This window comes from Dermacentor andersoni, chromosome 3, assembly GCF_023375885.2.
Source record: "Dermacentor andersoni chromosome 3, qqDerAnde1_hic_scaffold, whole genome shotgun sequence".
NCBI lineage: Eukaryota > Metazoa > Arthropoda > Arachnida > Ixodida > Ixodidae > Dermacentor > Dermacentor andersoni.
Window position 1 is genome coordinate 56,261,752 of NC_092816.1, and position 58,620 is coordinate 56,320,371.

General features: G+C 47.5%; 1 protein-coding gene across 1 annotated transcript; it reads left to right on the plus strand.

The window, feature by feature from the left end:
- The first annotated feature begins 25,769 nt into the window (after positions 1 to 25,769).
- LOC129388029 (uncharacterized) lies at positions 25,770 to 55,641 on the plus strand. The gene is made up of 3 exons (XM_072286833.1): positions 25,770 to 25,852; positions 53,981 to 54,551; positions 55,153 to 55,641. The coding sequence occupies exons 1-3, from the start codon at positions 25,770 to 25,772 to the stop codon at positions 55,639 to 55,641; spliced, it is 1,143 nt and encodes a 380-aa protein (XP_072142934.1).
- Positions 55,642 to 58,620: the final 2,979 nt, after the last annotated feature.

Below are 58,620 nucleotides of genomic sequence, written 5' to 3' on the forward strand. Positions count from 1 at the left end.
ATCAAGGCCTTATCGGGACGGGACAGTCGTTCTGCCATATAGGCCTCTTGCAGCGAGAAGTCAGCGCACGGCGCACCAGGGGCCGCCACAGGCGCGCCGACATTGAACGCCTTCTGAATCGAGAGCAAGCAGGCGTCTATAACGCTGTCTCCGCCGCCACTCTTTCTTTTTTCTTCTTTCTTTATTTGTTTCTAGTGCTAAAAATACAATGGCGATGGCTGAGATAAAAGCTGCTGCAGTGAGGCAGCTTGAGGTGCTCTTAGCCCCGAGTTACATGGTGGCAGCGAGTCGCGCAATCAACCGTATGCAGAAAACGTTACACATAAATAATAAGTACAGTAATTAATCAATTCAAGAAAATTTTCAATAGGGGAACAAGAATATTGGATAACGGAAAGTAAAAACAATGCAGATAGTACACGCCACCACATTACATACACTTGGCAATACGTAAATAAAAGGTAAAATCGCGTACACTTGACGACGCATAATTAAAGGTCAAAGGAAATGGTGCTCGATTAATTTTGGAATGATTAGGAGAAAGAAAAAGATGAGCAAAAATAATGTCATTACAAACATTTAACATATGTGAATGCAGGTGAAAAAGAAATTACGCTTCATTCATTAATTAGAAGGTTCTGATAAGCGACAACAGTTCTGACCGTGTTATGCTAATGATGTCAATGCCTGCGTCATGAAATGAATTAAGCAGTCTGGGTAACTTATTTTTCGTCATTTGCAAGCCATAGTTGACTCTTGAATTCTGGGAACGTCCCGTCTGGAGGCCGGTAATAGCTCAGTACTATTTAGTTAAAACGTGGAAGCGCAGCGCGAAAGCTGGCTATGTCGCGAGCTGCAAGAACTGCGGCCGAGACTCGAACGTGTTGGATGAAACTGTGTGCGAGCTTCGCCCGCCTCAGCTTCTCAAGGAGTGCCCGTATTCACGACCGTTCGTCGTGCACAGCTTTCCGCAAGGCGAACACGACCAGCTCTACCGCGAGCGCTGGATAGCCAACTGCCGACAATGACTGCCAGGCTAACGTCATCTGCCGCAAGAACGCAGCGTTACCGCAACCACCGGCACAAAATAACACGTATTGTAAAACTTCGATAAGCAATCCAGTCAGCGCTACGACCGCCCCATGCAAGGGGAACTGACTTACTCGATAAACTTCCCTTTCCATATGGTGGTGGTGGTGATGGTGATGTTTCAGCAGGCGGGTTTATCGTGGCATACAAAGTCGGCAATCGTTCGGCCCGAACCTCCTGTGAGTTGCGATCGAGCGTCTGTCATCAGGTGTTGATGAGTCCCGTGTCTCTCAGGAAGCCGATCAGAAGTCGTTGCACTCTCTTCCGGATTGCCTCGGGCCCTCCGGGGAAGGCGACGTCTTCAAAGGTCCTGTGCGAAAACCCACTCTTTTGCAGGCTTTCCTTTCCTTTCTCTGTTGAACTGCGGGTGTAGACCAATGAAAGGTGCAGTGTCGCCCATATCACCACAGGATGAACAGAGCGGGGAATTACCCGCTGTGGTTGCTCAGTGGCTATGGTGTTGGGCTGCTGAGCACGAGGTCGCGGGATCGAATCCCGGCCACGGCGGCCGCATTTCGATGGGGGCGAAATGCGAAAACACCCGTGTACTTAGATTTAGGTGCACGTTAAACAATGCCAGGTGGTCGAAATTTCCGGAGTCCCCCACTACTACGGCGTGCCTCATAATCAGAAAGTGGTTTTGGCACGTAAAACCCCATAACAAAAAAAAAAAAAAAAAAAAAAAAAACAGAGCGGGGAAGCGCATCGTCCAGTCTTGAATAACCAAGCCGGGTGGTACGCGGAGTCGCTTCGGATGAGGTACACCAGTGCCGCTTCCTCGTGAGTGAGTACATGGATCACGCAGGCTTGTGGATCGCCCTAGAGTAATGGTGGATTGCATCCTTAGAGTTCTGAAAAATGATGGGCGCTCGCACTATTGGGACAGACGTCAGAGCTATAGGCGTGCAAGAGCATCAGCTTTTTCGATTCCTTCAATTCCTACGTGGGATGCGATACTTTGCTCATTAGATCTTTAATTAGTGCCATAGGTGGCCTTGTAAACTTCTTTCGAAGTAGGCCACTACGTAATCGTTGCAACGCCGACTTTGAGTCCGTCAGCACCGCAACATCTCGTGCAAAATAGGCGCGTAGTTCCCGCAAAGCCTTTCTTTTTCTATTGTTGTGAACGAAACTACACATGGTCCAGCCTGTCAGAACATGACACATCAAGGGAGGGTATGCAGAGTGCCGCTGAGCAGCTGTCTGTCTGTGCACACACCGACCCGCCTGTCTACACTTGTAGGTTGTTTAGATACGCTGCGCTCATGTGGTCCAGTACCAGAACCTTTGCATTTAACTTTCTATAACACAAATGGAAATGGTTTTCTGATTACTTAGAGCGCAGATTAAAATGCTTGCGCGTACACTTGAACAAAATGTTGATGTTGCAGGCAACCGTTCGATCGCTCGCCTGCTGTTTGATTCTCGGCGCAGAAATAAAACTCGCGGTGCCCTCCGTATGGTTGCACGTTTTACTTCGCTGTTAAGGAAAGTCGAACGTGGAAAAAATACGTCTGGCACCATGAGTTTTGGCGCCATGGCGGCCGCCTTACACCCTCTCCCCTTTAGAAGAACCCCACCTATATATACTGTGGCGAGGAAAGCATACGTCGCCTTGAAGAACACAAGTCCACTTGTCGAAACGTTGGCTCCTGCTTTCACCTTGTTCTCGATTTGCTCATCGACTCCATATTTACGTCACATAAACATCATCATTAAAATATCTCTCAATAATGAATTCCACATCAATATTAATCGTATTAACGTTGATAGAACGCATCATGTTTCCTTAAAGGGTGCGTTAAGCACGATTATCTTATTTAGCTTTTTGATAGATTGACTCAAATACCAACACAGTTGCCGAGATCGATTGTCCGTTATATATATATATATATATATATATATATATATATATATATATATATATATATATATATATATATATATATATATATATAATTTATTTATTTGTTTTTTACTTTTCTCAGTGCAATTACTGAGTGCACAAAGAGATCGGATTGGCTTTACTTTGTTTTTAACTCCTGCTCGACATACAGAATGACTAGCGCATCACCGACACACAGCGACTGCACTCTGCTACTAAGTTTTCTCTCTGTCAATTTTGATTTGCTTTGTGCCACAAGTTCCAGGGCGCCGTCGACTTTCCTTGTTTTAGTGAATTTTCTTTTCTTCGAGTCAACGTCAGTTTGCGCACCCATTTCGAGACAGCGTCCTGGCGCTTGTCTTATCGGCTTTCAGAATGAATTGTCTGTGCCGGTCGTTACCTTTGGACTGGAAACTTCGGAGACGGATCATTATCGTCCTCAAAGCGTCGTGAACCCGCTCCTCGGTATACTCTTGTATTTTGTACGGTTAAATCTAGTCCAGTTTGTTTCAACAGCTGGTCGCTTTCACGCCGGGAAGGTCTCTCGCTTCTAGCCGCGTTTCTAGACTTTTCTCTCTTTCCGGGGTCTATACTTCGTTTGGCGTGCGTCCTTGTCTCTCGATGGCGCAGGCTGATTCCCCACGCCTAAAATTGTTCCTTTCGTACGGCAAATGAAGAGCGAACGCAACTCCTGACGTCGGAAGAAGAAACTTGTAAAGAGACCCTTTCCGACACATCATTGTTCTTAACACAGGGTCGTTCTCGGCACAACTCTCTCCTTCCGGGTGTAAGTCTGTCGCAAATCGCTTACAATAGCTAATAGGTCTCTAAATTAAAACAAATATATGTATATAATGGCTTTTACGTGCCACTACGACGCTCTCGTTATGAGGCACGCCGTAGTCGAGAACTCCGTATCAATTGCTCTTAGAGCGAATGCGATATATCTTTAAATAAAGAAATAAATTTTGAACACCTTGAGTTGCTTAAGGTGCACGTAAATCTAAATACACAAGCGTTCTTAATTTTTTTTTCTGCTTTTTGCCCCCATTGAAATCTGGCAGCCGCGGCAGGGTTTGAAGTCGTGACCCCGTGCTCATCAGCGCAATGCTATGGCCGCAGAGCTCCATACTCCATCTCACAAGTCGTTTGCAGCGTTGTGGAAGCTGCGGGACTCCTTAGCCAATAGGAAGGCCGAGTGCCCCCCGAGATGTGTTCATCCGCGTCGCGTCGTCTGCTCAGTGGCTGTTGAAATCGCGGTATACGACGTGCGTGCGCAAAGGTCCTAACTTGTCACGTATCGCTGTAATGTATTATGCACAAAGCAAAAAATAAAACCGTAGTCCTGCCATTAGTCAGACTGTGACCACCGTAACTCCATTCTACTGCGCAAGGATATTGCCTGTGTATGCCTGCTGCTGCTGCCGCCGCCGCCACCTTCCGCTGGGTCAGTCCGTGTCAAATCATTCTGGGCTTGCTTAGGCAAAGCTTTATTATTATCGCGATAGCACTTATGCGGAAACTCGCTGCGCGTTTTCGCAGTCGCTTTTGTCACCTCTGGGCTGTCACGAAATCAAAGGCCGAGGAGGGTTCGTTTAGAGATTCGAGCGACGCGCTGTGTATTTTGGTTGGTACAAAAAAAAAAAAAAAACTGCCTATTTCCAATTTCACGCACCCTCACGCTTCTGACGCTGCATTCAGTCGCCTCTGCAGGGGAGACAGGGGCTGCATTCTGAAACTCCCGTTGCTGGAATGAGCGTCGGGCGCGCGCACACGCACTATAGGCTTCACGCTGATACGCTGTGTACATACCAAACCGTGGTGCGCACATTGTAGTGAGTGGGAAGGAGAGCAAACGTAATGCTAAAGCTTTACATGGTATAACCCTTTCATTGGCGCCAACAAACGCCCATGGTTCTCCGCCGGTCTCGTCTCGAACAACATCAAGGTGCGACACTTGCAACTTATTACGCCCGTGTTGTGAGACGCCAGGTATATCCGGCAATGACTTCGCCGGCGCAGCTGCTGCTACGAAAGCAGACGAAGTAGCACACCTTGTTTCTGTACCTTTACCGCGAAGACTTGAGCAAGCTAGCGCACCGTAGGAAATTGGAGAGGTGGCACACACACTTGAATTCACTCAGCATCGATTGCAATTCCCTCGACCCATCTATGCAACTGCGGCGGTTGCCTGTGTTTCCGCGAAATGAGGAGATAATGCTGTGCCGCTTACGCTTAGGCGTCGCGTTCAGCAATGCATATACGTGTTTGAGTGGAATGACTAGTAGCACCGAGTGCAATAAGCGCAGTGTCGAGGAGTCTGTCCGACTGTGCTCCTGCCCATCTTTTGAAAATGCAAGACACGACCTCTGCGCAGCTCTAAATCAGTTGAATAGAAAAGCGCTCACCTTGAACAAGATCCCGAAACCGTGGCCCCGCATATCGCTGCTACAAAAAGCCACAAAACTGCCGCTGCGAAATATGAAAGCTACCGGATTGAGCGGCCGTCTGTGATCCGGACTGAGCGACTGTCAGTGGATACAGAGCAGAAACCTTTACCACGTCGGCGACACCCACAGTGGACCTTCTCTTCTACTCTTAACCTTTCCCTTCCTTTTTTCCCATCCTTCAGTACAGCCAACTTCAGCCAACCGGGCTCAGTCCTGGTTAAGCTCCCTGCCTTTCATTTACCATTTTCTCTCTCTCTATCTTTGGTAGCTGCCGGGGCGCTGTTCCCTACTGCGCAGAAGCAGTCGCCTCGCGTGCGGCGTCACACAAACTTATCGCACTATGTATAGTTAAAACACCGTCCGAAGAGCTCTAGCGCAACGCAAAGTCTTGCTAACGCTTTCAGTGCTTCGCCTGTCGGGCGAAGCTGCCAAGTTTTTGGTTGCCCCATGTAGACGGTGGAGCCGAGCGCTATTTAGGTGGCATGCCGACGACGACATGACCACGACAGCGATGGCATAGCACTAAGCTTTAAAAAAATAATGTCATTAAAATTTGAGTTTTGAACCACGATGTGATTGCGGAGGACGAGGTAGTGGGGGACTCCGGATTAATTCCCACCACCTGGGGGTTGGTTAACGTGCACGTTAACTTAAATAGGCGAGTGGTTTTGCATTTCGCGCCCATCGAAATGCGGCCTCCCCGGCCCGGGATGCAAACTTTTACCTCGCGCTCAGCAGCGCCACGCCATAGCCACCGCGGCAGGCCTAACACGAAGGTCGGACATAGCAAACTCAATTTAGAGCTCTTAACTGGAGCCGCAGTGCAAAAGAAAAAAAAAAGAAAAAGAAACTAAAGAAAGAAAGAAGACAACAATTAGGGGGCTACCGTTATAGTAGAAATGAATAGTTTGGCTCGCAAAGTTCGAACTACGTTGCCTGAAAACTAGTTGTATAAGAGACACATCGCGCCAACCCACGTGCTTGTGCCACATAGACAAACACACACATCTGCACTGAACGCGCGCGCAGCGGCGGCGCCACGATCTCGCCAGCCACACCGATTCCCCGTCGTCAACTCGGCAGGACGTGCCTCGAGCCTTGCTACGGGTTGTCAGGCCTTTCTGTGTTTGCCGAAGCAACTAAGCGAGCGGGCGACCATTCTTCTCCGCTCCGTTCTTGCCCGCTCCGCCCTCCCCTGGAGGCCGCAAAAATTTTCCCGCTAATTCGATTGTCGAGCTCCAGACCGGACACCCTGTTTTCAGTTCTGTAGGATCGTACATCACCCCTTTGGCAACTCCACTCCTCTTACACACCCCTCCACCACCCCATTTCATTGTCTCCCCCACTTCCTTTCGCGTTCTCCGTCATATGCTTCATATTACTGTGTGACGTCCCTATACTTGTTTTGACCTCAGATCAACCCTTCGGTTCGAAAGGGTACGTACTACGTCGCCCGAATTATCTGCGGTTGATAGCTTGGGGTTGACAAGGTATATGCTGTTGCTATAACTGGTTTAAGCGCTTTCTCTGCGAGGAAGTTTTCTAGAGCATGATTCTTTGGCTGAAAGCACCGAGAACTTGCGCTGTCTTTCGCTTCTCTCTCTCTTTCTCTCTTTGACGTGGCAAATTTCCCAAGGGCACGTCGGCTGCACCACCGCGCTAGCTCGCGGCTGTGTCGCATCTGTCAACATAGCCGAATCTCGAACTAATTGACATCGTACAGCGTGGGGAGGGATGATCACGTGAGGCAGGCCCAGTGGCGCGCGTGTTTATAGCTGGTCGTAGGTTCATGGAGGATGTACGTTGGCGACGTACCTGTGATCTGTCTGTGGTTGCGCTCAGCCTGCTAATTGTACGATCGGAAGCGAAACACAGGGAGAAGCAGTTGGGAACAGATCGTACGTGTCAGTGCGTATTGCGTACGTAACTTCTGCTCGTCCGATGCATGAAAGACCCCCTTGCGCTCGTTTCGCTGCTATGGCGTTATGCTGTACACAGCGCAAGGTTGCAGCTATTGCATTTTCATGGAGGCAAAACGCTCATGTAACAAGCTTTGTTACATGAGCCACAGGTGGCTAAACATAATCCACGGCGGCCCCACCCCTTACCCCCCTACTCCCTACGCTTTGCCTCTTACGGCATCTCATACATATGGGCAAATTGTGGCAGTTCCTGAAGTTGACAGACCTCAGTGAGCGACGGTAGTCTCGATGTTGATGTTTATTCCTTTTCAACGTTTGTAGCTCATTGTGAAGAAGCACGCTCAATATTCCTTTTCCTTTTCTTTATACTTAAACTCGCTTTTTCCTGCATAGTGCAACAAACAGGACGTGCGTGTAATAACCCTCCTTGCCTTTCCTTGCTGCTTTCTTTTTTCATTTCTTTCTCCCTTCTTTCATGCTTTCTTTCACCTCTCTTTCTTCCTTCTTTCATTGTTTCCTCACCTGATTCTTTCCTTCATTCCGTCCTCTGTTTCTTCATTCCTTTCTTCTTCCCAAAGATTGACGTCTGACCTTTTTCGTGTAACATCCTTGATATAGTGTTTTGGCGCGGAAACTTTTTCACACGGACACAAGAAGCGCTTCGTAGCGCTTCCTGTGCAGCGCACAAGCGCTTCCTCCGTGGTGCTTGTGTGTGTCCCTTCTTGCGTCCGTGTGAAAACGTTTAAGCGCTGAAACACTATTTCTTCTTCCGTTTTTCCTTCCTTCCTTCCTTCCTTCTCTTTTTCATCCCCCCCCCTCTCTCTCTCCCTCTCCGAGCCGATCAGTACATGCAGTAAACTTTGCGCGTGTGATCGTCACAAGATGGCGACACTAGCGCTGCTGATCACAGCTACGTCTCCGTTATTTCGAGATTCTATGACTCGCAGCATGCATTCGAACAGGCTAACATTCTCTTGTGTCTTGTCACGGCATTTTCTGGCGTTTTTCGATGGTAAAGTAATCAGCTACATATAGTAGCGATTGTCCTCGCCATCGAAATAACGTGTTGTCTTGTAATTCACATAATCTTCTTTTCTTTTCTTCCTTATGGGAGAAGGAAATAATTAACGAGGAACACCGAACGATAATGAGGAGGCGTAGTTTCTTATCGCAGCCATTTTTGCAGGCCGGCCGTTCTCTTGACGTTTGCGTCGTGCTCGGTGGCCAGCCGAGCTTTGGTCGATAATCGCCGTATGGTAATCGCGCACGGAGGCTAATTAAAATTGCGCATCGCAGCGACTGCAACAGCCCGTCCACATTGGGCTGACGTGCCATGGTCAGATAAGCACTTCTTAATTTTCCTTTCCTGATTTTCCTTTTTCTGGCATTTCTGATGCCATCCGTTTCATTTCCGCATTCTGTATAATGAAATATCGTGCAACGCGATAACGTCAGCGCGTTTGCACGGCCTTCGTTCTTTTTCTTCTCTTAGCATACACAGATCCATTTCACTTTTCGATCGCTTTTTTTTTTTTTTGAAGATACGCTAATTATTCCGCAGCTTCGGTATAGTTTCAGTTTAAAAGTCATTCGCGCTTCAGAGGACCGCGTATACAAAGCAAACACGCGTGCAGAAAAGAAAAAAAATACAGCAGAGATATTGACGAATGGTTAGGCTCAAACACGAGGCGATACCAGAGTCGTCAACGATTCATTAACAATGCAAGGCGGGGTAAAATGAGAACGCTTATTGTTAATTAAGGCAGCACTCTGTGCAGAAATTGCATTCATCTTGAACAAAATTCACAACTTTCTAGTTCATTTCGCCGATTTCTTTATTGGCAATAGCGGTGGTTCGACTTGCCTGTGCCAACCAATCACGACTGAGGAACCGCTCTTGCGTGTGACTAGTTTTCTGGAGCCGAACATCTGTCGACGACGCGGTTTGTTGTCTATATGCCTCTGCGGTGTGTCTACATCAGGGAGAAAGAGAGAGAGAGAGAGAGAGTGACGGAAGGCAGGGAGGCGAACCAGACGTGCGTCGGCATCGCAAACTTACAAAGTTTCTGAAACAATCGACGATGGCTGTCAGTGTAAGCGAGCGTCCGGGCTCATCTAGACATCTATTCGCTTATTAACGGAACGATGCACTTCATGGCGTGCATTTGTGGCAGTGCGATATGTACGTAGCGTTTGTTGTTTCATGGCGTAATTCTGCATGGAACAGAGCCGTTAACCAGCACATCTGTGGTGGTGATATAGGAAGCTACGCGCATAAGCCGTTTCGTCATACGTATGTTGGCTCTCACGGTGCGACCGCCGGCGCGGAAGGCTACTGTTATCCTCCTCTCCTGCCGCCGGTGCCCTCTCCCGCAGCCCTCGCAAGGGAACCGCCAAAGTCCGACCACCACTGATCACAACGAAAACGAGAGAAAGAGCCAAAGTGAGCTGAATTCGCCCTAAAATGGAGAGAGAACGCTGAAGTTGCCGCTTCATCCGGATGTGAACATTGATGCCACGGTTGGTCACCGTAGCCTCTCGACTTCAGGAACTGCAGCAAACCGCATGTTCGTTCTCTGAGCTTGCCATGTTGGTTCTTGTCCTGGGACTGTAGAACATGGGAGACATACGTGAGGTCCAAGCAGGATGTGAAATGACCGCTCTTCTGTGTTCGCCGCACGTTGCAGAACTAGTGGATTGACGGAAGAGTTGAGAGCACACATGTGAGGGCTGTGCTCTTATTATAAGTGACCACTTATATAAACAAGCGTAAAATAGTACGCTATGAGGTAGCGAATTCAAAGTCACTTCCGAGACCGTGTTCTCTCATAGCGAGCCGGGTTTTTGTATTCTTTATGGCGCGCTCCATGTTGCCTCGGGTCCGACTTCGGACGTGGCTATTCCTGCCGCTCCCGCTTGTTTGCATCGCTCGTGTTATATTTGAAGAAAAAAAAAAATGTGCTCGCACTGTTCCAGTGCGTGGGATTTCGCCGATGAGTGTGGTTTCAGCGTCGGCAACCGTCGATGTGGACGGTATGTCCTCGCTTGTTTCAATAACTTTTCAATTCATATTCAATATCTTTTCAATAACTTTTTGATAACGTTTCAGGCGAAACGTATTTATCACGCGACAACAGATACAAACGATGACCATACCCTATACTTCATATCATTACCGATTTCCTCTGTCATGGTTCAGCACAAGTCGCATCGTGTTATACTGACCGTTAGACAACCGCTTACACGAAAAAATGCCGGAACTTCACAAATACGAAAGGTTGCGCAATTCATAAATTATGGAAAAACAGAAGTGAAGCACACTGATATGATGGCAGTTTAATTAGCAGTAAGCTATATTAGTGCAATGGTAGTTTAATCAAATCGTGCGTTATCTTTGGCCTGCTATGAGACGGGCGACATTACGCCGCCAGATTGAGCCATTCCACGAGTAATAATATTTGCGTATTTCATCCTGCGACTTAAGCAAAGAGAAGAAGCGCCTTGATTTCCGTTTAATATCCCGGCGAAGTGTTCGCTTGCAGCGCACCCGTATGAAAATGACACACTTCACTTTTTTTTAAATAGATATATATACGAAACAGCGGGAAAGTGTTTGGAAACTTTTCCAGCTAAACTTGTTTCGCGCGAAGATAACGAATGAAATACGCCACTTCGCCTCGCCGTCTGCCAGTCCTGCCGGGGCTTTTCTTACACTGCCTTCAAAGCCGAAACGGATATCTGCGAGTTCAATTTATTATGCCCAGGCAGGAGCGCCTCGCGAATCACGTAGTCAAACCTGGAAATAGTGTCCCTCATTAAGCGGCCAACTGCGCCGCGTAGAGAACGGAGTCGTCTCGCGCAGGTCGGAAACGCCAGCTGAAAAGTAACAAAAGTCATAAGCCGCGAACTCGAGCGCTCAGAGTCGAAGGTGCCTGAGAAAAAGACGGGCCGAAGGAAAAAAATAAAGAAAATGTAATAAATAAGCAACTTCAGCACTGTAGGGAACCGTATAAAATTAACCGCGAAATCAACGTTCGTTCGTCCCCTATATATAGCTGTGTAGGAGCGAGGGGTCTACGACAAATACGACTCCGTGCGTGAGGCAAAGACGGGAGTGAATTTGACGCGGAACGCACACATACGACGTGGCCAAATAAAACAAAATGGCCGAGAAATTACGACCTACGGGGTGAAACGAATGTGTCTGTTGGTCGGTAATGGGAAAGGGCTGATGAGGAGGGGACGCCGGGGGGGGAGGGAGGGGAGGGAGACGAGGGCTAGCAAGTGGAGGTTTAGTTGATAGTAGAGGAATGAAACTATACATGTGGTACATCGAGGCAGGCCTGAGTGAGCGATTAAAGAAAAGACAGGAAGAACTCTCTCGGAGAAAAAACGGGAGAGAGACGACGTGGCACGCCACGGAGATTGCGCAATGTGGAGACTGCGGTGGAAAAAAAGATGGAAAAGCGCTTCGCCTCACGTTTATTCGCCAGCTCGCTGGCTGGCCGGCCATTCGCGGACGACCGAGACTCAGCGTGGCGTTGTAGAACGTGATTGAAATTTATGAGCGAACGGGAGCGTGCGTGCGTGTTTGCAGAGGGAGCGCGCGACCGACGTTTTCTCTTTCCGTGCCTGTTCTTGTTGGGAGCGTTTTTTTCTCGGCCTCCACGGCCGCAGTCCAGTTTTCACGGAGGAACGGGAGGAGCAGGCGGGTGCCTCGCCGATGTATCTATCTCCTTGCCGAGTCGAGAAAATTGAGTTGCCTCGACGCGCACGCACGGAGGTGGGCTGCGCTGATGAACAAGTCCCGTCTCTCTCCCCAACTCTCTCATTTCTTCTCCTTGCCCTTCCTCTCTCCCACACACGCGATTTCTGTTATGTGCCGTCGTCGACCTTCTCTTTCTCCCTTCTTCGGCGAATTTAACTTCGCGGTCTTTGATTGTGAATCTATGTGCCACGCCGTACATGCAAGCTCTGTCGCAACATCACTCGTTTTTTTTTTATCCTCGTGTTTCCCGCCAAATTGACTGCTCTCTCTCTCTCTCTCTCTCTCATATTCGTAGAATTTCACTTCGCTGCGTCTTTGATTGCGTGCCTAGCAAGGTGCGTGCTCTTCTAGTCCGCGTTTCGCGGCAAGTTCTACTTTGTCTTCGTTACTTTCTCTCCGCATCTGCCCGGGATTCTTGATTGCTGCTTTGCATATGAGGCGAATGTCCGGTCTTAAGGTTTTCTCTGTCTCTCGCTTTTTATCTCTCTCTTTCCTGCATGATGCTACCGTGCAATTGTGATGCCTCGGCCTCTCTTGCACACTACAGTAAAGTTATTCCATCCATCTATCTTGCATACCATAAACACTGCGATCTCCTCAGACCTGTGTGCTCTGGTTTATGACTACCTAAACGCAACAGCGTTCTCGGTACGCTATGGGGCTACCGGTAGGCATGCTCATTGTCAGAGTTCGGAAATCGTTTTTGGCGGAACGCAGATCAAAGAGTCGAATCAAGCGTCGTATTGCGGCGAGATGTCGAAGCCAACATCCCCAAGGATCTGTGGCTCATATTCATGGATAGTCTGCCCGAAGAAACTGTACATTCAATGTGACAACGTGTCGGCGCGTCTTTACAGAGCCGTGCAGGACCACGGCTACCGCAGTTCCTGTCGTGGCAAGTGTGAGCGAGACGAGGGGTCTTCGAAGGCGCTACTTATCGAAAGAAATACAAAACTTTAAAGCTTGCGGCATATTTCTCTATTCCAGGGGTAATAAAGCTCCTACTCCCGCTATGTCGCGCCCATTTTGAGTGGCGCACATTTACATAACGTGCGTCCTCTAGCGGTGGCCAACGCTTTGTGGACGGCTAAGATACAACTTTACACGACTGCAAGCTTTTTCTGAGGTAGGACGGGCTCCAGTACCATACTTGGAGAGGCTGCTATATAAGACAACAATGTCGTACAGCTGTGCTGAAGCTTGGTGCTGTGCGGTGCAGCATGGGCATGCTGCGACAGCATATGCACGCTTGAGGAATGCAAGAAACGCCCGCCGTAATAGACGCGCATTCTAAAGAACTCCGCGTAGCCAAAATTAACGCGAAGCCGTGCAGTGCTGCGTCTCCCGTAGCCCAAGCTTTTATTGCGGACGCGTAATTTGCTCCTTACTCGTGGTGTGGAGCCCGAATCCCTCAAGAGCGCAATCGTTAATAGCACCGCTTATTTAAAGGGATACTGAATAAAGCTTTTGCCGCCGAGCTTGTTAGCCTAAATGAAAACTTGGGTGCTGAAACTGGTTGACGCGCCTAGGGGAAAATGACGAATTTAATGCATTTTTCGCGGCCGCACCGTCATCTAGAGCAAGTGACGTTTCTATCATGTTATCTGTGCCGTGTACCGGCGTGCGAGCCTGGAGGAAAGCAAAATATAAGAGAGCATTACGTGACGCTGCCAGCCTTGGCAAGTAAATGATCCGTGAAGCCACAGTGATGGCCCAACACGTGACCTCTTCCGACAAGATCACGGAACAAGAATTGAGATTTGCTGAGACGTTTGGTTCCCAGTAGCTATGCCAGTAGTTTCGGTGCGCGTTTGTTCGGCTGCCCTGCTGTGGCTCTGCCTGCAGAGTGGGAACAATAAAACTGACCGCGCACTTTGGCGTGCGATCACGTGTTGGGCCGCTAGATTTCGCTTCAATTGCGTTGCGGTATGCTCAGTCCTAACCTTTTCCTTCCTCCATGCGTGCGAGCCATCGCCCTCGTCTCTCCACCCGCATGGACGGCGCGGTCGGCAGCGAACGACGTCTCAAGTTTGCTCGTGGTCGCGTGCTTGCTTTCGCAAGCGGAGCTTGTGCCCGAGTCTTCAAAAGAGAGAGAGAGAGAGAATGAAGAGGAAAGGCAGGGAGGTTAACCAGATATGAGTCTCCGGTTTGCTACCCTACACTGGGGATGGGGAATAGGGGTTAGAAAGATGGGAGAGAAGAAAATGAAAAAAAGAAAATTAAAAAAAAAAGGAACGCGCACAGATGGAGACACACACACAAAAGGCGTTCCAGTTAAAGTCGTTCACACAGACCGGTAGATCGCAAGAAGCGCAAAAGCGCTTGCACGGCCTTCTTCTGTAAAGGTAGGTCCTTTCGATGTTGTAGTATTATTTTTTCGGATAGCGGTTGGTCGAGTCTTCAAAATCGCCGTTTGCATTGTGTGCTGCTTTGTCATGTGATCAGTGAAGCGCCTGTCGCGACGCAGGAGAATGCTGCTGCGCTCTAGGGTGTGAGAAAAGTATCGTCGGACGAGACAAGCCGTGCCATACCGTTCCGGCCGAGACGAAGCTTTGAACCACTGGATTAGCGCTGCGCGCCCATCGCAGCCGGCATGGGTACCGTGAAAGCGTGGCCTTCTCTGTTCCGATGTCTTCGAGGACAGTGACTACCAGACGAGCCCTGCTTTGCTGCAGGGCGGCGGCGTGTCATCGAAAGGGCGCTGTGGCACCGTAGATTAGCAGTCCTTCAATATTTTTCGTCTGGTTATAAAATTTAAGCGTAACGCTACGGGAGAGCTTCATATAGCGCCCACAGTCGACGTACCACAGCGCTAGCGAAAGTAGAAGGTGGACTGGAGCAGACGCCGAACGGACGCCACAGGCGTTCTATCTGTGCGCTCAGTATTGCGCGATGGTCGACTGCCTGTATCGGCACGTGAATATTGTCGACAGAACGTGCAACTTGCCGCCCTGTTTCTGTACAGTGCTGAGAAACTTAACGCGAACAATTCCAAAGCAACTTGAATGCCTTGTTACAACAACAGCTACTGCTGCTGCATGGCGGCATACATGACGTCACGGCGGTCGGCGCGTAGCCCCGCGCGTGCCGGCATGCGGCCGCCGGGCGATCACAAGCCTCCAGAAATAAAGCCATCTGGTAAAATAAAATTTGGAGGACGCTTAATCTCCGCCTTAAAGAGTGGAACGGGATAGCATTAAATGATCCCTGACTGATGCTTCTGACGCTTCCCGGCAACTGCAGCTTATGTTGCCATAATGTTTACCGGCAAACGCTGCAATGGCGGCGAACGCTATGCACGAAGGCGAGTGCGCGAGCTTTCTGGTGTAAGCGCGGTCTCTTGCGTGGGACGCGGCTGCGTAAAACCCCTTAAACTTCTTAAAGTAGTGACACTCTCCTCTGCCGCCTACACTCCTCCTCGTTTCTCCTCTCTTTCACGCTCCCTCCTCGACCGTGGCGCCGCCTACACTGCTCGAACGTAGCAACGGCGCCAACTTGGGCTCCTCGCCACTCCGTAGACGCGTCTCGAGCAAAGATGGTGCTGATGCACGGCGAGAGAGCCCACGTGATGCTATTAGGCCAATAGCGACGCGGCGTCGGCCTCGGCCAGAGCGCGCGCGGAGGAGGCGGCATTCTTCAAAGCGTGGCAGTACTTTACGAAGTTTAAGGGGCTTTACGGCTGCGCGGACGCGAGCGCCATCTGGATGGTGCTGTTGCGACGAATGGAGTGCAGCGTGCCGCTCTATGAATGCTAGAAACACTGTTTGAGTCTCCGCGTAACAGAATTATGTTTTCTGCTATATTCAAAATGCAATCCGACGTTACCATGCCTGTTGGTTGTGTTTACGTTGTACTTTACGATTTTTTGACGCATCCTACCTTGAGCAATTCAATTAGATCAGTAATGTCTCTGCACCACGCGGAGGGTCTGCGTGATCGCGGTTCGGAATGACTTTTGGCCAAACGACGTCCGACACAAGGCACCGTCACAAGATTTTTTGCGACACAGGGCCTTTAATTCTACCTTGTTAATATATGAAATAGACACTGCGTATCGGAACAGTCGCGTCTTCCGAGTCGAATTTCGATGCTTACCTGCTTACTTTAACGCCATCAGTTCAAAGTGCACACAGGGGGATAGATGTGAAGCAGCGAGAAGGAGGTTACGTCACTGAAAGCGCAAGTGGTGGTCACGGGGTATACCGCAAACTACTCGCGCGTCTATCAGTCGGCCCGGTGCAATTACTCGACGCCACACAATGACAGCATCGCCCGAAGCCGTATGTAGAGTCACGTCGCCAAATCGGCCTTTCCCATTCTTCCTCCCCCTGCAGTTCTCCGCTACAAACGCGGGTGTATACCTGTTTCTCCTCCAAGTGTAAGAATGCTCCACAAGCTACCATCATTTTGTGCACCGAAATTTAAAGAAAGACGGCGCCACAGTTTGTCAGCACACAAGATGGTACGCTTCCTTCAGAAAACTACCTAGACGAACGGTTACACTCTTGAGTGTGTTTCTGATTGTGCACACTCATCTGCGTGAGTGTGCAACCTCACGCAGATGAGGTTGCAAACTTGTTCTTTCTATCTTCGTGTATCTTTTATTCTCCTTCCCTCTTCTCCCAGTACTGCGTATAAAACAGGATGTTGTGTCCTGGTTAGCCTTCTTGCGTTTGTCCTTGTTACTCTCTCTCTCTCTCTATCTATCTCTGGGAAACGCAGGCTGTCCCTATTACCTTCTTACGTATTCATATTTCTGCGGCACATTGATTTCTGTGTGGTAGACCACCTGATCACCGCCCCGCAGTTTCCGTGACCTACCAGCCTCCTGCTTCAAGCCCCGAGTCTGGATCCCTTCGCCGCCACCCCAAACTTCTCAACCATTCTCCAACTGATATCACCTATATAGCGCTGTCGAGTAGTGACTCAATATATCACCGATCAGACCTTCATCGTCAGGCAGGGTCAATTTTGTGCATGCACTCTTAAAAGCGAGTGTAAAGCGTTCTTTCTTTTCTTCTTTTTTTTATCACTGTACGGAACTGGACAGGACAAAGAGCGGTACTGCCAGTCGACGACACGTTGAACGACTTGGCGGCAAATAAATCGCGTTTACTGACGTCACGTCACAGCCACGGATTGTCCGAGTCTTGAGTCGGAGAACGATAGCGCCAATAAGTTTCCCGCCCGCGAGGTTATCGAAACTCTTTGCGCGTACGATAAACGAAAAGAAAGAAACATAAAAGCGCTGCGGTGGGCGGGGAAGCTCCCAAAGTGCACTTGATCGCGAGACTTACGCAATGAAGGCAAAACTTTTTATTGAAACCTCCCTGCAGTAAAAGCGCCCAGCTGGTTCGCGCCCGCGAGGCACACGGATCGATTCATTTTATTTATCGATTATTTTTTTTCTTGTTAGTTTCTCTTCTCGAACTCTCGTATGGCCTTTTCATCATTCTTGGCCTATCTCGGAGTGCTGTACCGTTTACCACTTTGAGTACGGGTTTCCCCGCCTAAACGTGACCCTTTCCCTCTTGCACGCTCGCCTCTACACAGGCACCATGCCCAAGGTCTAGTCCCGACACACTGACAGTCCTTCCGGGCCTCTCACCGTGCTTAGCCAACGGGCACTGTGGGCGCACGTAGCTGCGCACTCTAAGGATGCCGCTCGAACTTCATTTCGCAAGACCGCAGCGCTTTTTATTGCCACATCATGGCGGTAGCCGTCAGAGTGCCCTGCAGTTTATCTGTCGGAGTGACTCGGCGATGACTCAACGAGTCACGGTCTCTTTCGTCAGTGGTAGACGATACAGTGGAGAGTTTCAGCCTCTCGTACACGTAGCACAATACAATTTTAGGTTACGGGAAGTGAACGGTTTGCGTTTCGCTTAGACACGCAAGCCGCCTGAGTTCCGGCATGCGAGTCGCTTGCGTCCCCTTAACTCAAAACCTATATCTAGTGCCGTGATTCGACGAGTCACGTGATTCCGCCCCCACGGCTGTCGATGCTGCGGAGAATTAAAAGCCTTTCGTGACCCTGCCCTGATCGACGAGCTGCAGGTGCTGTTCCAGGCGGTGGCCGCTATTAGAGACGCTCCACCGGTTGGATACTATATTGAAGCTGCAGATTACATCGAACTTCTCCCGCCGTGATGCAACTTTGCTGTGCCGCCTCTCGTTAGAGATGGCTTTTACGAAAGCCTACTCATTCCTTATTGGAATGTCCGACACACCGATCTGTGACTCGTGCAACTGTGGAGAGACGAGTGAGCACGTGTTGTGTTTTTGTGATCTCTATGACAACGAACGTGACATTCTTCAGAGGGTGTTAAACCGAATAGATAACAGACCATTTTCAGAGACTAAGATTCTCGGACCACGGCCCCACGCGTCGCAGGCTTACAAAGCGACGCGGCCACTGCTACGTTTAATGAAAGCGACTGGCCTCAGTGACCGAATATAGTCGTGAAGTTATGGACAACCGCACGTATTCAAACCGATGGTACCTTCTTCCCTCCATCTCCTTTTTCTTCCCTTATACCTCTTCCCCTGGGTAGGACAGCAAACCGGACGTGCGTCTGGTTGACCTCCCTACCTTTCCTTCCTTCCTATTCATCCTTCTGCTCCTCTAGCACCCCGTAAACATTACTTAATTCAATGATTCTCGTGCTCTTCCCCAACCAGTAGGGAACATTAGGGAGCTCTAGTTTACCGTGAACATGACTCGATCGCGTCCAGGAATTTCGTACATTGCGCCTTCGGCTATCTGTCGAACTTCACCGCAGTGCGACAATGCAATTCAATGGACATCATTTAAAAACAAATGATACTTCAGAAGGTCGCCCAAATTTCAACAACCTTAAGTTAGCAACGTCAAGGGGATGCCGTCTTTTAATAACGGGCGTATTTACGGCCCTTAGTCGGAGCGTATTTGCAGCGTTTCAGCAGAATTCTTAGCAGCATTGAAACGCTGCTATAATGCAGCAGAAAAGATACGAACAAGTGCCGCAAAAACGGATGTCATTAACAGAGCGTACCCTCTCGACGTTGCTAACTGAAAGAAGGTAAAATTCGAGAGACCCTCTTGAAACATCATTTTTTTTTAATATTGCACATTGAGTTACGTTAGTGGATTGCGGTGAAGTTCGACAGATAGCCGCAGGGGGAATGTCCAACATTTCTAGGCATGTCGTCGATTTTCGAGCTTCTTTTTCATCGGTAGAAGGTATCAGAGAGTTGTAGTCTGCCGTGAATCCGACTTGAGTCAGTGATTCCCAAGTTCTTTTCCCATCGGCATATTAGAGAGCTCTACAAGTTTCTTAAAAGTCTGGTGCAACTGAAGAAGAAATACTTGATATATAAGCTATACATTTAAGAATTACGTGGTTCTGGAGTACCTTCTTAGTATTGCCATCGGATTGAGCGTTCCACTTCAAATATGAAGTTAAAATAATGCCTTACTGCTTAACATTCTTGCCTCTTGGCCTATTCTGCGAAGTGTAAGTGCTTGTTTTTGTAGACGAAAAAGTAGAAAATACTATGCTTTAAGGGCTAGCAGTGTCAACTACGTCGAATCATTGACTGATTCATCGATCTTCATATACAACGTACTTATTCACAACCTTCAAATGTCTTCCTTATTTACGGTACCACAAAATAGTTTCTTTCTCTTCATCTAGGCTATTTGTAAGGGTCATTGGTGCTCTGGGCTGATCTTTCAAATGTCGGCAGCATTCCGTCTAAAATTTTCGTTAATTGCACGTTTCTCTAAGCATTTCCTTCCCGAATGCTCTTTTTTTTTTATTTATATAGCTATCAACTTCCTGCAATCTTCAGCCGATCAATTTCTCCATCTTCAGTGGATAAGTTCAAGGGGATTTTCAAGACTGAATTTCGCCGACGGAAATTGAAGCAAAAAATAAAACAGAAAGGAAATAAAGAACATAAAACGACGCGGTTTGATCGATACCGCGTTACGGGGAAAAGAAAGAAAAAGAAAGGAAACGTGTTACTACAGAGACCGGTTTGTTTCACTGGAGCCTATTTCGTGCAGAAAATTAGTCTTCGCTTCGAAGACGTTTATTCGAACGGCTTCAGTTTCCTGGAAAGACGCACGCCACAAGCGCACAATCCTGTGGTCTGCATGATAACGGGTTTGAAAGCAATGTTCTCCATGGGTCCTTTTCCAAGCATACGCCATCAAGTTCCAGCCTTTGTGGCAACAGTTCCTCTCCATATCCAGAATGCAACGTAGCAGCGGTGGTTTTCTGTTCCTTTATCAATGGCAGCTCGGTCGTCTGATCATGGGTGTGCGCAGGGGGCATTGAAATTTGTAACGGGTGCATGTACGCTAAACGTTGCTGTGTTCTACGTTGTATAATACTTACTGCTCGTATTGCCACGAATGCAACTTTTGCCGCCTAATTCCACGTGTCTCTCCTACAGAGTGTGATGTTCGTCAGGCTATTGGCTGCTATTCTAGGACGTCCTGACGGCTAGCTTTCCGGCGTATCTATTTGTTATGACAACTTCATTCTTACTCTCGTATTCTAGAACGTTTCTATCCTCAGCCTTTCCTCTCGACTCATTGTTGTTGATAGTGATGATGATTTATTGGTCTCCCTCTTGAAATCGGCCGGCGTCAACTATTAAACTTGCCTGCTTGAGTAACTCAGGTACGCTATGCATGGTTTTCATTCTAGCATATTTGTGTACACCTCTGTATTCTGCTTTCTCTTCCTCAAAACTTCTCTATCTACCTTGTACTGGTACCTAGCCTGTAACGAATCCGGTCGTATCAATCTCTCTCTGCTTTGTTTTTTTTTTTTCAGCAGTACTCTAATCATCTCTTGCTTATCTCGGCGGCTGACCGGTTGAGGATTCCGTACACTTTAAAGTGAAGCTCTTCTGGATGGTGTACGTTACCTACGGGTCTCACTTTGCATTTCATGCGGATGTGTTTAGACATGCGTTCGAGTTGAGAGGTTCTTTGCGCATCCACGATTTCCTCAAGCGTGTTGTATACCCCCAGCTGTAGCAGACGAGCAGTGCTTGTGGACTCCGGTAGGCCAAGGGCAATCTTTTAAGTCTTGCGTATAAGGGTGTTGATTTTCTCCCTTTCAGTGACATTCCAGTTGTAGAAGGCAGCCACATAAGTGATGTGACTGATTGCAAAAGAGTGTATGAGGCGCATGACACTGTCCTCCTTTGCCCGTGTGCTTGTTTGTAATGCGTTTGATCAGGCGGGTAGCCGCTGTAACCTTGCCTTCGATTTTGCGAATAGCTTCTATGTTTGACCCGTTGGCTGTTATATGCATGCCTAGGATGCGTATCTTCGGGACTCGGGGAATGCAGGAGCCGTCTTGCGTATAGAGGATTATGTCGTCACATTGGCGCGATTCGGCTATCGGCTTGGGCCGGCGGCGCGGGCGGTAGACGAGCAGCTCCGATTTCAGTGGAGATAGTCGGAGACCTGTGTCTTGGAGGTAGGTTTCGACTGCAGAGACCGCTGCTGGTAAGGCGTTTCCCTAGCTTTACCGCAGCAAGCACATGCTCCTTCTTCCATCTTATATCTATTTATAGGTGAGTGTCCTAAGCCATCCCAATTTCGCTTCGAAATGTAATGAGCTTCCTTCTGAGTTATCATAAATTGTTTCTTTCCTGATTTCGTTTTTTCCTCTTAAGTAGTTACTCATGGCAGGTTTCTTTTCTATTGTCGCCCCCCATGAGATTATTTCATCCTCTCTGACTTTCCGCTTGATGTTCTTTGTTGCTGTTTGGCCTACCCTACAGGCCGCATACCTGCTGGTAAGCTTCCTAGTTCTTTTCCTCCACTGTGAATCAATGTTCTTGCTGTACAGGTACCTCAACAATCTCCCAGCCCATTTACTTGCTTCCATATTCTTCAGTCGTTTTTCATAATCAATTTTACTGTGAGCTTCTCTAACTTCAAAACTAATCCAGGACATATCACCTTGCACAGCTTCATCTGTAGTCTCACCGTGAGCGCCCAATGCGAGGCGACCGACTAACATTTGGTTCCTATCGAGTCCTGATTGTACCCCTGATTTCAAGCAAACAACCGCATTTCCAAAAGTTAGACCTGGAACCGTTACACCTTTCCACATACCTCGGAGGACCACGTACCTATTGTATCCCCATAGCGATCTGTGCTTCATTATGGCTGCATTTCTCTTCTCCTTCACTGCTGTTGACTTTTCCCTGTGTTTCCATGTATCTAATGCCTTCGTTTATCCACATACCAAGGTATTTATATTCTCTTCCCCCCGCTATTTCCTGGCCCTGTATCGCCGCCGTCTGTTCGCTGTTTTCAGTGTTTCGTGAAAGTTGCTTGCAGCGCCGTCCCTCGACAGAAGCACTCACGGCGCTTCCTCAGTCGGGACGCGGCGCTTGTCAGGATTGGGGGCTCAATCCCATCGCTCGTGATCCGTTGTCAAGATTGGAGTCGGGCATGAAATAGAAGGTAGCTGGCCCATGCCGTCGTCCAACTTATCCACGCTCAGGACGTTGATGAAGGGAAGTACTGCTTCTCATCGAGAACGAGGAATATGGGTTTATTTACAGTATTTATATCAGTCTAACATGACTGTTTCAGAAAGTACATCAGTCTAACATGACTGCTTGAGAGAGAATGTCTCAGTCCAACATGACTGCTTAAGAAAAGTGTGTCGAGCATCCGCACAACAGCAGTTTTTAAACACTCGGTCCTCCCGCGATACAAGGCGACGCGAACGTTCGTTTGGTGATCGCAAACTAGCCGCCTCTCCGCAGGACGGTCTACACGCACAAATGCACACACGTTCGAAGGTCCGGAACCGACGTCAGAGGGGCCCCGTATAACTCGGAGCCGTTCCGGGTAGCGCGTTGGGGAGTTTGGGAAGAATAGTTGGCCCGCCGAACTCATTCCGTCACAAAGTCGATTTAGTCACGCTGTGGCTAGAAGTTGGCGGCGACGCTCCCGGAATGTTGCCGTCATAGTCGTAAGTGGGTGGCAATCTTGCACTGCAGCTCGCCGTTCTTAACAGCGCCGGGATGTTGCCGCTATAGTCGTAAGTGGGTGGCAATCTTGCACTGCAGCTGGCCGTTCTTAACACGCTGCGCTCAACTCGGTGGGGTGGAGGAGGAGCTTCGAGTCGAAGCTTGTTGGGGGAAAATACGGGGGTTAAGAGGAAGCTTTAGCTCGAGTGCTCCTATCTAAATACATGTAAAAGGAGAATTCGTTTTGCTCGGCAACCACTGCACCAAATTTGACGAGGTTTGTTGCATTTAAAAGACAAACTTAACATCTAGTGACTGCTGGTTTCGAATTTTCGAGTTAGGTCGTCAATGTTTTATTAAAAATTGGCAAAAATCGAAAATTTTCAAAAAACGAAACTATCAAGTTTACAACTCTGTAACTCAACCACTAAAATGATAATACAATTCTGTGAATTCCACCTAATAGTACATCTAAAGCGGACAAAATTGATATGTTACACATGAATATAAAAAATATTAATCATAGGGAAATACAACTTTCGCAAAACCGTTGTAACCAACGTAACAAATTCACGTAAGACGTAAAATGACACATCGAATTTGTCCGCTTTGAATGATCTAATGGGCTGCGTTTACAGAACCACGATATCTGTTCTTGATGCAGAGCTATGGATTTGTAAACTTCGTGCTTGTATTTTCTTCAAACGGTCAAATATTTGAAAATCGTTTTAAGAAAATTCAAGCCCTAAATCGAAATTCCGCTTCCAACAGTCACTAGAATTTAACTTTCTCTCTCAAATGAAGCAAATTTCATTAAAATCGGTCCAGAGGTTATCTCAGACAAACGTTTTTGCGTTTTTACATGTATTTGAATAGGCCGCGTCGGAGTTGGGCCCGAGCTAAAGCTTCCTCTTAAGACCTTAAAACTGGACCAACTAGCCCATCAATATGCTCTACTCAACTATATTTATTTCGAAGATTTCTAATTCTTCATTTGTTCAGTCAGTCATCGGTCGGTCGGTCGGTTGGTTCGTCGGTCTGTCGGCCATTCACTCATTCATTCAGACAGTCAGTCATTCACACAGTCCATGCATACGTCCCAATCAATCAATCAATCAATCAATCAATCAATCAATCAATCAATCAATCAATCAATCAATCAATCAATCAATCAATCAATCAATCAATCAATCAATCAATCAATCAATCAATCAATCAATCACCAAACATCATTACAGCATTTAAGATGTTTCGTGCGACCAAGACTTAACTAGTTTCCACGTTCATACTCCCAACGAAGTGTTAAAACGGTGCCGTTCTGAAAATTTTTCGCGCAGGTGGTGCCAGATGGCGTATTGGTAAAAGCACCTTCTTCGCACGACGGCAAGGCGCGTCATCGCGGAGCTTTATGTTTTCTAAATTTCTTCGCGTGTTGATTATTCCTCCCCCCCCCCCATTTTTTTTCACTTTTGCATTCTCAAACAGCGATGCACCGGGCGCCCTACACTCAGGAGAGCTTTTCTCCGTTGCGCGCACACTGATTCGCGTGCTTTTCGAAGGGCGAGACAGCCTCGCCAAGGTTGTTTTCCCCCACGATCATGCGCAATCTCGGAATACGCCTCTTTCATGGGTGCTTGACCTGAAAGCTTGCCACGGGGCGACGTGGCACCGCTTAATTTATTCAATGCTCGCCATTGACACTACAAACATCAGAAGCCGAGAACAAGAGTGAGAGAGAGAGTGTGGAAAGGAGACCGAGAAAGAGAGGGTGCGCGGCGTTCACCTTATCGAGCGCTTGTAGTCTTTTTCAAGGGGCGTCCTGCCTGCGGTGAGCCCGATGTCGCCACAGCCGAGACAATCCAAGAGCCGCGCGAAAATCCGGCCAAAGTGTAAACAGCTTTGCCGAGACCCGCCAACACCCGCCATTCCTCCTAGCGCGCGGCTTCCATTCGCCGAGCGATTCCCCGAAAATCTGTGCGTTGCGAAACTTTTGAGCTCGCCGAGCACTTTTTTATGCCAGGCTTAGTGTATGCGGTCACTTATTTCACAGCCGTGTTTTCTTTTCCTTGTCCGTTTATTTCTCCAGAGGCACCGTGTGTCAAACGTCGCTGGCTTTGATTACACAAGAGAGGCAGATTTAAATTTTAAACGCAGATGAAATGGCGTGCTCGCTTTAAAAAATTGGTGAACTACAGTTCTGTATATATTTTTCTTACCCTGTATCTCTTACTTTTGTTTTCACCGCTTCGCATTCGCCCGCTGAACTTTTCAACGCGCACTCTAATCCTCCAAACCGGGTCCCTATATGCGAGAATTTAATCAGTCTGCTACCTTTTACTTCGGTGAATACGAGCCTAGGTATTCGCATCCACGTTATTGTTCGCTAGCCTTTATTTTGTATCGTCTTTTTTTCCCGATTGCAATGAGCGCGGCGCTGCGGTTCCCGTAGGCATTCCCTGTAAAAGTAAAACACGAGAGCCACTGGAAGGATGAAATACCGTTAGTTCAAAGTGCTTTCAGTGAAAGGTTACGAGCAGCGCTCTAAAACGCGATGGGAGTGCATAGTATATTCGTCGCGCGCCAGGCAACGGAGCATGACGCTATAGAACCATTCCTACATATCTCTTCAGGGGTGTGCGGTCCGCATGGAATGTCGCTATATGAGAGCGCAGTTCAACTTCGGAGGCACCGTCTATGGAGGCTTCGTGTTCAAGGCTCGGAGGCTGCAGGGTTCAAGCATGAGGTGAGTGCTGGGGATCACACCCCGCTGAGCACGGCATCGCATGCTCGATCCCTGCCTCCTACGGCACATTCCGATGGAGGCGGAAAGAAAATATGCCGTCTGCACGTTAGATAACCCTAAATGGCGGAATAGGAACGTTTCAACCCTGTTATTAAATTACGTTTCTGAAATAGCGAAGATTTCCAGATACACTGTGAAGCGAAGCTGCGTAAGCCAGGCAGAAAAAGACCGATAAACGGGTAGCGACGCCACCATGAAGTTTCTGAACTGAGCGTGCCTGGCGTAATTCATTTCGAAGGCGTCCTCCATTCTAGCTATGTACTCTGTAAAATTTGTGGTTGGGCGAGTTGGTTGAAGGCTGAGATTAGAAGGCTGAAGACTTAAGGTCAACGCCCGTTTTATTCCTTGTTAATCTCCTCTCCTTAAGTGTTTCTTTCCCCGTCACTCTAGTGTACGTTCTCTACGGCTATCTGCTTATTGGTAAAGAACACTAACATGGGGCATTCTGTGTCAACCAGAGCGCGTACTGTTCCTGTGCGTCGGGTTTCTATCTGGCCTTCGGACGTATAGTCCCCGTGCCACGTGCCACAGCCCAACGCTGAGAATGGGACGCAGGATCCGGGCACTTGGCTGGGACACGTTCCATGGTAGCATGTCATCCGCTACAACAGGCCGAGATGACGCGTACTGTCAGAGACGCCTGAGCCCGAATTCACACGTCAAAACGCTGTGTGTGAGTGCCATTCGTCCTTTGCGTATACCCTCTACCACAGCCCGAAGCCTCCGGACGGATACTTCCGGTGCACCAACTCTTCGCAGGTACGCACATCAAAGAACAGCGTTAAGTAAAGCTAAATGTGAACCGCGAGAGGGTCGCAAGTGCTTCCAGATGCAACCTCTATAGCCGACACCTGGCGCCTTCACAAAAGATCACTCAAATCTGTAAACATTACGAAGCCAACAGATAATGAAGTCAAGCAAAGCACAGCGGATAGTATTCTGTCGTTTTATTTGAAATTCAGAAATGATGACGCAAGTAAAATGAATGTGGGCGAAAAAACAACTTGCCGCCGGCGAAAGCCAAACCCCCAACCTCCACGTTGCGCGTGCGATGCTCTATCCATTGAGTTACGATGACGGCTGTTCCCATGTATACATTCTGGGCTGTTTAAGCATATATTTACACATATACTTGCTTATCTTTCTAAATAGCTGCAAGCGCGTCCTGGGCGCTGAGGGATAGCGTTTAATATTTCTTAGAAGGTGAAAGGTGGCCACCCAAGGAAGATGAAAAAGTATACGCGTCAATATTAAAATAAATATTCTGACCGCGAGAGTGTCAGCCAGCACTACTCGTATGGCGCGGATCGATATGCAAATAATACCATACCATTTCTACATTTCATTTAAAACCACACAATACTTCCTAGTATGCTTTACTTGGTTTCGGTATCTCTTGGCTCCGTAATGTTGCGACCAATGAAAATTGAGTCCGTCGGCTACGCTGTTCTCGTTCAATTCTGCAGAAACACGCACGAAGACTGTTATAAACTTCGTGAAGACGCTGTCTGCCAGATGCCGCGACGTAAGATCACGTTGCCGAGATTCATGGCAGATCTTATTTGACTTTCCAACTAATTCATTATTTAAAGACCTAAAGATACTTAAAGCTCCTGATCTCTTCAATTTTCGCTTAGCGTTAACATACGGTAAGGAGTGCCAGGAAAACATTAACCACGCCAGGTCTATAGTCAACTTGACACGAAATAGAAGCTATTATGCTACAAGATTTCCGGAATGTTGGTTTGTGCCATACCCACGTACCAACTATGCGAAACAAAAGCTTTCACACACTTTACCGCATTCATTAAATAAGTTAATGACCGATGGTATTGATGTTTTTTCTTGCAGTAAAAACAAGTTAATAAATTACTTTGTTGCCTATTAGCCTTTAATCTCTGTATAAGTAGGCTTCTTTTTACTGAGATGTATATTTTATTGCTATCTGCTGTATGAACACTTGTATGAAAACGTTTATTGTTTTTGTTTTGTTCTTTCTCTCTTACCCTCCCTTTTTGCCATGTGGTTGTTTTCTGCTGCTGCTGTCACGAGAAGGTTTAAGGACTAGTCAAGTTGCTCTTTTGTAACTTCTTTCCTTATATCCTCCATAAACTTGTATATTTATGGAAATAAATTCATTCATTCATTCATTCATTCATTCATTCATTCATTCATTCATTCATTCATTCATTCATTCATTTCGCCATGAATTACGGGTTTTGTGATCGTGCCGCTCTTCATGGCTCTCCACAGCTTAATGAAGTTAATTAACGCGAGATCTATCCGGCTTCTGCGAAGTTAAACGCAGACGCCTACGTCTCGCTTGCTTGCGGCAATTGTTCGAAAACCAACGTCTGTCTTTCCCTCTACAAGCGTGAATGAGCTCAGAGCAGCAGACGCTGTCAACGTACACCTGGCACGTGACAAGCAAACTGGTGAACTCGGACGCGAAATGACAAGCTTTATTTTTATTTTTTCCCTTGGAGCGGCTCTTACTTGGCGGACACCGTAAACCGTATTATTTCGGACGAAAAACTTGTCATCTAGGAGAGGAGGAAAGAAGCGAAAGTCTCCCGAGTCACTCGCCTTGCGCGAGCTTGAAGTACAGCTGAAACAATTGCGAGCACGTGGACAGACGAACGGCTCCCGTTTCGGCGAGCTCCGCGTGTCGCAACATCATTACCAATGTAATTCTCAACATGATCACTAACACAATGCCCAACGTGATCCCAACGTGTTCCCACTATAATTCCCGACAGGATTCCCAACATGACTCCTAAAATTATACCCCACGTGTTCCCAACGCGATTCCTAACGTATTCATAGCATGTTTCCAATATGATTCTCCATCGACTTCTTGCCTGTTGCCAGTGTTACGCTCCCAAAGAGTCACCGGCACGCAAGGTGCAGTGGAAAACGCGTGTGCGTCAAAACTACCCGATATCTGAAACGATGTTTGGTAAAGATCTCTCCACTCTCAGCGAAAAGCTGTTCGCACAGTTGGAAACTGTTGCAGCCACTTGCTTCACTTGTAATGCGACGAGCTCTGCTGCTAATGAAAACGACTTTTACGGTCTCGGCAGACTCTGTAATAGAGCTGTCGCAGCCTTACACTATACACTTTTGTTCTTACCTATACAAAATTTGTGTACATGTTACGGATACACAAATAGTCAGCCTGTCTGTTTCCATTTGGTCTATTCCTTTCTCCATAGAGATAAAAAAATTCTTACAAGGTGTCGCGCGACGTTATAAGAGAGCATCTAGACAAACCGTGTTGGCACTCCTCATAAAAAAATTGCATCGCTGACTTACAGAACTATATCAACAAACCAACATGTTGAGCTCTCCGTTTGATCAGTTCGCCGTACTGCAGTTTGTGTAGAACGTGGAGTTCTCATTTGCATTTTTTTTTCAGCTGAGTTGGCACAGAAAGCCATAATTCCGCAGGTTTTTATTGATAGTCCATAGGCTGTGTTTTCTTTTTATCCTTATTAATTGTAAGTGAAGGGGAGATAGTTTATAGGTGCCATAGAAAGACATCCATGGTCGCGCATGTGTTTCGCGCTTGACGGGTCTACTGGCACGCTTCCCGCGCGTTTACAGACGCTGTTGGTTAACTGTTTTTCGAGTATGACAGTGCGTGAAGAAAGTACGCAAAAAAGTTGGTTTTGCTGCTATAATTAATCACTCTTTCTCAAAGTAACACTGCTTAAAATAAACAAGGACAGAAGAAATGGTGGCGAACATTAGGTTGAATACAAGGACAAACGCTTGCGTTCGATATTTTTTGTACGTGAGTATAGTTTCATTCTTTTACTTTGTGAGCCTATGTTGAACGTAATCCGTCATGATAAACCAACTCTCCTAACAACAGGTTCTTCTGGATCAATCAGTGTCGAGACTGACGTTGCTTTCCTTTCCGTGAAATAGGAATTGAGCAAGCAATGTAGCGTTGCCTCTTTGCTCGCTGATTGGTTATGGCTGCAGAAGTATTATGTTTAAAAAACATTTTGGCCAAATTACCTTAAAGCCAAAGGACCGGTCCGTAATAACTTAATGTCATTAGCCGACTTCAAACACCAACGGTTTGTCTGCTATAACAATTAGCCGGTGCCGGTTTTTAGAAACAACTCGTGCGTTCATGGAGGGTGTACACAAACGTGAGTCATCGCCATGAGAGTAGTCGCCAAATCTGCTTAAATTTGACGGAGCAGCTCCTTCTGGGCGTAGCACATTATTTGACCTTGGAGCAGCGCAGTCTTCCCCCGGGACAGTAACTTGAACCAGACGATCTAGATGCTTGTTGCCAAACTTGAACCGGATACTCTAGATGGTGATTGCCAAGCCTGAGCCAGACACTCAAGATGCCTGTACCAAGCCAGAACTAGACGCTCTAAAAGGTTTTTGCTAAGCCTGAACGAGACGCACTAGGTGCTTGTTGCCAAGCCTGGACCAGATGCTCTCCATGGATGTTGCAAAGCCAGAACCAGAAACTCTAAATGCTTCTTGCCAAGCCAAAACCACACACTCTATATGCTTGTTGTCAAATCAGAACCAGACTAGATGTTTGTTGCCAAGCCTGAACAAGGCTCTAGATGCTTGTTACCAAGCCAGAACCAGGCACTCTAGATGACTGTTGCCAAGTCTGAACACGGCTCTAGATGCTTGTTACCAAACCTGAACTAGGCACTCTAAATGCTAGTAGCCAAGCGAGAATGAGACACTCGAGATGCGTATACCAAGCCAGAACTAGACGCTCTAAAGGCTTTTTGCTAAGCCTGAACGAGACGCACTAGGTGCTTGTTGCCAAGCCTGAACCAGATGCTCTCCATGGATGTTGCAAAGCCAGAACCAGAAACTCTAGATGCTTTTTGCCAAGCCAGAACCACACACTCTATATGCTTGTTGTCAAATCAGAAACAGACTAGATGTCTGTTGCCAAGCCTGAACAAGGCTCTAGATGCTTGTTACCAAGCCAGAAGTAGACACTCTAGATGATTGTTGCCAAGCCCGAACCTGACACTCTAGATGCTTGTTACCACCCCCGAACTAGGCACTCTAAATGCTTGTAGCCAAGCGAGAATGAGCCAATCGAGATGCGTGTACCAAGCCAGAACTAGACGCTCTAAAGACTTTTTGCTAAGCCTGAACGAGACGCACTAGGTGCTTGTCACCAAGTCTAAACCAGACGCTCTAGGTGCCCGTTGCCAAGCCTGAAGCGGATGTCATAGATGCTAATTACCGCGTATGCTTGTGTTCGTTATTTGTGCATGTATTTTACGTGCGTGCGTACTGTGCACGACTGTGTCATTTCGTACACCACCAATCTCATCTAGAGTATCGTGGTAGGCGTAAGGCCAGGCGAACATCTCCAGCACCATTAAACAACGTCTCTCTCTCTCTATCTGTCTCCCCCTAAACCCACGGGAAAAACCTCTTCAACCCGCTGTAATTTGGACGAGCTTTAGGTTTTTCCAGAAGTCCCCTTCGGGCACAACATTTGGGTCTGAAGAAAGCGGGTAACGCGCTGACCTTTTCGGCATTGAAGAGACAAAGCGCGGAGTAATCGGCCTTCTCTGATTGGACAAGATCAAAATCGCCTTTATTGTACATACACGCCCTTGAAGACTTTCAGCTACATCGCTTGTTTCTCTTAGCGACATCACCGAAAAAAATACAGTCTGCACTGAATATTTGATTTCCTTAATTCAATTATTACGAACAACAGTCTGAATTTATCAGAAGATCTGCAGATTGTAGGAGCGATGTTCACCGCTGGAGCTCTAAGACCTCTAAAGCGAAAAGTTTACGTCAAGAGCCTCTTCTATAAATACTTGGGAAGGGAAAAATAATTTTGCTGGATATCCAATCCCCCGAATAGTATGAGAATTGTTGCATTAAAAACAATGAAGTTAAATTATACCAACGGTTGAAAGTGGGTTTATAACTTAGCGCATCGTATTTCTACAAAATATTTTAAAATTGCAAGATGTCATGAAACTCGAAGATGAAGATTTCAGATTCGTGACTTAGCAACAAAACACGGTGTCACAATTGTGTACGCCACACTTGTTGAGAAATCTAAGACGGACAACACTGATTCATCATAAATTCCACTGTAAGAAACCACTGATTCGGGAGCCGGACATCTGCAAAGCTTTCGTAAACATAGTAACGATTTCACGTAAGCTATGAAGTCGTACATTAAACGTGTTCGCTTCAAATGCTCTTACTGGCGCAGTTTACAGAACTGCAATATCTCTTACTGGTGCTGAGTTATGTATTCGTAAACGTCTTGCATGAGTATTTCTTTTCTTATTTGAGGTTGCAGAGATTCGCCAAATTTTCTGAAAATGGCTGTCCTAATTTTAAGTTCTGCTTCCTGCAGCGGGCATGACTAGGAGTTTTCTCTCAAATACAGCAAATATTGTTCAAATCGAATCAGCGGTCGTTTAATGAGAAAACATCTGCGTTTGACATGTATTTGGATATGGAAATGAGGGCGAGTCCAAGATAAAGCTTCCCTGTGACATCCCGTGGGGCAAGAACAGCCTGTAAATTTTTAAGAAGGCACTCTGGGCGGACAAGTTCCCTTCATTTCTTACCTGTTAACCACCGCTTCATTTTCAACCTTTTCGTCCGAATTAACTTCATCTTGGCGTTTTCGAGCACGTGTCAAGCGAACGTGCATCACATGAACGTGCGCGTTCGAACACGAGTGAATTGTGATTCCGGAAAGCACGTACGTGATAGCGCATCAAGTGAATTGATTAAAAAAGATTCGCTTGTAAAACTTATTTATACAGGGTGTCCCAGCTAAATTTAGCCAGAGCATTAATATATGCGGATGCCACGTAGCTGGACAGAACCAAGGTAATTTTGTTTGCAGTTGCTTGTAGATATTGAAATTATTTTTTCATTCTGCCTAATTAGATAATTAGCCCTTATTAATTACTTAACTTGTCTAGTATTATATTTAGATGAAAAGTGTCAATGAGAAAAGTGTAGAACGACAGGAAAAACTCCCCATACAGCTTTCTGCTGCTCAATACGTGTTACATAAAAGTGTTTTTCCAAGTGCGAAAGATGTCCGCAGATGCAAGCAAAACTGCCGCGCGATTGGCCGCTCGAGGCACTTTGCGTGTATTCCCGGACTTCTTTCACGCTCGGAAAAACACTTATTTAGCACGTATCGAGGAAGAGAAAGGTGTATCGGGAGTCTTTTCATGTCGCTCTACAATGTTCTCATTGACACTTTTCATCTAATTATAATATTCGATAAGTTGAAAAATTAATTAGGAATAATTACCTAATTAGGCGGTATGAAAAAATTATTTTCAGTATCTCCAAGCGACGGCAAACAACATTAGTTGGGTCCAGCTACGTGGCGTTCGCACACTTTTAAACTTTGGCTAAAGTTAGCTGGTACACTCTGTATAATGTCAACCCTGTAGGACGCCATGACGGCGGCCGTCTTGGCGTGCCGTCGCCCCGGCATCTATAAGGACAGCGCAGGCGAAGCTCCGTCCAGCCCAGCCGAGAACCAAATCCCTTTTTTTTTCAAAGCTCGCGACACGAGCCACGCGAGATGCGAAGCGTTGATGAGCACACATGGTGATGCGCGTTGATCAAGATAATTCCACAGTGACTATAGCTACACGTTTTGAGGCAACAACAACAACAACAAAACGAAAACCGATTGAAACCTTTGGGATGCTGTATTGGCGCATTACGGTGGCTTGTCATTGTCGTTCTTGCCCGCTACTTATTTCAACGACGCAAAAGCGAAAGCTCTTCGGCGCCTCTTTGTAACTTTGTAACCGGCGAGAGAAAGGAGAATGGCTCGAAGCGCTCTGAAACATCCCGAGCGAAGTTGGTGCTTCGGAATATAGCGAGGAGGTAAGATCGACAGGCGCGAACCTGAAAGGGCGAGCAGGAGAGAGAGCGGCGGGAGCAGAGAGGAGGTACAGAAAGGGAAGAACAAAGGAGAGGGGGAAGAATAAGGAGGAGAAGGTGAGCTCAACGATGTGAACGGGACTGCGAGCACCAGTCCGAACTCGGACGGCGCGCCGGCAAGCGGTGGTGTGTATGCCTTCGCGTTAGCGCGAGGAAGGAGGAGCCGCTCGGAGTTGCCGCCGCCCGTTTCGTGAAGGCAGCTACACCGCGTGGCTCGGCGTCTCTTCGGTGAAGCCCACCGCCGACCGATTACCCCCGGGCATATGGCTTCGGACGGGCTGCCGTCGTCGTCGGGCTGGCGCCGGCGTCGTCACGCCGGCTGGGACGTTTCGGCGACCTTGGTCGCCGGTGGCACACACCTGTGTCTGTCCCTGTGCGTCCTGTCGTCCTGCCTGCCAGCCGGTCCCCTGTCAGCTCTGTCGCCGGTCCTCGCGGCGCCGTCGAACATCAACGACAAACCGTCCGGCGGGAAACCACGTGAGCAATGTTCGTGATCCCGTAAACGAGCACCTCTTCCGGAAAAAAAAGAACCTTAGCTCGTCTGTAGACGTATTAACGTTTACGGCATGCCCGGTTATAGGAAACGGGGTTGGCAGCAAGAATGCAAGTAAAGGCCTTTTTTTTAACGCTTTGGCCAAACACAGCACTTTATAGACGATTTTGTGTTACACGTGTTGCTGCCGAAAAAAAATTACATAATAAATAAAGCAATAGATAAATAAACGAATAAATAAATAAATAAATAAGAGGCTGCAAATTAAGGAATATGTTGGTGCCTACACTTTACCCCAGAAGCTAGGTACGATATGATAGGTCAGTGCAATCATAGCTATGTGCCCTCCTTAGTCAAACTCTGTGCCAACAGCCCGTCCTCTCAGGTTTACGTCACTTGTAAAAGCCCGGTATCTCACAAAGGCCGATTTCCGCACAAAACTAAAACTGTTGAACAAGGGTGACCCACTGCGATGACTTTAGATGGCAGGCTTCGATCACCGCTCGCGTAGATTGTATCCCAACAAGGGCGTCGGAGGGGGTGAGGGGGCAATTCAAGAACAAGTCATCTTACCGCGCTTTGCGCGCATATCGGGGAACACCAGATTTACATATTTATGCGGAGTCCTTCAGTGGCGCGCCATGCATACGTTACGTGTAGCTTTTTGAAGACATCATACTGCATTGAGCTGCCAATCAATGCTAAGGAGACGCAGTTTCTCGACTGCTATTCACCGCATGCCTGCGCAGAATAATAAAGGTGCTACGTTGGTGCTGAATAGATGTGACGCCTAACACCAGAGATCAATGGTTCGCAGGTGACATTGTCCTTTTTTAGCAATGTTGGAGACGACTTGTATAGTAAACGACTGAGGATTGTATCCGGCAAAGTACATGCAACCGGTAAGCTTGAAGATTATCACGCAGAAAACTAACGTAATGTTCAATAGTTCGGTGAAGGAACAACATTTTTTGTTGGTTGTCAGTTCTCTAAGCCGTCTACCAGAACCGCTTAATAGTTCACCACTCAGGAGAGTAGCACATCGTGAGAAAGAAACTTTAAGACAAAAGACAAATAAAAACGTCCTCGAAAGCATATGGCAGGCACAATTATGTGATCAATGGCAGCCTATAAATATTCTTGAAGAGCATACAATTAATGAGTTGACCCCGTATGTGTATGAACATACGGGGTCATTATTCGCTTAACTGCGACTTTTACCGCACTCTAAATAACAACAACAAAGGTAAGGACTTGTAACTACGCATATTTGCGCGGTTGTTCATATGTGTAAACAACCGCGCAATTAGGATTACCTACAAACTTTGTTGAGGCCTAGTTGCACATAGGGAGCACACACTTGAAGGACTACACCACAATTTTAGAAGATGAAAACCACGCAACGAACGATGGCGTGGTAAGTGGATGTTGCCACGCTTTAAACGGGGCAGCAATAGAGGAGTAAGTAACTCTTTGGACTCCTCTATCGTAGGCCGAAATTTAAATAAATATGAGGCACGCCCGCACCACCAAAGATAGGCCGGGCATAAAGTCAACTAAACTAACAGAAGATGGGTTTTAAATAGCCCAATGCGTAAACTTTGAATGAAGGCAATTCAGGAGAGTAAAACAACGAGGTATGAGGACTGCACTTTCTGGTTACGATAGCGAAGGTACGTACGTATTGAGGGAAATTAATTAATACAGTTTTGTTCTGGAACCGACAACATCGCACTCGGGCTTGCCGTTCGCTGGTGAATTTTATTTGAAGATGGAAGAGAGAACGAAAAGGAAAGTCGATAAAAATGAAAAATAATTGAAAAAAAAAGTAATGAAATGTCCAGGATGAAAGGAGATCAGAAGAGGAAAAGAGAGGCTTTCATGGAGGGCAAGGCGAAAATGTTGAGATTGATGGATGTGTCAGTGGTAGTGCAAAAGCGTAAAAAAATATAAAGATGTGGGACAGTACGGCACATAGACCAGAAAGCGAACGAGGAAATTAATTAGAGAAGTCTTCGCCCCCGGCTCAATTTCAATTTCCCTTCTTAAAACACACGCGGAATGCACGAAGGCTCTCGTGAGGCAACTCCTGAACCTATTTGAATGAAGTTTGTCGAGTTTATTTTAGAAAGCAAAATTATACCGACTGTAGGAACCAGAGAGTTTCAGTTTCGAGCTTCAGAGTTTCTTTTCGAAGACTGCCGAATATTGAAAAGCTTGACAACAAAATTTGAGCACAATGTATACAAATCCTAAACTCTTAAAAAGAAACATAGTTCACATTTGTATACGAACTTCATCTGTTAGAGCATCTCAAATGGACTAATTTGATATATTATAAGTTCACAGATTCTAGGGAGTTGTTACAATGATTGAGAAGGTTTTGCAAGAGACCTACTCAAAAATTATGGGTGTATTTCAGAGCGGCATATAACACATCAATTTAGTCCGCTTTATATTTCTCGGTAGGTCCTCCTTACAGAATTGTGGTATCATTATTTAATGCTGAACTACAGAGCTATAAACGTGATCCTCAACATTTTTAGATTTCACAACTTTTCGTACCGTCTGTAGAAGAATATCAATTGCATTAGTTAAAAAAGATGTGTTGCCGACAGCCGGTACTGTCTAACTTTTCTTTTGAATTGACTAATGTAATCAAATTTGGTGCTGTGTATGCTGAATATAACGATTTCTTCCTTGCCATGTATTTAAACACTAACTCCTGAGGCGAAGCTTTCAAATATTGCGAAGTGAGAATGTTGGTACGTTTTGATCTTGAAGTTTGTGCAGTACTCGCATCAAAGTGCACTTGTAGGACCTTGCAGAATCCACGCCAAAATTCCAGTGAAGCGGTTTCTTTCGAGCAGTTGTCTGAAGAATTTCATCAGCTGGTAATTAAACTACAGGCTTTGAAACGTTGCCCCCGTATGATTGAACCATTTGCAACGTTGCCCGCATATGACGTTTTCCAAAACTCGTTTAGAAGGAGCTTTCTTGCAAACGCTGTACTTCACCAACGAAATTCGTACTTTTCATGCACGGCACCATAGATCCCCCCCCCCCCCCCGTCTCCCTCCCTGTTTTTACCAAGTTTCATCTCAGTGAAAGTTATACTTCTAGAACAGCAGGCCAAATTCTGCATCCTTCGAGAAGCACAATAATAACACTCAGGATTACTTGCATACATAAATGGCTATAAAGGAGGATGTAATGAACCCGCCCACTTCCATCTTTGCGTACACATCAACCATAACCTATCCCCTCAGTAATTGTTGCAATGATCACAACTGTTCACAACATTAAAGCTTCCGCAAAACACCACGCCTAAAATCGCCCCCGATTTCCACAGAATGGGAACTTGGTGTGACGTACGGTTATCCTTGGACGCTGTGAAACGTCCACTTAACGACTGACTAACACTTTCAAGCTCATGTTGAAGGCATATTTTTACCCCGACGCTTATAATTCATCCACACACATTTGACTTCGCGTGCTCAGTGACAGTAATCTTGTCGCCATGTACGCGTAAATGGATTTTGATGACAGTTACGGTTGTCAGAGGGACAGGGCGCTAAATTCTGCGCCATTCGGAGAACCTATCTGTAATGCCCTGAAACGCCAGAATACGTAATTTACTGTAAAGGCCGTGATGAACCCAGACTCGTTGTACTTGGCCTACACGCCACCTATACCATGCGCCTTAGTTTCACGAAATATAAGCAAGGTGCTTCGTTTATGCCCCCAAGTATTTCGGGGAGACCTACTGCGTGCTTTGCGGAACGCATGAAAAAGAGAGAAAACTAGGGTTCAGTAATTATTTGCAAAGCTCATTATTGAGTCAGAAAGGTGAAATTGTTTGGTCACGCGGGAGGAAGAGAAAAAGTGCCCAGAGCTTACTGGTGCTCTGGGCCTCTCGCTGTTATGCATTTTTTTACGTTCTTGCCATTTTTGTGAGAGTCCTTTCATCAAGGATGAGCAAGAAGATGTTCCCACGACCACCTGAACAAAGTCAGTCGTCTACTTCATCGTTCATTTTTGGACGACGTGCCTTTGGAAGCTCGGACCAGCTCGATTACTGGGAGAGCTCAACGCCAGAAGCCATGGACTCTGACAGCGAGTACACCGTAGTCATGGGCCGCCGTATGAAGAAGATGCGCCGTATGTCGACTGAGGCGACTTCATCGCATCAGAGTGAGCAAGAATCCTTCATGGTTTCTTACGTGCCGCTCTCGACGTCACACAGCATGAACTTCCTCAGCAGGCAGTTTCTAACCTAATATTTTGATAGTGTGGCCCCCGGGCACATTAACGAGATCAGGATCAACGCTCGCAGGAACATCCTGACAATAGATGTGAAAAATTCCGCAATACTTGAGAAGTTAAAGACCATTCCACAGTTAAGCGATATCTCCGCCCGCTCCTTTATAACTTACGGAAAGGAGACAACAACTGGAGTGATTTCCGACGTTGAGCTTGAAATCAAGCATGCGGACCTCAAGAGTCTTTTGAGGTCATCGGTGCGCATTCTTGAGATTCACCGCTTGGGGCACTCCCGATGTGTCAAGTTAATGTTTGCTTCTTCGACATTACCAGCGTCTGTCACAGTGGGCTACGTTATACACTGAGTACGACCATTCGTTCCGAGGCCTATTCAGTGCTGGAAATGTCACAAGATAGGACACGTGAGCGCTGTTTGTAGAAGCAAAGCCACCTGCTCGCGTTGCGGCGGAGAGTATGATACCACCGACTGTGAGGCGTCCTCATTTTAATGTCGCAACTGTACTGGCTCTCACGAAGCGACTTCGAAGGAATGCCAGAAGATGAAACAGGAGGTTCGTGTTCTTCGAAAAATGGCAAGAGACGAACCTTCACGTAAAGTGGCTGCTCTATCTGTTCGCCAAAGTGACCAAAGCTCGCGACAGAAGCATCACAAAACCATTTCAGGAGAACTACCTAGCGTGGCACAGGTACCACGACCACCTCTGCCTGTGCGTGCATCGAGGACGATAACGGCGTCTACTGATAACTCAAGGTCGACGAGAGCACGCGGCAAACATTCACCTGCACCGGCTGATGCAGACACGGAATGGCCTTTGCTGCCCTCTAGGCCCACGGCCCTGCCAACGGGCACTAGCGGTCCTCTGCGCCATGAAGCCAAGAATTATAGGGCCAATGAAACCGGTGACACTACGGGCAGGCAAGGAGATGAAAACAATGAGAAGGAGAGAGTACAACAAATGCAGAAGCACCTAGTAGAATCAATGCGCGTGATTCTCGGTGGTTGCGAGACTCCGGCCGCTAAAAGTGCCCTACAAGTGCTCGCCGTGCTAGAGACGCTTATCGCAGCTCTTTATATGCTATAAAGATTTTGTTTGGCGCTTGTGCTGTTCACGCAGTGGAGGCCCACACCAGCTTCGTCCTAACGCCACTATTTTTAAGTTCACTCAAATTGGTGACTACAGACTTGATGCGAAACCTGATTGTGGCTTCATGGATGACATTTGTGAATGTTTATCATCAGAGTGTTGAACTTGCTTTCAACTTTGCGCATCCCTCTTGCTAAGTCATCATCTTCCCTCATCACATTTTATGTCCCCCCCCCCCCCCCCCTGTGCAGAGTAGCAGGCTAGAGCACCTTAGCTCAGGCCGACCTCTCTGCCTTCTTTCAATTAAATTATCTCTCTCTCTCTTGGTCGCACATTAGGCTTAACATGCACCCCATTTTCACCAAATGCAAGCTCGGTTGGGACAGTTCTCTGGGGAACTGAAAAACATAGCGGATAACAGCCGTATCATTAACGCTTTCAAGCATTTGTAAAATAATTTTTTTCCAGTGCGTGTAATTAACTGCTGTTCTTGAAACCTCTTGCCCAAAATGCACATAAAATACCATTTATATTCTCAAAATCGGAACTTTGTGGCGCGTTGGGTTCTTCTTTTTTACGGTGGACAGGGCTCTTCGAGCAGTTCGTAAAATGTGCTACCATAAGGCGTCGGAACTCTTGCATGGACAATGTTCTGCAAAGACTGTCATTATCCTAGACTTCAAACTTTTAGTGCATATTATCGATTACCTGCCTTCCATTCTCTTTTACTACAGCATGGTACCACCTGTTTCTCCCGTGGCAACCGGAAAACATTGGAAGCTTTTCATATAACACTTCAATATAGGCAGCCACAAAACGAGCGTTCAGCGATTTTTTTGAGCTTTTAGTTAGCCCACTCACACAAAAAAATTTTTCACATCACCCTTAACATGCCCCATGTTCCATGTTTATGAAAACCCACATATACGAGGGTGGATCAAATATGAACGAGATTTTCCTTTCATATTTTGTTATTTGTTGTAATAACGAACCAAAATTACAACAATTTTCTACGTAATGACATGATTTAGAAATACGTTTTCCCCAGCAGGTCAGCAGCTTTCTGATTCCGTCATTGTCCGTCATTCTGTTCCGTCATTTCTGATTCCGTCATTGATTCCGTCATTGATCTGCCTGCGGGTATCTTCTCTAACATGCGACTTTTCACAGACGATTGCGCAATCTACCGTAACATCTCTTCTTCAGCTGATCATCTTGCTCTCCAACAGGACCTGTATCTCGTAACTAATTGGTGCTCATGCTGGCAAATGTCTCTTAATACCGATAAGTGTAAACTAATGACCTGCACCTGCAAGAAATCGGCTTCAGCATCTATCTAGACTCTAAATAACTGCCACTGTAGCATGCATAACATCTTACAAGTACAGTGGCGTGCATCCTTCACTCAATCTTTCATGGACAACTCACATAGATAGAATCACACCGCAGGCATCACGCACCCTCGGCTACCTTAAACGAAACCTTCACGACGCTCCTACTTCGACCAAATCACTACCATATATAACATTCGTCCGTCCTCAACTTGAATACCCGTGATCAATTTCATCACCTCATCAAACCTATCTAATCAACGCTCTTGAACGTGTTCAAAATCGCACCGCGGGTTTCATCGCCAAAGACTACAGCTGTCGTTCCAGGGTTACTAATATTTAAGATTCTCTGTCCCCATTCTCCTTAGAATCACGTAGAAAGATTCCTATAATCTACATATTTAATAAAATAACAGACCGTTAGCTCCAAACCACCTTCCATCTCTTCCAAACGTTACGAACGTCCCGCCGTTTGCACAAGCACTCTTTCAAACGTATTTTTGGGCACACAAACGTCATCAATTCATCAGTCTAACCACTAGCAATTGAACTATGGAATAGTCTCCCTGATAATGTTGTCGACATTCATGGCCCCGTTCAGTTTCGTCATGGAGTAATGGCTATTTTTTCGTGACCAGTTGCTTTGATTAACTTTCTCTTAATTATGTACGCGCTTCTCGCTAACTTCTGTAGTTGGCAATGTGAAGATATGTGCCCTTACATTACCTTTGTAAAATTTGACTGCGTTAAATCATGCACCCTTACATTGTGTATGTCGGCAATCATTCCGATATTGTATATCGCGTTCCGCTAACCATTAGGTAACGTCACGTCGTTTTATAAAGGTTAATATACGTACCATATAGTCGCAGGGGCGTAGCCAGGGGGGGGGGGCTTATGGGGCTTCAGCCCCCCCCCCCCCCCCGAAATGTTTTCGTGCTGTCATGTGCCGCCGACTAAAGCAACCCCCGGCGCCGGAAGTCAGGCTCGATTTTGTCTAGAATGTCCTTTTCACTCTCGAAAAGACATTTCTGCGCTAACATTACAAAATTGGGCTGGAGTTCGCGGCAACGCCAATGCACCGGAAGTCACATCGTAACGCAGCCCGCCCCCCCCCCCCCCCCCCCCCTCCCCGAGGAGCTCCATCCGAGCACAGTTTCAAAAGCGTTTTGATGGCTAGCGGGCTTGTCGCTGCATCTCGTGGAAGCCGCGGAATCTAGGGAGCGCTTGGATTTCAATTCTGAAACTTTATGGGTATAAAGTTATCATAAAATTTTGATGCAAAAGGTGCATTGACATTTCCAAAGTCGTGCTTTAGGTTTTAAATTCCGGGACTTTGTGGTTTTAATGTTGTTATAAACACTTCACGCCAAAGGTGCATTAAGTTTTCTAAAGTCGTACGTCAGACCATACAATGAGACAGAGCAAATCAACACACTATCAGACAAATTTGCTGAGTACCCAGCGTGGTCCGATGAGTCGAAGCGTTGTAGGGGTTCATTTGTGCCATTGTGTCAGAGAAAAAAATATCAACATGTTTTTCACCTGCTCCAAAGCATCCATGTCAAGACACTAAACCCAGCGAAGGTAACTACGTTGTTATTCATTTTTCGACTTTGACTTTTATTCGCGAGTACACATTTAGCCTCTTCACTTTTCTTGTTCTCGTTACCCGCGGGCTGCCAGAGCCAGCCAGAGCGCATGCATTTTTCTCGTGTTGCCCCGACCGCCGCGCGGCGCACTTCGGTGCGTGTTCGTTTGTCTTACCGAGTGGATTTTTGCCTGGCAGAGTTTTGGACGCTTTCTGGCTAGCACACGAGTAAAAGTCCCCACCATTACAGTGGGGACTCGACGGATTGCAACGCGTTCGCTTGAGCGCAATCTGTCCGGAAAGTCCTGTCTCGCCGGCGTAGGATGCCGAGGAGTATGCGTATGGTTCTCTGTCCGTCAAGCATCTCACGTTTTCTTCGATATTCATTCGGTAGCCACATGAGGTGCCCAAAGTGGGCATTCGATTGTGGCCAACATGCTTTCCTTCGCGTCTTTTTTTTTTATTTTGGTGTCTGCGCCCCACAAAGGAAAAAAGACATTGTTGCCGCGCAGCGAATTGCCTCATGGTGAAAGTTCGATTTCGTTACTTCTTTTGCGAAGAATAAAGGGCCACGGGACGCTTCACTTGCCGGGTACTCTTATTAAATTATTGCGATAGGAGTTATATGGAAACTCCTGGCGCATTCCTGCCAACGCCGTGCAACTCATGTTCTCTATGAAGTCCAAAGGCGATAACATCGCGACCGCGCTCGGCATGCTGCATGTGCGAGTGAAAGCGAAATGGGAGCGGGAGTGGGGCGGCATAGGTCAGCCGACGGTGGTTGCTCAGTCTTGTGTGCGCAAGTGAGAAAATCGGGGAGGAAGCGTGCCGCCTTCCGTCGCGCGCGAGACATAGGGGGATTGGAGGGAGGAGGGGGCGGTGATCTGTGAATCTGTGGTTGCACAACATGTTTATTTGCCTGGGTTGACGCATCACATATAGTGACTTTTGCGTAGATACGAAGATTTATAGGATAGTTATACGTATACTTAAATATCTTATTGCGAGGTTTTGTGTATATGTGCAGTGAACTTTGTTTTTAGTTACACATTTTTGGTCATTTATCAAGGTGTATCTTCGCATTTGTGTATTCCATTGTATCTTCGTGTTTCTAAATTACGAAGGCGAGCCAAATGAAAGTGAGCCAACTCACCCTGCGCAATAATGACTCGGTTTACTATCTGCGACGCATGCGCGAAGCACAGAGGCATCACTCATTTACAAAAGTGACACGCAGGTGTGAGGTTCAAGGTTCTTTAATGCTCTCATACTCTAGGTTGAACATGGTTGCGTCACGTAATGGACATTCCAAAGTTGAACGGTGGGGTGTCGTGAGGTTTCTAACAGATGAAGATGTTCCCCCCAAAAGATTAATTGCCGTATGGCTGCCGTGTACGTTGAACATTGCATTTCATTGGCCACTGTAAAGCGTTGGAGCAAACGGTTCAAAGAAGGACGGGAAAGTTGCGAGGACAATCCAAGACCGGGCCATAGCCACTGTGCAATCACCCCCAACACAAGTGCAAATGCTCATTAGAAAAGAACGGATGTTAAGCATCGAAGAATTGGCAGGGCGTGTGAACATCAGTCACGGTTCGGGTCCCACCATAATCCATGAACATATCGGTTATCAGCTCTTGTGTGCGCAATGGATGTCCAAGATTTTGAATCACCACCAGACGATGGAGAATTTCGGCGCTGTCTTGACTCATCTAATCCGGTATCATGATGAGTGTGACGACATTTTGTCTGCAATTGTGACCGCGGACGAATCATGGTGCCACTACTACGAGCCTGAAACACGACGGCAAAGTTTACTGTGGAAACATTTGAAAAACAAAGGCCGTCATTTCTGCCGGAAAGGTGTTGTTGACTTCTTTTTTCGATCATCAGGGGCCATTATTCATCGAATTTGCTAAGCCTGGAGAGACTATCAATCGTTTCCGATGTTATGAAACGTTGGATCGGCTGCGTGTCGCAATCGAGAACAAACACCGTTGAAAACTGAGGAGTGGGGTCATCTTGCTCCACGACAATGCCCGTCCCCACGTCGCTGGTGTGGTTAATACAAAACTGGCAAAGTTCAAGTGGGAAACGCTGCAACATCCGCCAACATACAGACCTGACCTGTCGGCTTGCGACTTCCACATTTTGGAGCATTAAAAAAAAACAGCTCAAAGGAACCATATTTGTGTCGGACAATGACGTGAAATAGTCAGAGACGTTTTGAAGCAACAACCCAAGGGGTTTTATTAGAATCACGCAACTAGTTAGTCAGTGGGACAAATGTGTAAATGCCCATGGAGGCTACTTTTAAATAAAGTACCCTGTTTGTTATACATTCGCATTGGCTCACTTTCATTTCCCTCGCCCTCCTACATTTTGCAGAACTTCTGTTTTCTATATATTCTCTCTGGTGAGACTATAATTTTGGTGCAATTACTCACAATACACGAACGGTGACAGCTGCTTCTGCACAACACATTGGAACGAAGGACAGCGTCATTGAGATTTTTCCCTGGTCTTTGCATATGTACAAAAATGTAAGCAAGCTTCTTGAATGACAGAGAGAGAGAGATGCCACTGTGAGAAAGGCAGGAAGGCTTATAAAGTTTTATAAAAATATTTGTCCTCAATTGGTGCATTTCATGACCTTTACATTTTTCATATCAGCGGCATGCACTGCTTTGCTGGTTTGAAACTGATATAGTTCTAAAGTTCGAGTGATATTTTTTTTACGTATTAAATATACAGAAAACACGGAAGCATTAATATCAGTTATTTCCGGCACAATCTTTCAGACATACGTGCATATTCTCTGATGAACAAATACACATTTTACTTGTCTTGACACTGCGTAGCGTTCAAGGATTCGTTTGCAGTATCTTTGACAATGGCAACGCACTTATTATTAATGTTTAATGTATTTGATCCCTGGACAACTTCTATAAGGCGGAGGCCGAGCTGCAAATTGACCCCCCCCCCCCCCGAACGAAATTTCTGGCTACGCCACTGTATAGTCGTTATCTCTTTCCATTCCTTGTAATTCTTCCACTTATGAAGATATATATTGCATAATCCCTCCCTCACACTATACTCCTACTCCACTGCTACCTGTGACGTTTCTTGAATAAATAAAGAAAAATTCACTTCGCTCCAGTGCAAGGTACGGACACCTATAGCGGCTGCGTTTGTGTTGAATTGAATTCTGTTGTTTTTTTTACCTGTCGAAAATCCCGATTTGATTTGACCCATCGCGCAGACATTATATATGGAGTCGTAGGTCGTTTGTTAGTATATATTAAGCATTTACATACCTTATTCCGCCCCGCCCCCCTTCTTCCCTATCATAGAACACAATTTAAAGAAACCGGTGAAACGGCGGTTGCCCCCAGAAGAGTAGAAATGCCTTGAATGTTCTGCTCCATAATTTTGGTCCGTGAGCGATGATCATGGTTCTCGTTTTCAACCTGCTCACTGGCTCCTATGAATTTTCTATGCCAGCAAAAACACTCGCGACCTTGGCAGTGTTTGATCCCGAAACTGTTACCGTCCATCTGTAGAGTTTTGGTCGATTCTACACCCCGGCAGGCAAAGAACCGTATGAAGATATTGTTGTAGGAAGAAAGCAGGCCCACGAGTATAAAATAATGTATAATTACAACAGAGTTATATGGCGTTCAGGTAACTGCCAGACTTCGTCTTCCTCTAGTCCAATACAACTTCTTCCTTCTCTTCACCGTAACATCACCCTCCCAGCGGAGTAGCTCCGTCCCGGTGCAAGTTATAGAGCCTCACTTAATGGGGAGACATAGGGCTTGAGCCTGACGACGTGAACAATATCGCTAGTGATGTTGCGAGGCACTGAAGGCTGACCGACTGGGGCGATCTCGTATGTCACGTCGGACAGTTGGCGTAAGATCTGGTACGGACCAGAATAACGCGAAAGTAGTTTTTCCGACAAGCCGATGCAACGTGAAGGCGTCCAGAGAAGGACAAGAGAACCAGGTGAAAAATGGGAGTCTCGGTGCCGAAGGTCGTAGCGTCGCTATTGAGAAGCTTGCCAGACTGTGAGGCGATGACGGGCGACTTCTCGGGCCTATGGGCGGCAAAGTCAATAGCATCGCGAGCGTAACCAGTGCTGGGTGATTGTACTGCGGAAGGTAGCAACGTGCCAAAGGGCAAGGAGGGGTCGCGGCCATACAACAGGTAAAATGGTGAAAATCCGGCAGTGTCATGACGGGACGAGTTGTATGCGAAAGTGATGTACGGTAAAGCGACGTCCCAGTCGCGGTGATCGGCGGAAACGTACATGGCCAGCATTTCAGTTACCGTGCGGTTGAGTCGCTCGGTGAGGCCGTTCGTTTGAGGGTGGTACGCTGTAGCAATCTGGTGTTCTGTAGAACCGGCGCGGAGCAGAATCATCGACGACCTTCGATAGAAAGTAGCGGCCGCGATCTGTCAGCAACTGGCGAGGGGCGCCGTGGTGCAGGATGAGGTCATATAGTAAGAAGTCGGCGACATCTGTAGCGCAGCTGGTTGGTAGCGCTCGTGCGATGGCATACATCTCGGCATAATCTGTTGCTACAGCAATCCATTTGTTTCCTTTGATGGAAATTGGAAAGGGGCCCAGGAGGTCTAGGTCCACACGGAAGAAGCGCTCTGTAGGGATATCTATTGGTTGCAGCAAACCAGCGGGAGGCATAGCAGGCATGTTCCGGCGCTGACACAGGTCGCAAGAAGCGACATAACGGCGCACAGAGCGAGAAATGCCGGGCCAGAAGAAGCGGCGCCGCAGGCGGTGGTATGTACGAGTGATGCCCAGATGTCCAGCAGTAGAAGCGTCGTGAAATTGCTGGAGCACGGCGAGTCGAAGGAGCTTGGGAACGACTAGGAGGAGCTCCGGGCCGTCAGGACGAACGCTACGACTGTGTAAAGTTCCATCGGTCAAGGTGAACATCCGGAGGGACGGGTCGTTGGACGAGGAGCTTAGGCGTTGCATAAGTGTTCGAAGAACAGGATCTTTGCGCTGCTCGTCGCCAATATGGAGGAAGCCAGAGAGGGATAGAACACTGATGTGCGAGTCTGCATCGGTATCGTCCGGTTGATCCACGGGATTGCGGGACAGGCAGTCAGCGTCTTTATGCAGGCGCCCTGACTTATACATAATAGAAAATGTATATTCTTGTAGACGCAATGCCCAACGTGCAAGTCGTCCGATTGGGTCTTTCAAAGAGGAGAGCCAGCAGAGGGTGTGATGGTCGGTTACGACGCAAAAGCTTCGACCGAAAAGGTACGGCCGAAATTTCGCGACCGCCCATACGAGCGCGAGACATTCTCTCTCATTAATGGAGTAATTTCGCTCGGCCGTGGAAAGAAGGCGGCTAGCGTAAGCGATGACACGGTTTTGGCCCTGCTGACGCTGAGCGAGGACAGCGCCGATGCCACGACCACTCGCGTCAGTTCGTACTTCAGTGGGCGCAGAAGAGTTAGAGTGTGACAGAATTGGGGAAGTTGTAAGCCGCTCAATCAGGGTAGAGAAGGCTTTCTCCTGCAGTGGTCCCCAAGAGAAAGAGACGTCTTTCTTAAGAAGGTCAGTAAGAGGGTGAGCGATGTCGGCAAAATTTTTCACAAATCGCCGGAAATAAGAGCATAAGCCCAGAAAACTACGGACATCGTTTGTTGAACAAGGTACAGGAAAATAGCGCATGGCGCGAACTTTCTGTGGATCAGGTTGGATTCCGGCGGCGTTTACGAGATGGCCGAGCACGTTAATTTCACGGCGACTGAAATGGCACATGGAGGAGTTTAGCTGAAGAGCAGCCCTGCGACACAGGGAGAGTATGGTCGTGAGACGCCGCAGGTGGCTCTCAAAGTTCGGCGAAAACACAATAACATCATCGTCGAGGTAACAGAGGCATGTAGACCACTTCAAGCCGCGCAACAGAGAGTCCATCATTCGCTCGAATGTAGCTGGCGCATTGCATAAACCAAAGGGCATGACTTTAAATTGGTACAGACCGTCCGGTGTGACGAAGGCGGTTTTCTCGCGGTCCATCTCATCGACGCTAATCTGCCAATAGCCGGAGCGGAGGTCAATTGATGAAAAATATTGGGATCCGTGAAGGCAGTCAAGAGTGTCATCAATGCGAGGCAGGGCATAAACATCTTTCTTTGTTATCCTGTTGTGGTGACGGTAGTCAACGCAGAAGCGCCATGAGTTGTCTTTTTTCTTTACTACGACAACCGATGATGCACTCGGGCTACTGGAAGGTTCAATGATGTCTTTGTCCATCATCCTGTCTACCTCTTTCTGTATGATGGCCCTTTCTGTTGCGGAGACATGATATGGCCGCCTATATATGGGGCTGGCGTCTCCGGTGTTGATGCGATGCGTGACAACAGATGTCTGGCCAAGTGGACGGTCGCCCAAATCAAAGATGTCCCGATAAGATGACAGGAGGTGAAGAGCTGCTGTTTGCTCAGAAGGAAGGTCAGGGGCGATCATCTTAGAAACATCGTCCGCGGGCGTCGAGTTCGGAGGAGTGGGTGACAAAGGTCGGTTGGTACTGAGGAAGGATTCAATTGTCAGAGAAGAAACCTCAAATTCTTCCAACGGAGTGATATGCGCTATGGCGATACCGTGTGGCAGCACATGCGACGAAAATCCAAAATTGAGGATGGGCACGCGAGTAATGTTTTCGCGGATCCGGATTAAGGTGCTCGGCAGGGCAATATTTCGGGACAAAACCACGTCAGTAAGCAGCGACACGACGTTCTCGCCATCAGGTACCGGAGGACAGGGCGTCAGGAGGACATTTGTAGCCGATTGTGGAGACAGCCTTGCAAACTCAGCAGAACATAAGCGGTGTGAAGGATAAGTTGTTGCATCGGCAGTAAGCGGCAGATCCAACTGTACAACACCTGCGGAGCAGTCAATTTGACCAGAGTGTTTCGAAAGGAAGTCGAGGCCAAGAAGTAGGTCGTGCGGACAGTGTTCAAGGACGATAAAGAGAACAACGGTATAATGGCCCCCAATGGTCACACGTGCTGTGCACATTCCAAGGACAGGTGAAGTACTCCCATCGGTGACTCGCACAGTGCCCGGTACGGCGGGTGTCAGAACCTTTCTGAGCCTTCGGCGGAGAGCAGCGCTCATAACTGAAAGCTGCGCTCCTGTATCAATGAGAGATCTAACAGGAACGCCATCAACTTCAATGTCCAGTAGGTTTCCACATCTAGGCAGGGTCAACAGAGGATTTGTGGGCCGGGTCGGAGTGGCAGCTTCACCTCCGGGAGCTGCACCGCCTAGTTTCCCGAAGCGAAGCGACCGGTTGCAGAAGGGGACGAAGAGCGGTGAACGAGAGGCGAACTGGACCTACGGCCTTGCGGAGGCGGGGAGCGGCTGGATCTTGGTGGAGCACTGTCGGCGTTGATGTTCCTAGTCGGCGTATAGGGCGAGAAAGTACGATTGTCTGGTGCTTGGCGGTAGTAACTCGGAGACGACCATCGAGGAGGCGACGACCAGTGGTTGCGGCAATGACGGGCGATGTGTCCAATACCGGAGCAATTAAAACAAATGGGTTTATCATCCACTGTGCGCCAGTCAGCTGCGTTGCGACGGAGTGGTGGAAAGCTTTGCGTCTGGGAGCGAGCGGCCGGAGAAATCTGGTAGGTGTTTGTATGGCGGACCGAGCAGAGAGATGGAATGCCCAAACTTGCTATTTCCTCCCTAACGACCGCTTGTATAAAGGAGATAGCGGGCACGCTTTCCCGACAGTCGGAACGAACTCAAGCCGGAGCCATGACCTCAAGCTCATGGCGAACGACGCGCGTGATATCTTCCGGTCCTGTGGGATGAACGAACCGCGGCGGGTCCTCGCAAGAAGATGTCGCGGCGGTATTGGGCAATCGGTTGAAAGTTTCAGCGACGCGGCGGCCCTTCGCTTGTTCGAAGCGCCGGCACTCCTTTATAATTGCATCCACAGTGGCACAATCCTTGCACATCAGGAGATTGAATGCATCGTCTGCAGTACCTTTCAGTATGTGACCAATCTTGTCTGCCTCGGTCATGTTGTTATCAGCCTTGCGACAGAGGGCCAGCACATCCTGTATGTACATGACATAGGATTCTCTGGACGTCTGAGCGCGGCACGCAAGTTGTTTTTTTGCTGCCAGCTGACGACCTACAGGTCTGCCAAACACGTCTCGCATTTTTTCATTGCAGACATCCCAGCTCGTTAGGTCAGCTTCGTGTGTGTCGTACCATTCCTTCGCAGTTCCTCTTACATAAAATATCACGTTTGCTAGCATCGTTGTTGGATCCCACCTGTTGTTGTCGCACACTCGCTCGTACATCGCAAGCCAGTCCTCGACGTCAGCGTTGTCCGTGCCACAAGATGTCCCTGGATCCCGCGGATGAGTGAGGACGACCGTTGGCACGGGCTGCTGAGGCGTTGTCGCTTCTGTCGGTTGATTTGCCATTGTGGCGGCAGGTAGATGACGTCCGCTGCGAAGTTCCGTGATTGTACCCCGCACCTTCCACCAAAATGTTGCAGAAAGAAAGCAGGCCCACGAGTATAAAATAATGTATATTTACAACAGAGGTATATGGCGTTCCGGTAACTGCCAGACTTCGTCTTGTCTTGTCTTGTCTTGTCTTGTTTCCCAGACAGTGGCGCGTACCCACTATGGGGGATTGGCCAAGAAGCAGGCGGTTTTCCATACGGTAAGAAGTATAGAGAAACTAGATTTGAATGGTGGAGCGTGGGACGATAGAACTGTAATTTAGTCTTGCAATGAAAATATTGTTAAAAATTTTGATAGAATAATTTAACGTAAAGAAATTAAATAATAGAAAATATGGATAATTGCAGAAAATCAGCAAGGTACTCTTTTTGTCTCTCTAATGAAATTGGAAACTGCAAGAAAAGCATCCCTGTGGCTGGATCCCAGTGAAGTCGCCCCGAAAGAAAGAATGCTTGGGGAGGTTAGTGATAGGCCAAGTTTGGTAAATGAGTATTCTAATATTTTGCTTTGTCTTATAAAGCGGCGGCATGAGAGAAAATAATGTTCGATAGTTTCAGGTGCACTGCAAGAAGAACATAGAGGGGACATAGCGAGACCAGACCCGTGTAAGTAAAAATTTAGAGGAGGTATACGACATCTCAATTTTGTAAAAGATACTTCCAATTGCCTTGAAGGACACCAGTCAATATTCCATGGGAAGCCAATATGGTGGAGTTCAGAACGCGGTGTTAGCATGGATATTGCGGAATTTTGAGATATAGCGAAATTTCTGTACCTAGGCGCGGTGACATAAGCTGATGTCGGCAAAACAGTTATGATAGGGCCGTTCAGGGATGCTCGTGCGAGGGAATCGGCCATTTCGTTCAAGTGCAACCCATGATGTCCCGGTACCCAAAGCAAACATACTTTTCGTAAGTACGGAGGTACCATCGAACGAAATGTTTTTTGAATTGCTGAATTTAAAGATGCAGTTAGTGGTGTGCATACAGATAGCGAGTCGGTCACGATAACAGCTAATGGGTCTTTTTGGGGGAGTTTTCGTAATGCTAATATAATCGCTAGTAATTCTGCCTGAAATATAGGTGTGATGTCGGGAAGGCGAAGGGAGTGGGACCATTGAAGGGATTCAGAGAAAATCCCCACTCCGGCCTTCTCATTGCAAACAGAAGCGTCAGTAGCTATTACGTTGTCAGTGGTTAGCTGGTGTAGGTGGCCGTGTAAGATATTAATTAAATCTCGCCTTGGTAATAGTTTCGCATGATTAGGGAATATGTCCTAGAACTCAATTTTTAGCTCTGTAATGCCATCATTTGAATGGTAAACCTGGCGTATGGACACATCCAATTTTTGTAACTGTGTTTGTACGAATACCACCTGAGGACTGTAGAATCTCGACCACGATACTTGGAAAACCTCAGCAGGTTCATTCATAAAAGCATATTGCGTATGTCTTTTTAAATAGTCATAAACTTTAAAAAATGTCTGAACCGTAAGTATGCGGAATCTGCAATCTAGGGTGGGAATGTGAGCTTCCTGATATAAAACAGCGTTTGCAACAGATCTAGGTAGCCCAAGGCATGAATGTAGAGCTTCTCTTTCTAAAAGTATGAGAGGTTTAATTTTGTAGGTGGGGCCACCGGAAAATATCACGCAGCCGAATTCTAATATGGGCCGAACATACATTTTATAGATCATCAGTAAGGTATCCCTGCGTAGCCCAGAGCGACGGTGGCTGAGCCGGCGGAGCATAGCTACGGCTCGTTCTGCCTTTGTTTTAATATGTTCAATGTGACTGCGCCAGGTGAGTTTGCCATCGCAAATGACTCCAAGGTACTTGACTTCGTCAACTTGAGGAATGATTTCCTGTGGGTATTGTGAAGATATATCCACCTGTGCAGTTAATGGGAATACTACTACCGCACTTTCGCTAATATTTAACGACATGCATAACCCCTCTAGCCATGTCTCCAGCATTGCTAAGTATTTCTGCAACGACTGTTGTAGTAAATTAGTGAGAACGAAATACGGCGCACTTCGATTCTGCGTTAATTACCGCCGCTTAAACAACATAACAAAGAAGGACGTCTACCCCCTCCCCCGCATCGACGACACACTGGACCGGCTTTGCAACGCCAAGTATTTCTCATTGATGGACCTGAAGACCGGCTACTGACAGATTGAGGTCGACGAAAGAGATCGCGAGAAGACAGCATTCATCACTCCTGATGGGCTCTTTGAGTTCAAGGTGATGCCATTTGGTCTCTGTTCCGCACCAGCGACGTTTCAGCGGGTGATGGGTACAATGCTCGCAGGCCTAAAGTGGCAAATTTGTCTGGTATATTTAGATGACGTCGTTGTCTTCGCCTCGAACTTTCAAGAACACTTCAAAAGACTTCGGACAGTGCTCGATGCCATCAAGTCGTCTGGCCTAACCTTGAAAGCCGAGAAGTGCCACTTTGCTTATGCAGAGCTGCTGTTTCTAGGCCACATCGTTAGCAGGGAGGGAGTACGCCCGGACCCGCAGAAAACAGCCGCTATTGAACAGTTCCCACCGCCGGCCGATAAGAAAGCTGTGCGCAGATTCCTCGGACTATGCGCATATTACCGACGATTTGTGAAAAACTTTTCGCGCATCGCCGAGCCCCTGACCTAACTAACGAAGGCAAACGTGCCATTTAAATGGGAAGCGCCGCAAGCAGAAGCCTTCAAAGAACTTCAGCGCCGTTTACAGTCTTCACCGATCCTCGCGCATTTTGATGAAAACGCTGATACTGAGCTGCACATCAACGCAAGCAGTGTGGGCCTAGGCGCCGTCCTCGTTCAAAAAAGCGATGGGCTGCAGAACGTCATCGCATACGCTAGCCGCTCCCTTTCCACGGCCGAGGCTAACTATTCCACGACTGAGAGGGAGTGCCTTGCCATCATCTGGGCTACGTCGAAGTTCCGCCCCTACCTGTACGGACGACCGTTCAAGGTGGTCAGCGATCACCACGCGCTGTGCTGGCTTGCAAATTTAAAGGACCCCTCTGGCCGCCTCGCTCGATGGAGTCTTCGCCTCCAGGAGTTTGACGTCACCGTGGTTTACAAGTCCGGACTCAAACACTCTGACGCCGATTGCCTCTCACGAGCCCCTGTAGATGCGCCGCCACCGGACGACGATGAGGACGCCTTCCTGGGACCCATCAGCTCCAGCTCTTTTGCCCAGCAGCAAAGCTCGGACCCTCACCTAAAATGCCTCATAGAGTACTTGGAAGGCAACGTTTCTTCGCCCCCTGCCTCATTTAAGCGAGGACTGTCTTCCTTCTGTGTACAGAATGATGTCCTCATGAAGAACTTCGCAGCGAACAAAACAGCCTACCTCCTTGTTGTACCTGCTTGTCTCCGCGAAGAAGTTCTACAGGCTTCCCACGACGAGCCGACAGCGGGACATCTCGGGTTTACTCGCACTCTCCGCCGCATTAAAGAAACGTATTACTGGCCCCGCCTTTCTGCCGATGTCGCACATTATGTGAAAACCTGCCGAGATTGTCAGCGACGAAAGACACCTCCCACCCGACCAGCAGGATTCCTGAACCCCATTGAACCCCCCGCAAGACCCTTTCAGCAGATCGGCATGGACTTGCTTGGCCCTTTCCCAAAGTCAACGTCTGGAAATAAGTGGATCATCGTAGCCACCCACCCACTACCTGACTCGCTACGCCGAGGCAAAAGCCCTACCGAATGGAACAGCAGCAGAAGTCGCCAAATTTTTCGTGGAATGCATTCTTCTGCGACACGGCGCCCCCGATGTACTCATCACGGACAGAGGAACAGCATTCACGGCGGAACTAACGCAAGCCATCCTGCGTTACAGCCAAACCACCCACCGGAGGACAACTGCATACCATCCGCAGACCAACGGACTGACCGAGCGCCTGAACAAAACAATCGCCGATATGCTCGCCATGTATGTCGATGCCGAACACAAGACCTGGGACGTCATCCTGCCATTCGTCGTCTTCGCCTACAACACCGCAGTGCAGGAGACCACCCAGATGACGCCTTTTAGGCTCGTCCACGGAAGGGAGGCCACGACCACGCTAGACGCCATGCTGCCCAATGTTACAGAAGAAGAGAACGTCGATGTCGCCGCCTACCTTCAACGCGCAGAAGAAGCTCGAAGGCTTGCCCGATTACGAATCAAAGACCAGCAACGAACCGACACCAGACGCTACAACCTACGAAGACGCAACGCGGAATACAAGCCAGGAGACCAAGTCTGGGTTTGGACGCCCATTCGGCGCCGTGGATTGAGTGAAAAGCTTTTGAGCCGCTATTTCGGCCCAGACAAGGTTCTTCGTCGGCTAGGTGAACTGGATTATGAAGTCATCCCTGACGCCATGACTGCATCCCAGCGACGCCGCGTACGACCAGAAGTTGTTCACGTCGTCCGCCTGAAGCCCTATTATACGCGCTAAAGGACGCTGCATTTTTACACTCTGTGTTTATTTTCGCACGGTTCGTTTTATTTGTTGCTAGTGGCATTATTTCTATTTATGCATCGGGTCGATGCCTCTTTGAGGTGGGAGTAATGCCGCGAATCTATGCAGTGCTTGCTCACTCTTCAAGTCTGCCGCCACGCGACGCAACGCAAGACGCGGTGCCGCCATGCGATTCTAGGCGCGCCCAGTTGAGACGCGCCACGCAACGCAAGACGCGCTGCCGCCATGCGACGCAAGACGCGCCCAGTTGAGACGCGCCAAGACGCGCTTTAAATTGAGCGCAGACGACAGCGGCGGGCATTCTGTTTGACGACCGCCGAGCACGCTGGGCGCCTCGTCACCGCCGGATTCAGGGCATTGTGGGCGCAAATCAGCCCAATAAACAGTCTTCTTTCGACGAACTTTTGTCCGTCCTCATCGTCCCTGCGACTGCCGTCACCACTACGTGACAATATTATTTCCGGACGTAAAAAATGCGATATCGTCCGCGTAAACATAAACCTGTACTTCCGGACACAAAGGAATTGTGCTTAGCAAAATGTTAAATAATATAGGAGAAAGAACGGAACCCTGTGGTACACCTCTTGTCTGCTTGTGTTTTGACGTCGAAATGCCGTGTTGGTAACAATAAAACTCTCTATCTCTTATAAATTGATGGATCCAAGCGGTTATATATTTTGTTAAGTTCGTAGACTGAAGTTTGTCGAATAGAATAGTATGTTCTACAGAGTCGTATGCTTTTGATACATCTAGCGTCACCAAAGCTGCGTAGTCTCGTTGGCGGCGAGCAAGTTTAACGCGGCTCTCTAAATCTATATGGGCGCACCAAATGGAGTGGCCGGGACGAAATTCGTCTTCCTCTAGTCCAATACAACTTTTTCCTTCTCTTCACGGTAACAATATGTTGCACCATTGATGGGTGTACCTCTTTCTGAGACATCGTACGACGCACTGCGGAAGATATGTAATGATACTGTCCGACTGCTCGCTGCAGGTTTTAGACGTTGTTGAACGGAGGAACTTGCTCTCATCGATAACTATGAGTACGGGATTTATTTACAATATTTACATTACGACAGGAGATACACCCGAGCACAAAGCACACGAGTACAACAAGCAGCCGAAAACTGCTGCTTAAACACCCACTGTCCTCCCTAGATCCCTAGGTGAGGCAGAACTGCCGTCTAACCTTCGTCCATTCGGACCGTCCACAGTCGTCGTTGGAGGCATCGTCGACCCGCCTTAAAGGGGGAGGGTTCACATACTCTCTTCCGCACTTTGTTCTCACTGAACACACTGAGGTGAACGGGTCCTCGTACACATGGGTTGTCACGCTTGACCCCAGCGGGCGCCTCTTTTGTCCAGCGCTGACTTCTTCCACTCCAAAACGCCAAAACGCACAAACTGTCCGTGCCATTCAGAACAGCGGTCAGCGAAAATGGAACTTGGCAGATTGTGTTTAGCAAGTTTCTTCAAAAGCACCTTACATCCCTCAAAGTTCAAGATCCGTACGCCACAAAGAGTTCAAAAGATGTTGTTAGGTTTCTTGAGGAAGGTACTTCCATTAGTTATGTGTTTTCAGTAGATGTTGAAGACTTGTTTTACTCTGTGCCCCACGATGCCTTATTTAGTTCTGTCAGAGATGCTATAGAAAGTAACGCTGTGGTAGAGTCCCAAAACTCGTCTGGAGTGTCAATAGACAATTTTATGAAAATGGTAGAATTTTACATACATGTGACGTTTCTCTCTCTTGAGAACAAGTTTTATCGACAAAGACAAGGGATTTGTATTGGATCCTGCGTAGCCCCGGTGCTTAATAACATTTTCTTAACCTGTATTGACCGCGCCTTGGAGCCAATTTTAACAAGAAAGGGTGTACTAAATGTGTTCAGGTATGTTGACGATTTTTAATAGCTTTTAAGAAACTGAACGTGTTGACTTACACCGATGGTGTAAGCACTGTCCTAGACAGTTTTAAAGAGGAGGGACGGAGGTTGTTGGTATTCACGCATGAACTACCCTTGCAGGGGCGATTACAGTTTTTAGACGTTAACATTACCTTGGGTAAAGATCATGTATGTTGGCTGTAGGCACCTGGAGCACAAAAGGAGCTTCTTCCTTATGCGTCGGCGCATTCAAAAACCGTAAAACGTTCCATTGCTAAACTTCGTCTTGAGTATGCTCTCGTGAAATCGTGTCACCATGCAATGCGTGCGAGCTTTGACAAGCAAGTTGATGGGTTGGTTTCGGCGGGGTTCCCAAGGACGGTTATCACAGCAGTGGTTGAAGCGATCTTGCAAAAAATTAAAGGTTCCATGGTCAAGAAACCGTGCGCACAAGAAAAACTAGCTGCGAAGCCGGAAGTGGTTCCGTATGTACATAGGATAGCCCACAATGTGAAAAAGGTGGCAAACAGACACGGCGTCCCAGTCGTGTTTTCGGCTCCTCGAAAACATGCACAGCTCTGCGCCCGCGTCGCGAGCAAGGGTAGGAGGAGCAGCTGCACCAAAAAACATGGAAAGCAGTTTGTAAACTGCTGCACCGGTGTGGTATATGAAATACCTCTGACCTGCGGGAAAAACTATGTGGGCCAAACGGGTCGATGCATGAATGACCATGCAGCTGAACATGTGCGGTCGCTGAAAGAAGGAGGTGCGCATCTTTCGCAACATTGTGCAAATTGCACTGCGTGTGACCGAGCGGCAGAACATTCGCCACGAAAACAATGCCAGTACTGCAAGAAGTGCAAACCACGGTTCGGAGATATAAAGATACTTGGCAGAAGCAGGGAAACAAAAGCACGTGATGTTTTGGACGCATTCCACATAAAGAAATGAGGATATAACTGCGTTAATGATACTTCCGTGATCCTCTTCAAAAGCGAAATGTCCTATCGAGAATGGTTTGGCATATGATACTTTATGGTCATTGTACGCATGTCTGTGATTTTCCTTA

Coding starts and splice junctions, on each gene's coding strand:
- LOC129388029 (XM_072286833.1), top strand. CDS start 25,770: ATGAGAGCGCAGTTCAACTTCGGAGGCACCGTCTATGGAGGCTTCGTG. Junction 25,853..53,980: donor CTGCAGGGTTCAAGCATGAG/GTGAGTGCTGGG, acceptor CAACGCAAGCAG/TGTGGGCCTAGGCGCCGTCC. Junction 54,552..55,152: donor AAACAGCCTACCTCCTTGTT/GTACCTGCTTGT, acceptor GCCGAACACAAG/ACCTGGGACGTCATCCTGCC.